This window comes from Phyllopteryx taeniolatus, unplaced genomic scaffold (assembly GCF_024500385.1).
Source record: "Phyllopteryx taeniolatus isolate TA_2022b unplaced genomic scaffold, UOR_Ptae_1.2 contig_80, whole genome shotgun sequence".
Taxonomy (NCBI): domain Eukaryota; kingdom Metazoa; phylum Chordata; class Actinopteri; order Syngnathiformes; family Syngnathidae; genus Phyllopteryx; species Phyllopteryx taeniolatus.
This window is the reverse complement of record NW_026903778.1, coordinates 3,256-75,344: the sequence shown is the minus strand read 5'-3', so window position 1 is coordinate 75,344 and position 72,089 is coordinate 3,256. Positions and strand designations below refer to the sequence as shown.

Sequence of the window (72,089 nt, the reverse complement as noted above, 5' to 3'; positions counted from 1 at the left end):
GGGGACGACCCAGGACACTACGCCTTTCGGCTGGCCTGGGAACACCTCGGAATCCCCCCAGAAGAGCTCGATGAAGTGGCTGGGGAGAGGCGTACAACATTCCTTGTCACTTTTCTCCTATGCTCCATGTCCAAACTTAATATGCCTCTGTACAATACTGAAAGTGAGAATAACAGACAAACCCCAGAGTTGAGAGTCACTTGTTTACCTTCTGTTCAGTGCATTAAATATAGATCGAGTCATTGGATTGATGGCTCAATTGATATTTATTTAGACCTAGTTGTGGGGGTGCACCATTCCCGGAGGTACTGCAATACCAGAGCAATGTGTGGAGTGGACGGAGCAAGCTCCTATTCCATCTCCTAGCTTCAAAAATCAATTTAATATACGACCCGGATAGGGGACATATCAGATATTAAACTGATAAGACCAGATAGTCAACTTGATCTTGGCCAAAACGCACAGAAGCGATGCAGACATAATGCCAGAAAAGACGACCTCATTCTCCAGCCTACAAGCCAAAGTTATGGTGGCACATATGGACACACCAAACAACAATTTTGAAACGAATGTCAACTGCGTTGTTTTTCAACGTTTATATTGAAATAATGTTGTCAGATACTCGTGTTCCTTGGTCACGTGGCCCACATCAATCCAATAGAATCCGCAGATTAACGCATATCCTTTAGCCGCATATTAAGTTTGAAATAACCAAAGAAATAATGAGTTATTTGGAATAAAAATCGGTTGCTGGTATAATGATGTGGCCACAAGCTGAATAGCTGTTTGCTCAACATTTTGACGAAAAAACATCAATGACTCTGCCTCGCTCAACTACTTCCTGTTTCTTTCTTTGCTAACTGACAGTAGGACTCTAGCGCCATCGTCGCAGAGGAGGCGAATTACACCCCGTCCACTAATTTGGTTACACAACGTTCAAATTTGTCATGTGATAAGTGTTAATAATCGATTAAAGACATGCCAGAAACGTCAAAAGACATGAATATTTGCCATTAAACATTTCAACTTATATCCAAAAACAGTAAGCAGGCTCTGCCTAAGAATTAATGCAAAAAACGACAGAGTGAAAGCAAAACCAACCACTCGTTAAATATTTAACTATTTTCAACCATTATTACTGAAAACATACAAAAAAAGGAAAACATACATATTTGTAAACAAATGTAGTTTGGTTATAACACTTAAGTACAATAATCTTAAGGAAATGTATGGTCACGAGTCGGCCCCGTGTTTCACAATTAGCTTTACCTGTTGATGTGAAGTGACATCATATCCAATTTAGCGTCCTTAAAATCTTCTGACTACGTGCACATAATGTCAAAGAGAGAGCACTGAAAACATTCAGAAAAATAGTTACAAATAGTGAGAAAATTAAGCAAAGAAGAAGAAGAATCACCTTTATTGTCATGAACATGCACAAAATTTGTTCTCTGCATTTTACCCATCACAGTGAACACACAAACTTGTTAGTGGAACACACTGGAGCAGGGGGCAGCTGAAACGCCCGGGGTGCAGTTTGGGGTATCACTGTCTTGCTCAAGGACACCACAGCCGTGAGTCCGGGGGATGTTGGCGGATGGTCCGGTCGGGATCTTGAACCTACATCGCCTACAATAGCAGGCAATGATCTTAACCATTGGGGCACGGTGCAGCATACAAAAGGTAACTCAATGTGTTTCCCAACCTTTGCACCGCGGACCTTTTAGGAGTCGGCATTTTACTCACGGACCGGCTGTGGTGGCGTGCAAATACATATATTTCTCGGGGCACTCCGGGTTCCTCCCACATCCCAAAAACATGCAGGGTAGGTTAATTGAAGAATAAATTGCCCTTAGGTGTGAATGTGAGTGCGAATGGTTGTTTGTTTATATGTGCCCTGCGATTGGCTGGCAACCAGTTCAGGGTGTACCCCGCCTCTCGCCAGAAGATAGCTGGGATTGGCTCCAGCACGCCCGCGACCCGAGTGAGGATAAGCGGAACGGAAGATGAATGAATGAATGAATACACACAGACACACACACACGTACGCACACACCTACACACACACACACACACACATTAATTTCGTTCTTTGAGCTCTCCCACCGTTAGCCAGCCCACTCTGACCGGAAACAGAAGCGTTCGAGTCTCAACGTGTCAAATGAGACGTGCAGGTGGTTCGGGTTGAGAAGAGCCGGCCAATTTTCAAAATAAAACACATAGACACGTGACTTGCAATACAACAGAAATTATAAAAATTGGTAATTTTTTTTCTCTGCGGCCCGGTAACAAATGCCTCAAGGTCCGGTACCGGTCCGCGGACCAGTGGTTGAGGACGACTGCTTTACATGATTAAAAGAATTTAAAAACAGATAAAAAAAACTTATAAACATTAAAAACATGCATCCATCCATTTTCTTCACCGCTTATCCTCATTAGGGTCGCGGGCTGCTGGAGCCTATCCCAGCTATCTTTGGGCGAGAGGCGGGGTACACCCTGAACCGGTCACCAGCCAATCGCAGGGCACATAGAAACAAACAACCATTCTCACTCACATTAACACCTATGGGCAATTTAGCGTCTCCAATCAACCTAGCACGCATGTTTTTGGGATGTGGGAGGAAACCGGAGTGCCCGGAAAAAAAAACACCCAGGCACGGGGAGAACATGCAATCTCCTCACTAAGAGCAATCCTCTTTTCTTTATTACCAAAAACAATTATCTCAATTTTGTTGTGGTTTAATTGAAGAAAATTTTGGCTCATCCAGTTATTTATCTGTTTTCGACAGTGACACAACACCTCAATTGAACTGTAGTCATCTGGAGAGACTGCTAGATATAACTGTGTGTCATCTGCATAGCTATGATAGTCAAGATTAAAGTTAAAGGGTAGCATATACAGGCTGAACAGAAGGGGGCCAAGAACTGACCCATGAGGGACCCCATAGGTCATTGCCATTCGATGAGATTGAACACTTCCAATGGTTACAAAATAACTCATTCTCTTTTTCTCCACTTATGTTCTGCTTTCCTACATTTTGATTTCGAGGTCTTTACCATCATTGTGCTCCTCCACGGTGTTCTAGGTCACCTCAAGATTGTCTCTTAATAGGAGCGACAGCATTCATGACATTTGAGATTTTGCAGGTGAAATTATCCAAAGTTCATCAATTGGCTCAGCATTCACAGTTTGTGGCACAGCAATGGTCTCCATAAACTTAGTGGCGGTACTCTCATTTATGTACCTTTTCTTAATAGACATAGAGGTTGTCTGAACTGAAGAAGAAGAATCTGTAATTCAAAGAATACACAAAAATGATCACTAATAGCCATATCCTTAATGTCAAATGATAGAATTTGAGATGACCAGGTCTAAGATGTGACCTTGAGTGTGGGTTGGACTCTTGATATGTTGAGAGAGGTCAAATCTGTCTAGTATAGCAGAGAGTTCTTGAGATTTTTTTTCCCACGTTATTGTCAACATGAATGTTAAAGTCTCCCGTTATGACAAAATTGTTGTAGTCAGTACAAATAACTGACAGCAGTTCTGAAAAATCCTCCATAAATTTTCCATTGAATCTTGGAGACCTATAAATTATTAAAACAATCACCTTTGGGACACCTTTAAAAAACAGAGATATTCAAAAGAGCTAAAATCACCCAGTATAATTTCTTTACACTGAAGTAATGACTTAAAAATAACAGCAATACCACCGCCTTTTTTCCCTCTTCGACACTTGTTCATAAAATTTAAATTTGCTGGTGTTGCCTCATTTAAAATGGTATTACAGCTACTTTCTGTTAACTGGCTTATCTTATATGTCATTCGCCCCTCTGATTGTTTGGATGACGCTGATGAATACGTCTGCGCCTCGTGTCGCCTTAGCTCTTGTTCGTCTGATTGTTTGGGAACAACTGTATCTTTTTGTCCTTCAGCCGTGTCAACACGGCTGGTGTTTTCTTTTCAGGCCGCTGAATGATTTACAAAGTAAAAAATGTTGGCAGCCAATAACTTAACCCCTTGTTGATTTAGACCGCAACCGTCTGGCTTGTAAAGATGTCTGCGTGCCCAAAAAACGCATAAATTGTCAATGAAACTCACAGATAGTGCAGTACAAACTTATTTGAGCCACTTATTTCATTGATTGAGACCCGAGATACATGCATCCATCCATTTTCTGAGTCACTTCTCCTCACTAGGGACGCAGGGCGTGCTGGAGCCTATCCCAGCTATCATCAGGCAGGAGGCGGGGTACACCCTGAACTGGTTGCCAGCCAATCGCAGGGCACATACAAACAACCAACCATTTGCACTCACATTCACACCTACAGGCAATTTAGAGTTGTCAATTAACCTACCACACATGTTTTTGGGATGTGGGAGAAAATCCACGCAGGCACGGGGAGAACATGCAAACTCCACACAGGCGGGGCCGGGGATTGAACCCCGATCCTCAGAACTGTGAGGCAGACGCTCTAAACAGTCGACCACCGTGCCGTCCCTAGCGATACATTCATTTCAAAATCGTACAAGTGGGAGCGGTACACTTGAAAACCTCAGCATCCAAACATTGCACTTTTGTTAGGAGATTGTAGCGGACATGCTCCCCGCAACCTGAGGCGTCACAGTGACTCCCCCACACCTTGATAAACTGCATTCTTCCAAGCGGCCCTGCTGTGAGACTACCCCAAGAAGACGCCTACTGGACCCTAAAGTAATTAGCAGGTCCCCTCGAAATCTTTGTTTACAGTCATCAAAGAGTCCTTTTCTTCATTTGAACTGGCAGCAGCCAAAAGGTGGCTCCTCTCTCCGGGAAACCAAACATGCACACAAGGCGCCACCCACTGGCGTTCGAGAGTACTGCAACCTGTAAACCCCCATTCTGTTGTTTGTTAACCAAGGATAAATGTCTGTTTTGATATTTCACGAACTCTGCAGAAATATTCCAAATGTATGCCTTGATGTCTGTGTCAGTGTGTCACCTTTACAAGCACAGCTGCGTAATTTTGAGAACTTTTTGTCTTGATTTGACTCCAAGCAGCATAAAATGTGATTTTAACCATAAGCAGTTGATTTTCCAAGACTAAAGTTTAAACAGTCACTCTATATGCTTGACCTGTGAGTAAAGAGGACAAAGTTCGGGGTATTTTATATTAATATAGGTTTTTAATCACATTCTATGGGTCAAAATTGTAGACTACATTCAAACTGATGGGTGTGGTCTTTTCTGGTCCTCAGTCCTATCCGACAGCCCCCTGGATATTTACCCGCTGACTCCCGCTCTCTTGGTCTCTTCCATCTTGGTTGTTCGCTCTTCTATTGCTATCAGCTCCCCGGCTACGGGATGGCCTCTGGCCACCCCTCCCCCCTTCCCTTTTTTTGTTCGGGCACACGGCTCGGTCAGCCTTGGGGATGGAAGCGCCTAGCCTCTGTGGATCGCTGCTGCTAAGCCTCCCGAACCGTTGCTGCTGAGCTACCAAATAAGCTCCCAGAAAACTTCAGCTCTCTGAACTTGCTAGCGGATCCTGGACCCAAGGCAGGAGGAGAGATGGTCATATTCTCCCAAGGAGGCATGATGAACAACTATTTTTCGCCTTCCGTCGCTTTTGTTTTATTTTTCTACATCTTTCTTCTTCTTCAACCAAACCTGTCTCTGTGCTTCCCGAGACAACTGAGACAGGCCACCCCACTTACCAGCTGAAGGGAATATAGAATACTTTATATTCTAATATGTAATTCTATATGTAATAGAATATAATATAGAGTTTCAGGGTCTAACTAGCTTGGAAGAGGATGTGTATTACAGTATAATCAGATAAGGGGGTAGGGGTTTTATTGCAGGAAAACCCCCCCATCAGGTGGTATTTGGAGACACATCTCAAGGAAGAAAGGAACTGCGGGGAGCCACTATAAACATTGAATGCAGGAATGCAGGCGACACCTGGAGCAGAAGTCTGGAGCCAGATCAAATGGTCATCATTCTGCAGGACAACGATGACGTCAGATTACGGATCAATCAGACGACAGCGATTACATACTGGCCTGTTTGAAACATTGTATAAGTCTGGGGTAGAATCAGATAGTTTCAGTTCGACTACTTTATCTGCTAAGGATAAGATGGGGTAGTTACGAACCCAGAGCTCTGCAAATGTATAGACTCCTCTGTCAGGAATAAATTGGTTGGTTTTGATACATTGTTGTGAACGAAGTTCTTTCACGAAAACGAACACGCTTGGAACCACGGGAGTTAGGAGATTTTAAAACACAGGTTCCTTTAAATGGTGAGCCCGACGTGATCCTGAAAGGACATTAGTTAAAGAGACAGAGGAGCGGCAGGAATTCAGTTGGACTGCAAATCTCCCCGGTGCACCGAAATAAAAAAGGTGAGCGGAAGCCTGTTTGATTATATCACGAATTCTGCACATTGGAAATGGCGAAATTTGGGAGACTTGTGGTACAGTTGTTTTGTTGTCAATAGTTAATAAGACGTGTTGTTAAAATTGCATAATTAAAAGTCAGGGTAACGGAGGACCTGACGTCAGGGTAACAAGGTACCTGACAGACCAGGATCAGAGAAAATCCTGGAAGTAGGGTAACAAGGTACCTACTTGTCCCGTCGTAGACTGACTTGAAATCGGACGCGGTTTCAAATTGTAACGTTTCGGTAGACGGGGATTTTGGGACCCCCAAAAACCGATTTAGAACAAGATGAGTGTGCCACCAAAACTCGGGGTTGTGAATTGGACAGTCGAGTGTCGAGGTAATGAATGTGATAAGTGTCGGATTTGTGGATTGAAAGAGAAAGGCAGAAAAAGAAACAAACAGGATTAAGAAGTGTGTGGGCAAAGTGGAAAAAAAAAGGAATGTAAGTTGTTTCACATAACAGAGAGGTTATTCTGAAAGGGAAACAAAGAGGAAGGAAAAGTTGGATGCTGCAGGGTGGAGAGAGAAAAGAGACTTGAATAAGAAAATAGAAGACAATGAAAAATTGAGTAGAAAAATGTATGAGATTTGTCTGGTGTGCCCTGCCATGGCAGCTGTTCAGCGAAGAAAAAATAAGAGCGACAAATTCCCCCGCTAAATACAATTTACGGACCTTTCCGAAAACGGCCCCAGTGACGTCACTATAACCGGCATTGCCGGTCAAGGGGCGGCTCAAATGGCAGACCATTTGTAGAGGGGAAATAAAACTCCTATCAATTCCGCACGAGCCCGCATTCAAAAAGGTGGGTAAATGTACAAAAATTGTCTTTAAAAATTTTTGAGTTTTTACAGAAACGGCTGCCCGGACTGGCTGCTGTTGGTGTAATTTGGATCCAGGGGCTGAAAAAGTTGACGGACAACATGAGCCTGGCGTGTGGTGACATAGTGAGATTGATACGCGCCTGTTGCATTTCGGTTCACCAATCGGATGATATTTTGACACGGTCGGGTCTGAATAATGTCGAACCTGAAATTTTATTTGCCCCTTTTGCTCCTATAGTATTTGCTGTGTGACATGTTCCCGTCCTCTTCCCCAACGGTGCCGAAGCTTCCGGACTTCAAACCTCTCATGGATCCCAGTTCTCACTTCGAACATTGCATAAGTATTTGGACAGATAAGACAGGATCACATCCCTCCCGTTTAAGAGAGGCAAATGTTATTTATAGAATAGCTTTACTTGAGACCTTGCCGGTTGAAGTTAGGACTGAACTTATTAAAGACCCTGACCTCATGAAAGGGGGAGATAGGTTTTTTAATTGTCATGTGTCACACCATTTGAAACTTTTTGTCGACAGAAAACACAAATCATCAGATGAGGTAAAGGACATGCAGGAACAACTTTTGAAGCTACAATTGGCCCAGGCCCGTAAAGTGGCCATTAAAAATAAATAAATAAATAAATAAATAAATAAAAATGGAAGCAGAAAAACAGATGTGGATGGCGCAGGGGTCAACGAGGAGACGAGGCGGGAGTCGTGACAGAGGACACCAACGGAGGCAGGGGAAGCCCTTGCCGACCTCCAACGGACCAAGCGTGCTTCAATTGTGGTCAGTATGGACACTGGGATTGCCAATGTACTGTTTACCCAATGATTCAACAATGACCTCCAGTGGAACCCGGAGAGGCCACACCTCAAAGAGGAGGCTACAAAGCTTCACGAGGGAGAGGTAGGCGCGTCCCGGCAACAGCATCCGCAGCAGGCTCCACAGCAACAAGAGCCATCTCGCCAGTACTACTGCAATGAGGCCTGGTCTGAATGCCCAATGAGCCCGGAGCCAGGGGACGGAGGAAAGACAGAGCCTCTGAACCCCGCTAAGGGAAGACAACCACCTGAATGAGCTGTGCAGGGGTGCCCATGAGTCTGCCGATTACGACACCATTAAAGACTGAAATTGCTGGACAGACACATGAACATCAGTTTGTCTTCATGAAAAGAGGGGCTCCAGTGAACCTGATGGGCAGAGATCTGCTTATCAAGACCAAGGCTACCATCCTTTGTAGCCCAGATGGACTGACGATACGGGTCCCCGATGGGACCATGATGAACTGTGGAAGAAGTTATCCTCCAGATGGAACATGATACAACATGAACTTCCGGAAGCAACTGCTGACATATATTGGGCCCGACTAAAACCTGAAACAAAGGAGGGAGGCGGCGTTTACTCGGCCTTCCTGCGGTGGAAGGCCTGGATCGACTCTCTTGCCCCCTATCGTCCTTCAATTGATCCTCTCCATCTCACACTGTTTTATGATAAAAATGACGATTTGGTTTACAGAGAAGCTTTTGAGCCAATACAGGGGGAAAATGGGATGCTCAATAAGTAAAAGTATTTACATAGGGAAGCAAGGTGTGGCAGCAGCCTCCACCTTGACGCCAGAGCAGAGTGAGTGGTTTATGATGAGTTTGACATCTTTTCCACACTTTTTCACTTGCACTAGGTCATAAAGCTTGAGAACTGGGACCCATGGTGAGAAAATGCCAATTGGCAAATGATTGGCAACAAGATCAAATACCCAATGTGTTGTACTCTTCCAGTACTGAATGTTTTTGTATTCAAGGTACCATGGTGGACGGAGGGGTGTTGGAGCATGTGACTTTAGCGCGATTCCATGGCAGAGAACTCTCGGACCATGAGGACGCCGCACAGCTGTTGAGCTCGCTGCCGGACTCATTGTGGTCCGAGGGTCCTGCAGACGGGGGTCTATGTACATCCGTGACTCCGGTAACATTCGAGGTAAACCCGACTGCTTTTGTTAACGTGCCGTAGTATACTTGTAAACAAGAGGCCATAGAAGATATCGCGGAAACCCAAATTCTGAAATCCCAATGCTTTGGTCCATAAATGATGTTATGAAACCCTCCGCTCAAGCTGCAGAACTGCTGGCCAGGTGCGGGGCACTAGAGTTATCTGAAGGTCAGAGTGTTACTATTTATTAATGGTGCTGAAAAAAGTAGCAGGCTAATAAATGGATGCTGAAGGAAAATATGTTGTTAAACGAGATCAGTTAATTGTCTTTCTCCCTGCAGTAACAGTTGATGTGGTGCGCGACCTCCAGGAGGCGGCGCCGAAGGAAGACAAGTGTAAGTGGCAAGAGACAGGTGCTGAGTATGATGACAAGGAGAACCTAGGAGACTGATGTTACCTACAGGAAAGTTATGTGTCAATGCTGAAGAAGCTGCGCTTTTGGTGGCACCCTTATCTTCTGCGTAAGGTAAAAGATTTTTGTGTTTTTTGTGATATATGTCAAGATATCAGTGTCTGCCCTACAACGAAGAGGGAATTGCAACACACTGAGATGGGCCGAGGCCTGAATTTATGTGGTGGTAATGGACTGAACCGGCAATGGTAGTCCCAGTCCAAAGCGTAAGGTACTTATTAATAATTGTCGGCACTTTTTCTGGATGGCCCAAAGGCTATCCTTGTGCAAAAGAAAACGTGCCGTCTGTCGACAAAGCGCTGGTTAACCATTATATTCCGACGTATGAGCTTCCACGAGTAATCAGATCGGACAAGTGATTCTACTTGTCCCAAACATGTCCTGCGCAGGCCTCTATTGTGAAAAAAACGTGGACTAAGTGTGAATGATATAAATATTCGGTGCGATACGTTTTATAAATTGTGTACACAATATAAAGCAAACCTTAGAACTTTGATGAATAAAATTATATGACTATATATCTAAAAAGGTATAAAGCGCTTCAAAGGGTACCCATTATATTTATTAACTAAATAAATAAGGCATACATATTGTATGTATAAATAGGTATGCATATGATATTCTGGAAGATAAATTAAATAATAGATAAATTAAGACGTGTGCCGGACGGATGTGATCAAGCAAGAGTGGTATCGTGACTTTCTATTTCCGGGTCAGCAGAGCGGACCAGAGCGGCTCTGCGTGCCTGGGATAAAAGCCTGACAACAGTACGGGAGGTTTGTGGTCTAAGAAAACGCTTCGGAGTTTGAATAAATGACGTGCAAGTTGCTATCTGAGCTGGTGAATGGGATTTGATATATATTGCTTAGAGAGGGGGTGGCACGGTGACCAACTGGTTAGAGCGTCAGCCTCACAGTTCTGAGGAGCGGGGTTCAATCCCCGGCCCCGCCTGTGTGGAGTTTGCATGTTCTCCCCGTGCCTGCGTGGGTTTTCTCCGGGCACTCCGGTTTCCTCCCACATCCCAAAAACATGCATGAATTGGAGACTCTAAATTGCCCGTAGGCATGACTGTGAGTGCGAATGGTTGTTTGTTCCTATGTGCCCTGCGATTGGCTGGCAACCAGTTCAGGGTGTACCCCGCCTCCTGCCCGATGACAGCTGGGATAGGCTCCAGCACGCCCGCGACCCTAGTGAGGAGAAGCGGCTCAGAAAATGGATGAGTGCTTAAAAGAGCACTTGAAGTGAAGGTGCACCAAATGGTTTATGAAAGGACACAGGGGTCCTCAGCTGGGGGGGGGGCAGCTTTACGACGGGCGTGTGTGAGTTTTCCGAGTTTATGGTATTGCAAGGGCCAGGGAGATTTACAATAGGATCGTTTAATTAATGCAATGTATAGAAGCCTGGTCTGTAGTGGTTTAGGTGTTATGGTTCAACCAATAAGTGTGCTGTGTTCAGTTTTGTCTGTGTGGTGTATGTGAGAGGACATTCACTCCTGGGTCCAGGTTAATGTTATTGTCTGTGAAGTCTCGATTGTCATGTCATGTTAATTGTTTATGTTTTGTGTTTAATGTTTGTGTCGTCTTAATTAAAAGCAGAAATGGAGCACTACTGAGCTGGCTGACAGGAGTAGTGAACGATGTGATCACGTGAAAGAGACTATAGACCTTTAGTTACCAATGAATAACGGTCTATAGACTGTTGAAAGACTGATTTGTTGAAATAACATTATTTTACAGGACGCCCAGGAGGATGGAGCTTGATAGTGTATTGCATGATGTTGGTGTGCTGACTTAACGCTGATTTTATGTGATTCTTGGTTTATTGACATTAACACTTTTGTGAGACAAATTAACAATTGGTTGGGGAATAATATCAATGTTGGGTGACAATTGCCAACTTGTCCCTTCTCTGGAGTATGTATACAGGAATTATGTAGTCCATCGCTTTGGCACGGGTATCTTTTGCAGAGTTGTGATTAATTTATATAAGGGTTTGTTTGCAGGTCTGGTCAGGGGCCTCTCCGACGAAGGAGACGACCTGCTTGTTTGTGTATGGTGTTGTGTGTGGGTACTGTGTTTTGGTGTTAAATTAGTCATTTAACAAAGGGGGAAATATGTACATCCTGTATGTCTGGTCAAAGAAGGTTATAATCATGACTCTGGTGATCTCCCTGATTACAGTTACAGGAATCTATTTTGGAATGCCTTCAATACAAGGAGAAAGAGTAACAAAGAGGGCCGTGAAGCCAGAAGGGGCCCTAGAATTGAACTACACATTGGGGGAAAAGACGTTGGAGGCAAGTGATTATCCACTCGAAACCGGGATACTGGGAGCCGACGAAGATTAGGAATTGGCGGTGGAAGGACAAGATCAAATTGGAAAGAGTTAGTATGCACTCAGTAACCCCGAGGGACCGACATCCCGTATTATTGACCTTGTATGATATAACTAGCACCCCGTGGAGAGAGTGGGGCAAACCAGTAGCGACCTTTACAGTCTTGACCTTGGGTATAGATGTCTCAGGGACTGATCCACTAGGACAGATTATTATTAATTGGATACGACCGACAAAAAGTTCATCTAGTCCGATAATGAGAACATTTGCTAAGTTACCAGCTTCAAAAAATGAGGATCCAGTGGTTTTTCAAACCTCTAAAGTGACGGGATATGACCTGAATAATGACTCGGTCAAAGGATCGGTAAATAGTCATTTAGTACAAAAGGCAAAGGGACGAGTGGCAGGAATTAATCTAGGTAATTATTGTCTTAAAGAGATTACTACGGAAGGTAGGGACGCAGGCAAAATCTATCAAAAACACTGTCTTGTTTGTGCTACGATGAATAACCTCAATTGGATTGTAAACCCTGTGGTCCAGGAAAATTATACTCCTGCTACTAAGTTCAAATTGACCTGTGCCTACCAGCTGATGACTAATGACAACCTGGAGGGTGAGTGCCAGCACTGGGATCAGGTTTATCCTCTGACTAAGGTGAAAGGTGCACCCCTCTATAATGTCAATACGGTCCCTTCCCTACCCTGCATCACACAAAATAAGAGTAAGGTAACTTTGGGCCCAAATAAAAACTTTCCTGATCAATTGGCCACCTGGATCCACAGTTTTGTAAATTCACACTTTTTATTGATTGTTAGGATGCGGCCTGATTAAGTAAGATGAGGTCTGATTTGTGGTGGATGTGTGGTGTTGTTCTGTTGTGGGACTTACTGCCTGGGGAATGGACAGGCACTTGTGCATTGGTTTCTATGATAACCCCCACTGTGATCAAGCCTCTCTCTCAGCAGGAGATCAACCATATGGCGGATTTCACCTGGGAGAGTGACTGGTGTGGGGGGTGTTAATTCATTTTCTCAGGAGACTTGTTCTCAGGTTTGCTCTCAAGGCCTTTGAAGAGAAGAACCCCCACTGCCAAGATCTGCAGCTGCCGTTGAAAGAGGACGGGGAGACGATGAGCGCGCTCGCTGCCTTGATCGACGCCTTTGTATTCACAAATTTTTTCAATTTGCTGTGTTTACATTAGGTTTTGTTGAGTTTTGTCGTGAAATAGGCTGCAGGTATAGGGGTTGTTGATCTTCTGATTATCAGAAGATCAACTTGGGGGATTGAAGGGAATATAGAATACTTTATATTCTAATATGTAATTCTATATGTAATAGAATATAATATAGAGTTTCAGGGTCTAACTAGCTTGGAAGAGGATGTGTATTACAGTATAATCAGATAAGGGGGTAGGGGTTTTATTGCAGGAAAACCCCCCCATCAGGTGGTATTTGGAGACACATCTCAAGGAAGAAAGGAACTGCGGGGAGCCACTATAAACATTGAATGCAGGAATGCAGGCGACACCTGGAGCAGAAGTCTGGAGCCAGATCAAATGGTCATCATTCTGCAGGACAACGATGACGTCAGATTACGGACCAATCAGACGACAGCGATTACATACTGGCCTGTTTGAAACATTGTATAAGTCTGGGGTAGAATCAGATAGTTTCAGTTCGACTACTTTATCTGCTAAGGATAAGATGGGGTAGTTACGAACCCAGAGCTCTGCAAATGTATAGACTCCTCTGTCAGGAATAAATTGGTTGGTTTTGATACATTGTTGTGAACGAAGTTCTTTCACGAAAACGAACACGCTTGGAACCACGGGAGTTAGGAGATTTTAAAACACAGGTTCCTTTACCAGCCAATCTACGTTCGTGAGTAACACACCAGTGTTTGCCAGACTGTGTAATATTAGTTCCTAATAATTTTGGGGAAATTACTAGCTTCACACAAAATCCCAATTTTGCTCTCTCTCGCTTTGACTCAACGCATTAAACATCACATTCACATTTTTACCATTATTCGGGTTATTTTATTTCTTTCGTTCGACCCCTTTGTGTGTTTCACTCTCGATCCCTTGTAATGTAATTAAATATTCTATAAAATTCCACTCTTGGTTGTGTTTTGTGTGGGTTGAGTTTAACAATGAACCTCTGTTGTGTAGGACTCCAAATTTCAGAAAATGTAGCAACCTTCAGATTATGAAACTGATAAAAAGGTTTCTCGTCACTTTCCCTAAATGTTATACATACAGGAAGTCCTCGATTTACGAACGAGTTCCGTTCCTACGCTGGCAACGTAACCCGAATTTCCGCGTAAGTTGGTTTTCACCGTTAAAGTCAAAATTTACGTCGAAATACTTCTGGTATTCAACGTGTATTTTCCCACGTGATTGTGACAGCAAGCTCAGTGTGTGTGGGCGTGTGCGTCGATGTGTGAGTGAGACGGGACTGCGCAGGCATCGTCCAGTGGGACTGTGAAGGAGGAAAGAGTGCGCGCCGGTGCAAGTGTGTACAGTGGCAAGTGTAGTGATTGTAGTTGGGTGCTGATTATCAATCTCCAGGATATTTTTAGAGATATCAGACACCATGTCATTGGTAAAACACCGTACTTTGGTCTTCTTCTCACAACAAAAACGTTTCCCATCCTTGACAGCTCCATCACCAACTATTAACCTTTGGAGTGCCATTTCTTTCTTGTAGGATTTAGTTTCATACCGTTCAGTGGTGGTGGGGGGTGAGCATTCTTGGCCAGAGTCTTGTAAAAGTGGCTCAAATCTATTGGTCAGTCTGATGTCAATGTTTTGCATTGACTTGCGTCCTTTTTTCTTGCCCTTCACTGTCACGACCATCCACGGCCGCTCACTCGGGGTTGAAGCAGCTCGCAATGCAGGCCAGCCGGATTCCTCAGTCATCTGCCGGTGTTGTATCCCCGCTTTTAGATGTCCCATATGTTTGGGCTTTGCTCCCAGTAAATTCCAGGGAGAACTGCTGGAATGGCCATTACCATATCCACAGTCCACATCCGTCCTCTTTGTTGAGCTAAGTGGCTATCTGTTATCACAATTCTGCTCACGATTTTGAGACATCGGTACAGTGGTTTCATTCTCCGACTGTCCATTTACATCCACATACACTCCAAGACGGTGGATTTTTGTTTCCAGAATTGACATCCTCTCCAGCGGTCCGTGATAGTCCTCAGTGGAAAAGGGAGGCATCTTGATTGCTGGTCTTTTTGCTAATAGCAGGCTTGTACCTAATTAGCAGGCCACGCTCACGTAATGGTGAGAGGGTATCAGAAAATATTGGAATATGGCAATAACTGACTATCTACAAAAAAAGTACAGTCCCACAGGTTTAAAAATATCCAGGAATCACTGCTTCTAATTTTTTTTTTAGAAGAAAAACAAGCTTATCAGTAAGAAAAACTGTAAACAGAAGCGAAGCAAGCAGAGCGAGCAAAAAAAGATGTGTGCACTGTACGAGAGAGAGAATTAGAACGTATCACAACCACTTACGAAAACAAGAAACTGTATTTGGAAGGAGATAGTGGAGAAGTCTATCTATGGCGAGCAGATATGACATTTAAAAGCTAAATTTAACTAATATGGAATCAACATTATAAATATCAACAACGTCTGTGTTATTAGTTGTAATTACATTTTTAGGATATCGTGAGGATAAGTGGTACAGAAAATGGATGGATGAATGAAAGAATATCTGTAACGTGATCGTGGCTCGAGTTGATAGGACAGATAGAGATAAGTGCAATTCAGTTTAGGTATCCGCAGAATCATTTTGTCTTTTTTGCCATTCATGTGTCTCGGGTTTCTCATGAAATACAATTCAGTTGCAGATCTCACCAGTTGAATTCCGGATATCTGCAACTGAATTATAGCTGTCTGTGATTCCTGTTTGAAATATCTACAAGCCAAGTTCATTTTGACTGGTCATAGTTCAAGTTATAGTTATCTACAATGTAATTTTGCCCGGTTAAAACTTGATTTGAGATATATGAAAATGGACAAGTCGATAGATTCTCTTGAATTGAAGTAAATTAAGGATATATGTAACGGTCCACTGGAATTATGACTAGTACGAATAAAATTGGAGACATCTCAAACTGGATTTACAGATATCTACAATGTTGTTGCAGTTAACCACAATTCACATTGCGGATATCTGCGACTGCATTTTAGATATATGTAATGGCGAACATTCACAAATGGCAAACAGATGCAACATTTAAAAGGGAGAGTAAGTTTGACTATTCGGAACAAACAAACATACATACATACATACATACACTCTAAAAATGATTGGGTCAAAAACAACCCAAAAGGGGTTATTTGGGTAACCTCATGCGTTCCTGAAGTTGGACCCACCCAACGAGTGGTTATTTTAGACCAGCAGGTCTGGGTTAGGGGGTTAGATCCTGCAATTTGGGTTGGGGTTGTCGACCCCAAAATGGGTTGAACACGACCCCGCTGTTGGGTCGAACGCAACCTTGCCGTTGGGTTGAACACAACCCTGCAGTTGGGTCGAATGTGACCCTACTGTTGGGTCGAATGTGCTCTTGCCGTGGGATTGGTCAAAAGTGGAAAAAAAAAGTGGCCTAAAAGAACCATCCATCCATTTTTTTGTACCGCATTTCCTCACTTGGGTCGTGGCTGTACTTAAGCCTTTGGGACGCTGTACCCGATGGCGCCGTCATGCTTCCCGGCTTCCACATTCATCGAGCGGACCGCGACATGGAATCATCGGGGGAAAAAAAAGGCGGCGGGATATGCCTCTATATCAACGAAAAATGGTGTACGGACGTCACGGTGCTCAGCACACACTGCAGCCCGCATTTGGAGTCGCTATTTTTAAACTGTAAACCATTCTACTCACCACGTGAGTTCGCATCATTCATACTGGCTGGCGCGTACATACCGCCTCAAGCTAACACGAACGCCGCACTGCTAACGCTCGCCGAACAAGTCAACGAAATTGAAAAAAAACACCCGGACTCACCCCTCATTATTCTCGGGGACTTTAACAAAGCTAAACTCAACCACGAACTCCCTAAATACAAGCAGCACATCAACTGTCTTACCAGGCAAAATAATACTTTAGACCACTGCTACACTAAAAAAACGCATACCGTGCTATACCTCGTGCAGCCCTGGGCTCATCTGATCACTGCTTAATACACTTAATACCGACGTACAGGCAAGAACTTAAATGCGCGAAGCCTTCAGTGAAAACAGTGAAAAAGTGGACCAATGAAGCCAAGATGGAACTTCAAAGCTGTTTAGACTGCACAGACTGGAGTGTCTTTGAAAATTCAGCTGGCAGCCTGGATGAATATACGAACACTGTCACATCCTATATCAGTTTCTGTGAAGAGGTTTGTGTACCAACAAAATCATTTCGCACATTCAACAACAACAAGCCGTGGTTCATTGCTAAACTTAAGCAGCTTCGCCAAGCTAAGGAGGACGCATATCAGAGCGGGGACAGGGCCCTGTATAATCGAGCTAGAAACCAGCTGACTTAAGAAATTAACATTGCAAAGAGGATCTATGCAGCAAAGTTGGAAAATCAGTTTAGCGCAAACGACTCAATCAGTCTGGCATGCATTCCAATCGCTGACTAATTACAAGCGACGATCCCCCCAAGCTGAGAACAATAGCACACTAGCCAACGACTTGAATACCTGTGATTTGAAAAGGACACTTTCACACCACACACCCACCCGGCCGCAACCGCGACCACAATCACACCTCTGACTTCTGCGTTAACCATCCATGAACATGAGACGCATCTTCAAACAACAAAAGATTAACAAAGCGGCAGGCCCAGACCATGTCTCCCCATCCTGCCTCAAAGTCTGCGTGGACCAGCTCGCTCCAGTCTTCACTCAGATCTTCAATAGATCTCTGGAAATGTGCGAAGTTCCATCCTGTTTCAAACGCTCCACCATTCCAGTCACCAAGAAATCTGCAATCTCGGGTCTGAATGACTACAGGCCTGTCGCTTTGACATCTGTGGTCATGAAGTCCTTTGAACGTCTCGTGCTGGACCACCTCAAGAGTGTCACAGGTCCCCTGCTGGACCCCCTGCAGTTTGCCTACCAAGCGAACAGGTCTGCGGATGATGCAGTCAACATGGGACTGCACTTCATCCTAGAACACCTCGACAGTGCAGGGACCTACGCGAGGATCCTGTTCGTGGACTTCAGCTCAGCATTCAACACTATCATCCCTGAACTCCTTTCATCCAAGCTTCTCCAGCTCAGCGTCTCACCTGCCATCTGACAGTGGATTTACAGCTTTCTGACGGGCAGGACACAGCAGGTCAGGCTGGGGGAGGCCACCTCATCCACACGCAGCATCAGCTCTGGGGCGCCCCAAGGTTGTGTCCTCTCTCCGCTGCTCTTCTCTCTCTTCACGAACGACTGCACCTCAGCGAACCCGACTGTCAAACTCCTGAAGTTTGCAGATGACACCACTGTCATCGGCCTCATCAAGGGTCTGCATATCGACAGGAAGCGGAGCGGCTGGAGCTGTGGTGCGGCCGACACAACCTGGAGCTGAACACGCTCAAGACTGTAGAGATGATCATGGACTTCAGGAGGCATCCTTCGCCATAGCTGCCCCTCACGTTGTCCAGCTGCCTTGTGTCAACCGTCGAGACCTTCAAGTTCCTGGGAATTACAATCTCTCAGGACCTGAAGTGGGCGACCAACTTCAACTCCGTCCTCAAAAAGGCCCAGCAGAGGATGTACTTCCTGCGGCTTCTGAGAAAGCACGGCCTGCCACCAGAGCTGCTGAGACAGTTCTTCACAGCGGTCGTCGAATCAGTCCTGTGTTCTTCCATCACAGTCTGGTTTGGTGCTGCTACAAAAAAGGACAAACTCCGACTGCAACGGACAATCAAAACTGCTGAAAGGATTGTCGGTACCCCCCTACACACCCTTGAGGACTTGCACGCTGCCAGAACTAAAACAAGGGCATGCAAAATCCTCTCGGACCCTCCGCACCCCGGTCACCAGCTCTTCCAGCTCCTTCCCTCAGGTAGGCGCTACCGATCAATGCACACTAGAACTAGTAGACATTCCAACAGCTTCTTCCCTCTTGCGATCAACTTCTTAAACACCGAACCTATAATTCCATTAACACAAGCTGGCAATTTTTTGACTTGAGTTTGTTGTCACATTTCTGTGGGGCCAATTATGTATTACTCGTGCACTCACTGTAGTTGTCTCGCCATGCTGCACTATTTGCATTTTCTGGCCACTCATGCCAGAGTAGCATCTCCTCCATTTGCACACTGATTGAGGAGTATCTGTAACATTTGCACAACCAACATTGTCCCAGATTATTGCACTACTCGTCACTTTAAACCGCATACACTCCTTGAAGTCTCAGCGCCCTTTGCACAATGGTCATTGCACCGGACTATTGCAATATTAGTCATTCGAACTGCTCTAAGTGCTAGAGGACTCTGCATCTTTTGCACAATTGTTTTTTGTCAATGTCTTTATGTCTCCAAAGTGTTCTGTAATTGACTGTCTGTTGTACTAGAGCGGCTCCAACTACCGGAGACAAATTCCTTGTGTGTTTTGGACATACTTGGCAAATAAAGACGATTCTGATTCTGATACAACAGATGGATTAATAATGTTCTCTTGTTTTTTTAAATCCAATGTTGGTTCAAATTGACCAAACCTCTGACCCAACAACACCAAATCAACAGTTGAGTTACAAGTTTGACCCAGCTTTTTTTTAGTGTGGACATACATACATACATACATACATACATACATACATACATACATACATAAATACATACATACATACATACATACATAAAGTAGAACACAGATATCTGCAATATCATTTTGCCAAGGACAAATTATATCACTTTTGCAATTGATGTGTATGGGGTTTGTTATTACATTTATCTACTATTAAGACGTCAATATCTACTGGTGAATTGTGGATATCTGCAATGGAATAGTGGAAAATCTAATACTCCAGTTAGCGATATCTACAGTAATTGTAGATATCTGACAAATCTTACGCCCGAATGGTAAAAGTGACATCTTTTTTCCTTAAGGCGACATTACATTGAAGAAATTTGAAATGACAATTGTGGATAAGAAGAATGTGGTTGCGCATCTCTCAAATGTTCGTTTTGAGTTGGTAAAACTGAATTACAGATAGCTGTAATACGTAATGTGTCATGTTAAAAGGACTTGCCATACAGGAGTCGAACATATCAGACCCCCAACGGAAATAATTTCATTGAAGGACTTTGTTCAATGAGAAATAAGAATGCAATTGCATTTGTAATCTCATTATTGTTTCATATGGATCACATCAACAGTACTCTCCTTCAAACTGTTTGAATCAGAACGATTAACCAATAGCATCACAATGTGGCAAATTAGCTACAATAAATTAGAGATACATCATCCATCCATTCATTTCCCATACAGTTTTTTCCTCATTGATTTTGTTTTAATGTGAAATAAGGAAAAGTCAATAGGGCGCTACTGACACCTAGTGGGATGTAGGACGAAAGACATCGTTGTAGAGTGGTCGTTCGAGTTTAAATTAATGATATTGTCCCAACATTATATTCAAAACTTTGTTTAATAATACGAGTAAAACTCAAGGATGGTTCTGATTTTTGACACCCGCATACAAATTGGGATTTCAAAATGTAATTACAGCTCATCACACAGACGTTATTGATATCTATCATCTTGATTCCGTATGAGTAAAAATTAGCTTTTAAATGTTGAAACCGCTTGCCAGAGTTAGACTCCACTATCTCCTAGCAAATACAGTTTCTCCTTTTCGTAAGGGAATGTGAGACGTTCTAATTTCCTCACAATTTGTAACTTCTCTTTCTGAATGATTGATAAAGTCTTCAGTGCTCTCTCACATTATGTGCACTTGCACATTTTAATATGAATTAATCAACAATTAGTAATCACCAAAAGTCTATATTTTTTAGCGTTTTATGATGAAGTCATTTTCCAACAGCAACGCTTATTTAGCCTTTAGGTAAGAACACTGAGATGTCCCAGGTGACCTGAACATCACTTAGGAAAACGAGTGGTCAAGTGAGGTTATCTTCACAAATTAGATGATAAAATTGCATTTTCGCCATCAACGACTGAAACAAAATGTTAATACAGAAGACAGACTCCTGTAAGTTGTCAACCTCCTTCGAGTGACCAGTCAGAAGATTTTAAGGAATTTAAATTGGATATAATATCACTTCACATCAACAGGTAAAGATAATTGCAAAACACGGGGCCTACTCATGACTATACATTTCCTTAAGACTATTATACTGAAGTATTATAACCAAACTACATTTCTTTAAAAATATGGAACTTTTTTTTCTATTGTTGTGTGTTTTCAGTCATAATGGCTGACAATTAAGTATTTTCACGAGTGGTTGGCATTTTTTGCATTAATTCTTGGGCAGGGCATGCAAACTTTTTTGGGATATACGTTGAAACGTTTAATTGACAGTATTCATTCATTATTAACGCTTACCACATGACGAACCGCAACGTTGTGTCACCAAATTAGTGGAAGGGGTGTAATTCGCCTCCTCTACGACGATGGCGCTAGAGTCCTACTGTCAGTTGCCAAAGCAGGAAACAGGAAGTTGTTGAACGAGGCAAGGGAGCAAACAGCTATTCTCCTTGTGGCCACAAAATGTTACCAACAACCGATTGTTATTACAAATAACTCATCATTCATCGGATGTTCAGCTAAAAAAATATACGTTTATTTCCGCATTCTATTGGATCAATGTGGATTACGTGACCAAAAACACGAGCATCTGACACCATTCTTTCCATATAAATGTTGAAAAACAACACAGCCTCCATGTTCCCATTTCGAGTATGGTAGAAGAGTGACAAGAAATGTTACTTCCTTGTTCTCGAGCCGCTAGTTTACTCTGTAAACAAATACAGTGCACCCCAGCCTGGCGGTACAGCAAACTCATTTGAAACGGCATTTAAAAAAGGTAATATACTGTGCATGTTTTCAGAGGCTGTTTTTAAACAAAATAATTTGTTTTCAACTTTGATGAAAGTGGGTTGTGACTTTGCAACATCAGCAACATGCGGGTGACAACAGTTGAGAATCACTAATAATGCTTCTCGAACCTGCATCCAAAAGATCGGCAAGGTTGTCATGCGCAACAGGCCTCAGTAGGCCTCATCCAACTGTTGTAACCGGAAGTCTTATCAATATGTTACATTCGACGAGATGTTTGTTGACATTGGATTTTTTAAAATGTATTGAAAAAAAAAAATTTGTCATTTGTCTCTATTAAACCCGAATTCTTCTTTTCTCCTTCTTTTCCTTTGGGCTTGTCCCTTGAGGGGTAGCCACAGCGCGTCATCCTTTTCCATGTAAGCCTATCTCCTGCATCCTCCTCTCGAACACCAACTGCCCTCATGTCTTCCCTCACGACATCCATCATCCTTCTCTTTGGTCTTCCTCTTGCTCTCTTGCCTGGCAGCTCCATCCTCATGCAGAATTTCTGGTAGTGGGGGACTGCATTCGCGCTCTCTCCTGGTCATTGGTTGAAAATAATGAGGATGTTGCTCATTGTTAAAACTGGAGTGTGCATCATATGACGCTATGGTACTGCAGTATGATGTAATTTCTAGCATACATGGGTTTGCTCTGAGAAGTAGAACCAGTTAGTAATGACAAGATGAAGCTTCATAACATCGTAACGCTTCGGTCATTGGTTCGAGTCATGGTCCATTTCTTGATGCTTCATGTGCACACGAAACCACCTGCTGGCCATGTGTATAATCACAGGCAACTGTATCTTCGGCCACGTATTGTGTGATGCATGGGAATATGGCGTTTGTTGTGGCTCTTGGAAATGACTTATGAATGACATAAAAAATGTTTGATCAAATATTGTGTCGACATGAAAAAATAAAATATTGTTTCAACGTACTCTGTCTGTGTAATTGGTAATGGTAGTAATCATATACAGGTAAATCTAAAAAAAAAAAAATAGAAAACTAAATTTATTTCAGTACTCATACATAGAGATTCTTTAAACACTTGGGAAAATACTTTTCAGAGGGCAAATTCCTGCCTAAATTCTACATTAAAATTTGTTCCATTATATTCTAGATTCGAGAGGTGGTGAATTTGGAGCTTTAATTAGCTTTAAGCTACAATCCTCAAATTATTCATGTATTAAAAAATGAAATATTTCAGTGTGTGTGGTTCAAGTATCTTGGGGTCTCGTTCATGAGTGAGGGAAGAACGGAACGGGAGATAGACAGCCGGATCGGTGCAGCGTCTCCAGTGATGCGGACTTTGTATCAATTCGTTGTGGTAAAGAAGGAGCTAAGCTGAAAGGCGAAGCTCTCAATTTACCGGTCGATCTACGTTCCTACCCTCACCTATGAACAAGATCCCGGATAGAAGCGGCCGAAATGAGTTTCCGCCGCAGGGTGTCCGGGCTCTCCCTTAGAGATAGGGTGAGAAGCTCGGGCATCCGGGAGGATCTCAGAGTAGAGTCGGTGCTCCTCCACATCGAGAGGAGCCAGATGAGGTGGCTGGGGCATCTGATTCGATTGCCTCCCGGATTGTTCCGGGCACGTCTCACCAGGAGGAGACCATGGGGACGACCCAGGACACGTTGGAGAGACTACATCCTTCGGCGTGCCTGGGAACGCCTCGGGATCCCCCCTGAAGAGATGGATGAAGTGGCTGGGGAGAGGGAAGTCTGGGCGTCCCTGCTAAAGCTACTGCCCCAGCGACCCGACCTCGAATAAGTGATGGAAAATGGATGGATGGTGTTAGCTACTAACGGTTACGGGAGTCCTTGTGTGTGTACTAATAACCACAATAATCAGAAAATCGTAATAAGAGTTCGTTCACAGAATTATGGAGTTCTTTTTCAAGGAATCATTCACGTTCACCGACGGACTACGCGTTGTTGTTGTCACGTATTGTAAACCAGGAAAGGTGCAGAGTTAAAAACAAACAAAAAAACACTTTAGGTAAGTTATCACCTACCTGGTGTGCGACACTGCATATTTTGGTATTAATCCGATTCCAATTAAATACAGAGCCAGTATCGCCAATATCGATATCGATACCTTTCAAAAATTAAAATAGATGCATCATCAAATTGCTAATGTCAATTAATGTTCATGACCTTTAAGTATTTTGGTGGTTTTTCATTTTTTTATTATTTCATGTTTAAAACCCAGAAAGAATTAGAAATAGAACATACTTATTATCATAACTTTTTTCCAGAAGCAATAGAACAGTAATAAACCATCTTAAATAAACAAAGTGATCACTGAAAATACTGTTCAAATACGCTTTTATTTAATTTTTGTATAGGAGTATCCCTTCTGTGCACTACTTTTGTTTTTGAAAAAGAAAAGAAAACAACTGGTGGCCTTTTGTAGAAAAATAAGCCACCCAGTATCCGATAGGTCCCCAATCCGGGGACCAAATATTAAATTGATTTTTGGAACTGGGAGATTGAATAGGCGCTTGCTCCGTCCACTCCACGCATCGACCTGGTATTGCAGTACCTCCAGGAACGATGCACCCCCATAACTTGGTCAAAATAAATATCAATTGAGCCATCAGTCCAATGACTTGAACTATATTTAATGCAGTGAACAGAAGGTAAACAATTGACTCTCAACTCGGGGGTCTGTCGGTTATTCTGACCTTCAGTATTGTACGGAGACGTATTAAGTTTGGACATGGAGCATAGGAGAAAAGTGACATGGAATGTTAATTCCTTGTTCTCTGTAAACAAATACACAGAGCAGCCCAGTCTGGCTGGTGGACGTCAAGGCAGGCAATATGACTAGCGGTACAGCAAACCCATTCGAAACTGCATTTAAAAATATAATATACTGTACATGTTTTCAGAGGCTATTTTTAAACGCAAATAATGTATTATTCTCAACTTAATGCAGCCCTATGGGGAGCACAAGCCAGTGCAAACTGTAGGCCGGTCACAAGCCCGGATAAATGCAGAGGGTTGCGTCAGGAAGGGCATCTGGCTTAAAACTTTGCCAAAAAAATATGAGCGTTCATCCAAAGAATTCCATACCGGATCGGTCGTGGCCCGGTTTAAAAACGTCCGCCACCGGTGCCGTCAACCTGCAGGGCGCCGTTGGAAATTCAGCTACTGTGGGTCAAAGTCGAAGAAGAAGAAGAGGTGGAAAGCGGGTTCTTTGGCAGAAAGAGAAGAGGAAAGCACAGAGCCTAGAACTGAATGTGGGGACTTTGAATGTTGGGACTATGACAGGAAAATCTCGGGAGCTGTTGACATGATGATTAGGAGAAAGGTTGATATATTGTGTGTGCAGGAGACCAGGTGGAAAGGCAGTAAGGCTAGAAGTTTAGGGGCAGGGTTTAAATTATTTTACCATGGTGTACATGGGAAGAGAAATGGAGTCGGGGTGGTTTTAAAAGAAGAGTTGGCTCAGAATGTCTTGGAGGTGAAAGAGTATCAGATCGAGTGATGAGGCTGAAACTTGAAATTGAGGGTGTTATGTATAATGTGATTAGTGGCTATGCCCCACAGGTAGGATGTGACCGAGAGGTGAAGGAGAAATTCTGGAAGGAGCTAGACGAAGTAGTTCTGAGCATCCCAGACAGAGAGAGAGTCGTGATTGGTGCAGATTGCAATGGACATGTTGGTGAAGGAAATAGGGGTGATGAAGAAGTGATGGGTAAGTACGGCATCCAGGAAAGGAACTTGGAGGGACAGATGGTGGTAGACTTTGCCAAAAAGGATGCAAATGGCTGTAGTGAACACTTTTTTCCAGAAGAGGCACGAACATAGGGCGACCTACAAGAGCGGAGGAAGAAGCACGCAGGTGCATTACATCTTGTGCAGACGATGTAATCTGAAGGAGGTTACCGACTGTAAGGTTGTGGTAGGGGAGAGTGTGGCTAGACAGCATAGGATGGTGGTGTGTAAGATGACTCTGGTGGTGGGGAGGAAGATTAGGAAGACAAAGGCAGAGCAGAGAACCATGTGGTGGAAGCTGAGACAGGATGAGTGTTGTGCAGCTTTTCGGGAAGAGGTGAGACAGGCTATCGGTGGACTGGAGGAGCTTCCAGAAGACTGGACCACTGCAGCCATGGTGATCAGAGAGGAAGGCAGGAGAGTACTTGGTGTATCTTCTGGCAGGAAAGGAGAGAAGGAGACTTGGTGGTGGAACCTCACACTACAGGAAATCATACAAGGAAAAAGGTTAGCTAAGAAAAAGTGGGACACTGAGAGGACCGAGGAGAGGCGAAAGGAATACATTGAGATGCGACACAGGGCAAAGGTAGAGGTGGCAAAGGCCAAACAAGAGGCATATGATGACATGTATGGCAGGTTGGACACTAAAGAAGGAGAAAAGGATCTATACAGGCTGGCCAGACGGAGGGATAGAGATGGGAAGGATGTGCAGCAGGTTAGGGTGATTAAGGATAGAGATGGAAATATGTTGACTGGTGCCAGCAGTGTGCTAGCTAGATGGAAATAATACTTTGAGGAGTTGATGAATGAGGAAAATGAGAGAGAAGGGAGAGTAGAAGAGGCAAGTGTGGTAGACTAGGAAGTGGCAATGATTAGTAAGCGGGAAGTTCGAAAGGCAGTTGGTCCTGATGACATTCCTGTGGAGATATGGAAGCATCTAGGAGAGGTGGCTGTGGAGTTTTTGACCAGCTTGTTCAATAGAATTCTAGCACGTGAGAAGATGCCTGAGGAATGGAGGAAAAGTGTGCCCATTTTTAAGAACAAGGGTGATGTGCAGAGCTGTGGGAACTATAGAGGAATAAAGTTGATGAGCCACACCATGAAGTTATGGGAAAGAGTAGTGGAGGCTAGACTCAGGACAGAAGTGAGTATTTGTGAGCAACAGTATGGTTTCATGCCGAGAAAGAGTACCACAGATGTATTATTTGCCTTGAGGATGTTGATGGAAAAGTACAGAGAAGGTCAGAAGGAGCTACGTTGTGCCTTTGTAGATCTCGAGAAAGCCTATGACAGAGTACCCAGAGAGGAACTGTGGTACTGCATGCGGAAGTCTGGAGTGGCAGAGAAGTATGTTAGAATAATACAGGACATGTACGAGGGCAGCAGAACAGCGGTGAGGTGTGCTGTAGGTGTGACGGACGAATTTAAGGTGGGACTGCATGAGGGATCAGCCCTGAGCCCCTTCCTGTTTGCAGTGGTGATGGATAGGCTGACAGATGAGGTTAGACTGGAATGCCCGTGGACCGTGATGTTTGCAGATGACATTGTGATCTGCAGTGAAAGCAGGGAGCAGGTGAAGGAACAGTTAGAAAGATGGAGGCATGCACTGGAAAGCAGAGGAATGAAGATTAGCCGAAGTAAGACAGAATATATGTGCATGAATGAGAGGGGTGGAGGGGGAAGAGTGAGGCTACAGGGAGAAGAGATAGCAAGGGTGGAGGACTTGAAATACTTGGGGTCAACCAGATTAGAGACAGTGGCACTGAAGAGACAACAGGAAGTCGAGCTGGAGGTGGCAGAAATGAAGATGTTGAGGTTCGCTCTTGGAGTGACCAGGTTGGATAAAATTAGAAATGAGCTCATCAGAGGGACAGCCGAGCTTCGATGTTTCGGAGACAGTTAGAGAGAGCAGACTTGGATGGTTTGGACACGACCAAAAGAGAAATAGTGAGTATATTTGTAGAAAGAGGATGAGGATGGAGCTGCCAGGCAAGAGAGCTAGAGGAAGACCAAAGAGAAGGTTGATGGATGTCATGAGGGAAGACATGATGGCAGTTGGTGTTCGAGAGGAGGATGCAGGAGATAGGCTTACATGGAAAAGAATGACGCGCTGTGGCGACCCCAAACGGGACAAGCCCAAAGGAAAAGAAGAAGAAGAAGAATTTATTATTCTCAATTTATATGAAAGTGGGTCGCGACTTTACAACATGAGGAACATGCGGGTGACAGTTGACAACCACTGTTAAGACCACGCTCGCCTGCTTGAGTATTCTCCAAGGTTGTCATGTGCAATAGGTCACAGTAGGTGGCAGTAGCGTTTTGAGACGCACATCAAACTGTTGTACCCGAAAATGTTCTCAGTGTGTGACATTCGACTAGACGAATGCATTATTTTCATCAAGTCGTCTAATTATGTTTACATTTTTTAGATTTTCTTTAATTAGATAAATCATGGCAGCACGGTGGTGCGAATGTGAGTGTGAATGGTTGTTTGTTTGTATGTGCCCTGCGATTGGCTGGCAACCAGTTCAGGGTGTACCCCGAATGGGTGGTTTATATGTTTCTGGGTGTGAATGACCCCACTTACAAGTTATGTTATCGTGTCTCGATGCCGCTGTGCATTATGGGTATCTATTTACTGTCTTCAATTTAACTGTCTTTCCTGATTGCACAATGTCAGACTACAGCCATCAAATCTTGCCGTATCTCGGGCAGACAGTGGCAACACTACACGACATCTATTCCGATACCACCGCATCCCGTCTTTTATGATGACTTTATCTTGTCACATCAAACACCATCGGAGAGGTGGAAACAGAGAACGTGTCTCACCGGTCAACGCGACCGCATCAACCTGGTAACCCAAGTATTGTGTTGGTTGTTTTTCATCACATGTAACACTTGAATCAACCAGGCACTCATGATTCAATGGATCACTGACACCTATCAAAACAATTGACATGTTTTCTTAGTCTGATTTTGGGCACAGTACGGAGGCATATTGAGTTCCCACATGGAGCACAGTAGAAAGTGACACAAAATGTCGCTTCATTGTTCTCTAGCCGCTAGTTTACGCTGTAAACAAATACAGTGCAGCCCCGCCTGCCTGGTGGACGTCATGGCAAGCAGTATGACTTTGGCGGTACAGCAAACTCATTTGAAACAGCATTTAAAAATATAATAGACTGTTCATGTTTTCAGAGGCTGCTTTTAAATAGGCTTTACATGATCAGGATTTCTGGGACCAATCACCAATCAGCAAGTTTAAAAAAAAAACGATAACCGATCACCGATCCGATTACAAGATGGAGCAATGTTTCTATTTACACGACTTGTTCATTTATTGTATATACTTGTGTACTATATATTGTATTCATCCATCCATCCATTTTCAGTACAGCTTATCCTCACAAGAATCATCCCACCTCAAATGATTCTGTCGCATTTTAGACAAAAGTTAAAACACCAATGACCTCTAGGGGGCATTCAAGGATTGGCCACTAAGCATAAGTTTAGGTCAAATCAACATTACACACCGACGACGTGTTTTTTTACCGACAAGATTGAAAAACTTGATTGGCCGTCAGATAGTTACAGTACTGCGCAACAAGACACGTGACAAGGCTAAAAATAAACTAGCTTTTGGATTCATACGCGACGAAGACGCAGAGTTAAATGTCTTGTGCGGAGCCGATCGATGACGTCATTGATCGGATCGGCGACTTATGACATGAAAGCCGGTCAGCATAAAATGCTAATTATCGGCCGATAACGATAACACCGATCAGATCGGCGTAAAATCTACTTTTAAACAAAATAATTGATTCTTTTCAATTTATATGAAAGTGGGTCGTGACTTTGCAACATTAGCCACGTGCAAGCTGAATGTACTACTGAACTGAATGTACTGTTAGCCACGAGTGATTTGTTCGTTGAACTTGTCCTGTGCTGCCACGATTGACTCAGGTGGAATTTCACTGCGAACTAGTACGATGAGTGATTTGTTGGCGCAAGGAACGACATATTATGCAGTGAACGTACATCCATCCATCCATTTTCTGAGCTGCTTCTCCTCACTCGGGTCGCGGGCGTGCTGGAGCCAATCCCAGTTATCATCGGGCAGGAGGCGGGGTACACCCTGAACTGGTTGCCAGCCAATCGCAGGGCTCATACAAACAAACAACCATTCGCACTCACATTCACACCTACGGGCAATTTAGAGTCTCCAATTAATGCATGTTTTTTGGATGTGGGAGGAAACCGGAGTGCCACGCAGGCACGGGGAGAACATGCAAACTGTACACAGGCGGGGCCGGGGAACTGATTGAACTCAGAACTGTGTGGCTGACGCTCTAACCAGTCGGCCATCGTGCCGCTGAACGTACTCGTGAGTGATTGTAATCGTTCTTCCTTACGGGACAGCTTTCACGACCATCCGTTTCTCCAAGCTAACGGCTAATGTTGGGTCAGTCAAGCACATGAAAACAAGCACACATATTTAAAATAAATGTACATTCATAATAAATGTACACATGCATACAGACATATTCCCCAGTGTCTCTAATGCAATTATTAAAGCCTTTTAATTAATAATAACACAACTGCAATTAAGCTTACACAGCGCTTCTCAAACCACTCAGACACTTTACAGTAATCAGATGAATGTATTATTATACAGGTTGATGTATCCAGACATTAAATTTGACTTTTCACAACAAGAGAAAGCTCCACTTTCACAGAACATCAAAAAATTGAGATAGACTCTTGTTGTTCCTCTCCACAGAAATCTTTAGTAAAAGATTTATTCGATTTAAAAAGAAACAAGAGTGAACTGCTTTGGTCTCAGCGAAGCGGACGATGTCATTGTCCGCCATGCCATTTTAACAGACAGTCTTATATTCAAACAATTGGACTTTTTTTTTTTTTTTTAACACAAATGAAAAAATCCACCGACATTTGACATACTCCAATATTCTCATCCTGTCACGCAAAAAGACAATGTAAACGTGTATATGCATGAGGATGGAGCTGCCAGGCAAGAGAGCAAGAGGAAGACCAAACAGAAGGATGATGGATGTCGTGAGGGAAGACATGAGGGCAGTTGGTGTTCGAGAGGAGGATGCAGAAGATAGGTTTACATGGAAAAGGATGACGCACTGTGGCGACCCCGAAAGGGACAAGCCCAAAGGAAAAGAATAAGAAAAGAAGAATTCGGGTTTAAAAGAGACAAATGAGTGGCCTAAATTTAAAAAAATCTAATGGAAACAAACATCTAGTCGAATGTAACATATTGATAAGACTTCTGGTTACAACAGTTGGAGGAGGCCTACTGAGGCCTGTTGTGCATGACAACCTTGCCGATTTTTTCATCTCCATGTTTTGGATGCAGGTTCAAGAAGCATTATTAGTGATTCTCAACTGTTGTCACCCGCATGTTGCTGATGTTGCGAAGTCACAACCCACTTTCGTCTAAGTTGAAAACAAATTATTTTGTTTAAAACCAGCCTCTGAAAACATGCACAGTATATTACCTTTTTTTAATGCCGTTTCAAATGTGTTTGCTGTACCGCCAAAGTCACTTTGCTTGCCATGACGTCCACCAGCCAGGCTGGGGTGCACTGTATAGTGGAGTCTAACTCTGGCAAGCGGATTCAACATTTAAAAGCTAAATTTTATTCATACGGAATCAAGATGATAGATATCAATAACGTCTGTGTGATTAGCTGTAATTACATTTTGAAATCCCAATTTCTATGCAGGTATCAAAAATCAGAACCATCCTTCAGTTTTACTCGTATTATTAAACAAAGTTTTGAATATAATGTTGGGACAATATCATTAATTTAAACTCGAACGACCACTCTACAACGATGTCTTTCGTACTACATCCCACTAGATGTCAGTAGCGCCCTATTGACTTTTCCTTATTTCACATGAAAACTAAATCCATGAGAAAAAAACTGTATGGGAAATGAATGGATGGATGATGTATCTCTAATTTAATGTAGCTAATTTGCAACATTGGGGTGCTATTGGTTAATCAGAATCTCAGAATCAGAATCATCTTTATTTGCCAAGTATGTCCAAAACACACAAGGAATTTGTCTCCGGTCGTTGGAGCCGCTCTAGTACAACAGACAGTCAATTTACAGAACACTTTGGAGACAAAGACATTGACAAAAACCAATTGTGCAAAAAGATGCAGAGTCCTCTCGCACTTAGAGCAGTTCGAATGACTAATATTGCAATAGTCCGGTGCAATGACCATTGTGCAAGGGGCGCTGAGACTTCAAGGAGTGTATGCGGTTTAAAGTGACGAGTCGTGCGATAATCTGGGACAATGTTGGTTGTGAAAATGTTACAGATACTCCTCAATCAGTGTGCAAATGGAGCAGATGCTACTCTGGCATGAGTGGCCAGTATATGCAAATAGTGCAGCATGGTGAGACAACTACAGTGAGTGCACGAGTAATACATAATTGGCCCCACAGAAATGTGACAACGAACTCAAGTCAAAAAATTGCCAGCTTGTTGTAATGGAATTATAGGTTAGGTGTTTAAGAAGTTGATCGCAAGAGGGAAGAAGCTGTTGGAATGTCTACTAGTTCTAGTTTGCATTGATCGGTAGCGCCTACCTGAGGGAAGGAGCTGGAAGAGCTGGTGACCGGGGTGCGGAGGGTCCGAGAGGATTTTGCACGCCCTTGTCTTAGTTCTGGCAGCGTGCAAGTCCTCAAGGGTGGGTAAGGGGGTGCCGACAATCCTTTTAGCAGTTTTGATTGTCCGTTGCAGTCGGAGTTTGTCCTCTTTTGTAGCAGCACCAAACCAGACTGTGATGGAAGAACACAGGACTGATTCCATGACCGCTGTGTAGAACTGTCTCAGCAGCTCCGGTGGCAGGCCGTGCTTTCTCAGAAGCCGCAGGAAGTACATCCTCTGCTGGGCCTTTTTGAGGACAGAGTTGATGTTGGTCGCCCACTTCAGGTCCTGAGAGATTGTAATTCCCAGGAACTTGAAGGTCTCGATGGTTGACACAAGGCAGCTGGACAACGTGAGGGGCAGCTGTGGCGAAGGATGCCTCCTGAAGTCCACGATCATCTCTACAGTCTTGAGCGTGTTCAGCTCCAGGTTGTGTCGGCCGCACCACAGCTCCAGCCGCTCCACTTCCTTTCGAAATGCTGACTCGTCACCGTCCTTGATGAGGCCGATGACAGTGGTGTCATCTGCAAACTTCAGGAGTTTGACAGTCGGGTTCGCTGAGGTGCAGTCGTTCGTGGAGAGAGAGAAGAGCAGCGGAGAGAGGACACAACCTTGGGGCGCCCCAGTGCTGATGCTGTGTGTGGATGAGGTGGCCTCCCCCAGCCTGACCTGCTGTGTCCTGCCCGTCAGAAAGCTGTAAATCCACTGTCAGATGGCAGGTGAGACGCTGAGCTGGAGAAGCTTGGATGAAAGGAGTTCAGGGATGATAGTGTTGAACGCTGAGCTGAAGTCCACGAACAGGATCCTCGCGTAGGTCCCTGCACTGTCGAGGTGTTCTAGGATGAAGTGCAGTCCCATGTTGACTGCATCATCCGCAGACCTGTTTGCTTGGTAGGCAAACTGCAGGGGGTCCAGCAGGGGACCTGTGACACTCTTGAGGTGGTCCAGCACGAGACGTTCAAAGGACTTCATGACCACAGATGTCAAAGCGACAGGCCTGTAGTCATTCAGACCCGAGATTGCAGGTTTCTTGGGGACTGGAATGATGGTGGAGCGTTCTGATTCAAACAGTTTGATTCAAACAGTACTGTTGATGTGATCCATATGAAACAATAATGAGATTACAAATGCAATTGCCTTCTTATTTCTCATTGAACAAAGTTTTATCAAAATCCCTGAATAATGTCCTTCATTGAAATTATTTCCGTTGGGTGTCTGATATGTTCGACTCCTATATGGCAAGTCCTTTTAACATGTCACATTACGTATTACAGCTATCTGTAATTCAGTTTTACCTACTCAAAACGAACATTTGAGATATCCGCAACCACATTCTTCCTATCCACAATTGTCATTTCAAATTTCTTCAATGTAATGTCACCTTAAGGAAAAAAGATGTAACTTTTACCATTCGTGCGTATAAGGTTTGTCAGATATCTACAATTACTGTAGATATCGCTAACTGGATTATTAGATTTTCCACTATTCCATTGCAGATATCCACAATTCACCAGTAGATATTGACGGCTTAATAGTAGATAAATGTAATAACAAACTCCATACACATCAATTGCAAAAGTGATATCATTTGTCCTTGGCAAAATGATATTGCAGATATCTGTGTTCTACTTTATGGATGTATGTATGTATGTATGTCCACACTAAAAAAAGCTGGGTCAAACTTGTAACTCAACTGTTGATTTGGTGTAGTTGGGTCAGAGGTTTGGTCAATTTGAACCAACATTGGATTAAAAAAAAAACTCGAGCACATTATTAATCCATCTGTTGTATAAGAGATTCCCTGCCCACAACACAAAAAAATGCATCGATTTCACAACCCAGCCATTGGTATTAGCTGATGGTTCTGAGATTGGTCAACTACATTGGGTTGCAGGTACACCACCATTGATTTGAGAAACCCGCCTTCTTCAAGTCGCCATTTTTGTTTGATTGCACTTATTTCATTCAGTTGCGACTTGGAGCCACCTGCTGACTGCTTCCTATATGGTGAAGTGGAACAGTAAGTACAAGAGTCTAGTTACTCATGCCTCCATTAATATAAGACATTTATTATTTGAAGAAAAGTTCAATGTGAATGGGTGGCAACCAATTCGGGGTGTACCCCACCTCTTGCCCAAAGTCATCTGGGGTGGGCTTAAGTACACCCGCGACCCTAGTGAGGAAATGCGGTACAAAAAATGGATGGATGGTTGTTTTAGGCCACTTTTTGTTTCATATTTGACCAATCCCAACTCCCGGACTTTTTTTGGGCATACTTGAAAAATAAAGATGGTTCTGATTCTGATTCTGATTCTGAAAAGAAAGGCCTCATAGCTCAGTGGCTAGAGCACTGGTTTAGTAAACCAGGGGTCGTGAGTTCAATTCTCACTGTGGCCTGAAGTCTAGTTTAGTAGGTGTTATACATGATGCAAGCCAAGGTAGGAAACCAATTTCCTGAGTAGTCATTTTGAGCGTGTCAAAAGCCATGACGTACTCTGTCATCCCTTGCAAACCTACCATGAGCACTATGGTTAACAAGCTGATCACAGACATTTCCAAGCTTTGCTCTTCATTTTGTAAAATTAGGTGATAGCTCATGAGCTAAAATGCTAACAGAAGGTATCATATCTCATCTGTCTTCATTAGTGCTGTGTTGGCTTGTTCACCGAAAGGATTACGAAAGACCAAAGAATGAGGCCTCATGCCTCAGTGGTACGAGCCATGGTCTACAAAGCCAGTGGTTGGGTTAACCAAGAAAATATCCTGGAAAAAGTGATGGGAGTTGTCCTTAGAATACCTCAAAAACCTGCAGGTCAATGTTTTGTCTCATCCATTCAAAGCAATGTTCTTGGATTTTCAGGATTGTTGTCCTTGGATTACCAACATCACACTCCATTGCTCTTATCCTGCCATTTACTAAGACAAAACTCAAGGCCTCATAGCTCAGCCGTTAGAGCACTGGTCTTGTAAACCAGGGGTTGTGAGTTCAATTCTCACTGGGGCCTGTTGGCAATCTAAGCATCTGCTATCGTTTATGTGAAACAGGATAACTCCACCCAACTGCTACACTCTGCAGTTGTCATTGGAAAAGCAACCTTCTCCTCAGTCAATGCTTGCAATCTGTGTACCATAAATTTCCATTTTGGTCCTACTGAAGGTAAACAATGCATGAACAAGAGTAACTGTGTTCCCCATCCATCCATCCATTTTCTGAGCCGCTTCTCCTCACTAGGGTCGTGGGCGTGCTGCAGCCTATCCCAGCTGTCATCGGGCAGGAGGCGGGGTACACCCTAAACTGGTTGCCAGCCAATCGCAGGGCACATACAAACAAACAACCATTCGCACTCACAGTCATGCCTACGGGCAATTTAGAGTCTCCTATTCATGTATGTTTTTGGGATGTGGGAGGAAACCGGAGTGCCCGGAGAAAACCCACGCAGGCACGGGTAGAACATGCAAACTCCACACAAGCGGGGCCGGGGATTGAACCCGGGTCCTCAGAACTGTGAGGCTGACGCTCTAACCAGTCGGCCAGCGTGCCGCCACTGTGTTCCCCCAAACTGACAAATATAAAGTGCTTTTTAAACACACACCTTCACCAAGTACTCCGGTTTCCTCCCACATCTCAAAAACATGCAGGGTAGGTTAATTGAAGATTCCAAATTGCCCGTAGCAGGTTTAAATGTGTGTTGGTATGACAATTCAATTCCTTTTTCTAAACAAGCCGACAATGCAAATGCCCTGTGGTTGTTAGTTCGTTAACCAAAATGGTAACTCTAACATGAAAAGAAAGACCTCATCGCTCAGTGGCTAGAGCACTGGTCTACTAAACCAGGGGTCGTGAGTTCAATTCTCACTGAGGCCTGAAGTCTAATTTCGTAGTTGTTATACATGACGCGAGCCAATGTAGGAAACCAGCTTCCTGAATTGTCATTTTGAGCGTATCAAAAGCCATGATGTACTCTGTCATCCCTTGCTAACCTACCGTTAGCACTATGGTTAACAAGCTGATCACAGACATTTCAAAGCTTTGCTCTTCATTTTGTAAAATTAGGTGATAGCTCATGAGCTAAAATGCTAACAGAAGGTCTCTTATCTCAGGGGCGAGAGCACTGGTTTTGTAAACCAGAGGTCGTGATTTCAATTCTCACTCTGGCCTACCACCCAAATACAGATTCAATGTTTATGCTAACCATTCTTGAGTTGTGGTTTCTTTGTATTCTAATGGATATTTATTGAGAATTACAATCGTTCAGTCGAATAGAGCAAAGTTTTTAAAGGGCAATTTCAGAAACAAAAAAAGGAGACCGTGAAAAGGTAGCAAAAGAATATAGGAAAAGAAGACAACAAAAGATGAAACTCTAGTTGTTAACAAGATGAGGAAAGTAATCGAGTACAATTACGCAGAATCGAGTGTTGTATGGGTCAGTTGTGCTACATCCTGTGAGGGAAGGATACAAAGAGATAGCACAGGACTGGACAGGACAGGGACAGGAGTGGAAGCCGGCAGGACAGGGGGTTGTGGACCCGGCTGTACAACTGAAGTGTGGTGGGAGTGGCTTTGTAAATTATAAACATCTACAGGACCAGAGTGTAATGAGGGGCTACCCAAGAAATTCACAGATTCTATGCTTATGCTAACCGTTCTTGAGTTGGTAGTATACGTTCTGTGGACATTGTTGCTGAACATACTAAGGTATCATTTTGTAGCCCTTATATCAGTCCCCCTATGCTCAGTCAACCCTGCATTAGGAAGTTTTCTCAAGAACAAATAACCATATACTGCAACTATCATGCACTATTTGCAAGCACTCCAACCCATATCCTCAGCCCTGGTCTTGTAAACCAGGGGTCATGATTTCAACTCTCACTGGGGCCAGATGACAAGTTATATGGTTTATGGGCTGTGATGCGGATGTTGCTATTGGTACTTCAATGTATCAGTAATCTTCTGTCTTCGTTAGTGCTGTGTTGGCAATCCTGTGGATTGTCGTCAACCTTCAGATCCCAGTTGAGGAGAACGAAGACCAGTCCCGTAAAGGGTCTTACTTGCCATGGCCACGGTCTCTTAACTGGAAGTCGGCTCCACAACTGGAATCCTCGGGTGTGTTGACATCCGGCTCGAAGGACCAATTTAATGTTGGATCTATCTCACCCAACACCTATAAAAATAGACACAAAAGGAATGAAGACGCTGGTTTCTTTTGCTCATGAGGAGGGCGTATGGGAGATTGTTCAGATTACAGCCTCTCATCAGGCTCTCAACAATCTCTCCCGGCGCTCCTGTATTTATTTGAAATAGGGAGGTTTCTGAGTTACAAGACATAACATACTAAGCTTACAAGACACAACACACTAAGGGGAGGGTTTCAAGGTGAAGACATGAGACCAACACCAGCCACGTCCCCGGCCACGTCCTTGGTCAAGGCGCCCTTCTATCGGATGATTCCTGCTGAGTCATCTTCTTGAAGGCGAGACATCTTCCTTTCTCAAAATCTTCCATCATACTAATGCAAGCTAAGCAAATAAATGATAACTTCTACAATATAGTTAACATTTCCCTCCTGTTTATCATGTATTTGCACAAATTCTAATATCATTTTACAGTCACTTCATTTCGATTTTTAACTGTAGAATAATTTTTCATGAAACAAATACATTTACACTCAGAGTAAACTTGTCATACATGAATGTTGTAGTTTAAACATCGTAATCACCTGGATCAGGAAACAAATCAGGTAAAACAACATCATCTTCATCATCATCATCATCGTCATCATTATCAACATCCAGTAAAGGATACATCTGCTCCATACGGTTCCTCCATGGGGGTAATTGCTGTGGTAATTAATCTACTGATTAAAGCCCGAATGCATGGGATACAAAAACATCCACACAATGTCAGAATGGCTGCAAAAACAGCAATTGATATCAATATTGGTGAAATTAGGGTTTTGTATTTCCCAAAAACGTCCATCCAGCTGTCCCACAAGGAGGTGTCCACACCAGAGTGTTGATTGAGGGTCCGTAGACCATCGATGGCTCTGGTGAAGCTGCCATCTGAAGCAGTAGTTTGGAATGTATGTCCAACCTTCTTCTCCAAACATACCGCAAACACCTCCCTCTCTTGCGAGGAGCAAGTCGACAGCGGTGCGGTTTTGGAACGTCATTAAAGAGGTAGCCTTGAGCTGCTCATGCACAGCTTCCAACCCACTCTGAGTCAAATTTCCTAATCTCTGTACATTGAAGTGGATATAGTTTATCCCATCAACATTTTTATTAATCATACACCACCAGCATATGAGGTACTCAAATCCTCCTGCAACTTGGTCAGCTAATTTGTATTGATTAGGAACCCCACGAGGAACACCTATGGCGTCGATGTATGTTTTATGTTGGATAATTTTGCCCCTGCCAGGACAAATCTCTTTTTTGTCTATGTTCTAGATTTGACAACAACATTGGTGCTTTTTCCATTAAATCTTGAACAGGCATAGGGTATACAGTGGTCCTAATTTCTTGCCTTTACTCATCATGTTTATACAAGTAAAATTACTCGGTGCTACTAAAGTAGAAAACATTGGTTTGTGTTTGTCTGCTTTTGTTACGGGATATATAGGATCCCATGATTTACACCTCTCAGTTGGTATCATTCAGGGTGGGAAGTCCCATATACCACATAAACAAAACCAACACCATCGTAGCCAAAGTTGCTACGTAACAACCTATCGAATCTCATAACCAACACGGGTGTGCCTTTCTGCTGAGTTCTCACTAAAAGGGTTGGTGTCTTTTTTCTTCACTGACCAGCAAGTGTTTTCAGAATCTACACATCTGCTCCCGCTCCGTTATCAGACTTTTGCTCACCTTCCCTGTTTGAGTACTCAGCTGAAATGACTCTTTTACAGTGTGTTAAATGAACCCACGTGTTTCTGCTATTTTTTAGGGCTGTAAAGTGTCGATGTATCTGTGCCACCATCCCTCCGGTTGAGACATGTGACACACCATAGCTCAATGTAGCAGCCCATTTGAATAGGGCTGCTACATTTGGACATACATCTGCAACATTTGTCAAATGTTGCAGATGCTCCTCAATCAGTGTGCAAATGGAATAATACAGTCTTGTGATAATTATGCCGGAACTATGCGCAACAAAGGCCTGGGACCCATGCAAACAACACAATCTTTTCTCGCTACATTTGCTGCTTGTTCCATCAATAGTAACCAATTGTTATTTTGTCCTGAAACTCCTGTGACAACAAGGAACCAATCATCAGTAGTTATGTTGTTAACCATTAAAATTTGTCTACCTTTCTTTGAAGTTTTCAATGGCATTTTTGGTTTAACACGGTTCCTATAACACAATACTACTTGGAAGTGGGGATCTTTCCCACCAGAATAGGCCCACAAGCTCACTATCAAACACATTGGGTGACTTGTATTTCAATATTAAACTATGGGCCGTTTTGCTTATGTTAAACTTCTTTCTTTGTTCTTTTGCTGTTCTTTTTGACCAACTGGACCAATCATAACCTGTTTCACCAATAAGGTGTTTCCATTCAAAACCTATAGTTGCATACCAGTCATATCTAAATCCCCAATTCTGCCCATTCTCTTGAGCATCATTGGTGAGAGCCGCATATGGAATTATGATTAAAGCAGCTTGATTTTGGGGGGGCACAAAATATTAAACCTTTTTGCCGCATTTGGAGGCCATGCCCACAATTTTGATCATCAGCTGTACTCCTTTTGATACGAGTTAATGATTCAAAAATTTTTTATTATTGGGTTCGTCATATTGGTCCAGTTGGTAGGTGATTTTCTATCTAAAAAATTGGTTGTATCATTGAGGGTGGGACGTCCCATGTACCACAAAAACAAAACCAACATCATAGTAGCCAAAGTTGCTATGTAACAACTTATCGAATCTCCTAATCAACGTGGGTGTGCCTTTCTGCTGAGTTCTCACTAAAAGGGTTGGTGTCTTTTTTCTTCACTGACCAGCAAGCGTTTTCAGAATCTACACATCTGCTCCCGCTCCGTTATCAGACTTTTGCTCACCTTCCCTGTTTGAGTACTCAGCTGAAATGACTCTTTTACAGTGTGTTAAATGAACCCACGTGTTTCTTTCTGCTATTTTTAGGGCTGTAAAGTGTCAATCTATCTGTGCCACCATCCCTTTTTTTTTTTTTTTTTTTTTTCCTGTGCTAATGTAAATTTCATTTTGTAGTTTTGCACTTTGTTTTTCACAATAATTACGGTCTTGTTGTGGAATACTCATATTGGCTATCAGTATAGATTGTACCATCTTTATTTTTCATTAGTTTGCATGCCTCGGTTAATGCTACTAATTCAGCAGCTTGTTCAGCCAATTCCTGTCAATCATGCTGCGTGCCTTCATCAAGTAAGGGTATTAGTGTGGCTGGATTTAAGGTTGTGAGAGCAGACACTGTATTTGGGACCTTAAGGGTGAACTGCTCTCTAGTTGGAAAATAAGCTATTGGTTTTAGCTTATCACCGTATTGTTGTGTAAGTATGGAGGTCATGCAATAGCTTTTACAATCTACCATTTGAATGAATGTTTTATCATTAAATTTGGAAGGCCTAGCGCAGCACTGGACACCAAATGTTGTTTAATGTCACAGAAGGCCTTTTCTGCCTCTGTACTCCATTAAACAGGTGATGTCATTTTAAGATTGTTTTTATACATTAATTTTGACAATGGGTCAACAATTTCTGCATAGTTTGGAATCCATGCTCTACAATAATTTGTCAGACCTAAAAATGATTATTATGTTTCTTCGTCTGTGGTTTAGGATTTTTTAAGACTTATAGCTCTCCTGTCTTCTAATATAGTCTTTCCTCCTATACTTAAATTATGGCCTAGATATTTAACTTGTCTTTTACATCATTGCAATTTATTTTTTTGTTAACTTTATGTCCCTCTTCTGTTAGATGATGCAGTAAAGTCAATGAATCCTTGCATGTCTCTCCATCTGTAGATGCCAGAAGACATGTGTGTTGTCATAACTTGTGAATAATTAGTTAGACTTTCACAGTAACCTTGCGGTAATCTAGTAAATGTATATATATATTTTTTTTTTTTCTCAAATGTGAATGCAAACCAAAATTGACTGTTATTTTCTATTGGTACTGAAAAGAATGCATTACTGCATTAATGCATTAATGTCCACTACTGTAAACACAGTAGCGTCTGGTCTTAATGAATTTAACAATGTGCGTGGGTTTGGTACGCATGCTCTGTATTACTGCAGCTCATCACATTCTTTTTTATCTTCTATTTTTGTGATAAGCTCCAAGGCTGCAGACAACAGGGCCTTTCCCACGTTTAACGGTGGCTTGTCTTTTATTTTTTATATAATTTGATTCCTGCAACGCGGCTATTTTTTGTGTATTTAACCAACCATTAAAGCCGTGTTCGGTTATCCCTGTCTCTAAATATAAAATTTTATCAGGATCCTGTTTCTTTTTTTCTTTTAAATTTAATTTAATGAACCTCCAACCTTTACACTGCAGTGTATTCCTGTTTTTTATTTTACTACTTCCTTTCCCCATTTGAAAGAATTTGGTTCAGTGTAATACTACCTAGGGTAGTCTAGAACACTGTTTTTTTTTTTTTTTTCAGTAGGACGGTGATTCAAATTTACTTTCTGTGGTAATTCTCACTTCAACTCTTTCGAGTGGAGAATTCTTGCCTTTGCATCCACAAAAGTCCACCGTTTACTTTCCCACTGTTTTGGTATGGAATGAAAAACCTAGTGGTTTCCCATTTCCCATTTACACTCTCATTCAAACAGTTTTCATTCACACTGGCTCGTCAGAGGACTCCGCCGTCCCATACGGAATTTAACTACGTCTGTCAACAGCTCATTAGAGGACTCCGCCATCCTATACGGAATTTAACTACGACGCCACGAAACTTTCCTAGTTTCTTTATTCATTAAACACGGAATTTAAGTACGTACAGGACTCCGGCATCCTCACGGAATATGTCGGACTCCGCCGTCCATTACTTGCCAGTGACTCGTATTACACAAGGTTTATTAAACACGGAATTTAAGTACGTACAGGACTCCGGCATCCTTTTTCCTAAAATTTTTTTTTAAATTTAACTCACCAGTCGTCTTCAATCCTGTGGATTGTCGTCAACCTTCAGATCCCAGTTGAGGAGAACGAAGACCAGTCCCGTAAAGGGTCTTACTTGCCGTGGCCACGGTCTCTTAACTGGAAGTCGGCTCCACAACTGGAATCCTCGGGTGTGTTGACATCCGGCTCGAAGGACCAATTTAATGTTGGATTTATCTTACCCAACATTATAAAAAATAGACACAAAAGGAATGAAGACGCTGGTTTCTTTTTCTCATGAGGAGGGCGTATGGGAGATTGTTCAGATCACAGCCTCTCAACACGCTCGAACCAATCTCTCCCGTCGCTCCTGCATTTATTTGAAAATAGGAGGGTTTTTCCCAGACATAATGTTCTAAACAATAAGACACAACACAAAACATTGGACCAACACCTGTCACGTCCCCGACCACATCCGATCACGTCCTTGGTCCAGGCGCACTTCCATCGGATGATGCTGAGTCATCGTTTTGAAGGCGAAACATCTAAAGTCGTCCATAATACTAATGCAAGCTAAGCAAATCAATGATAACTTCTAAAATATATTTAACAACAAACAATTTCAATGTCTTGCTGAGTGACCTGGTCTCATGTCGATCTCTCATTTATAGGTTTGTTGCAGTGTGTGGCGATGGAGAGTACATCATCTGTACTGCCATATCTCTGAGAATCAAGATCTTTGGCTCAGCACAGGAGTTTGCTTGGGCACATGACTCATCTGAGTCAGTGTTCACTTTTAAGTCTGTCTGGGTTGCTTTACTGCTCAATTGTTACAGTATGAGCAAATGTTCTATTCAGGCACCGACCAACTTACAGCCACAGCTCCCGTCGACCGCCTCAGCAATGGAGGCGCGGAACATGGTCCGCTCGTACTCGATGTCCCCCGCCTAGCCCGGAACATGAGCAAAGTTCTGTCGGAGGTGAGAATTGTAACTCCTTCTGACAGAGGATTCTGCCAGACGTACCCAGCAGACTATCACAATACGTTTGGGCCTGCAACGTCGGACCGACATTCCACGTACCCTAGAGCCAGCTACTGTAGCCGGGGGTCGGATCGCCAAGGTCCCTGCCTTCGGCCGCGAGCTGGGCGGTGGCCGACAAAAAATGTGATTAGGACATCGCTACAAATAATTTATCTGGAGTTTACTTCTGTTCGAGAACAAGACCTGTGTTCAGACACTGGAGGGCCATGCTCAGAATCACCGGGTCAGGGGATGGTGAGCTGCAATATCTCTTGTTCCATTCTCTTCCAACGGCTATATTAATCTTTGCTTCACACAACATCATCTCTCACTGAAGGTACGGTACGTATTTGGCACTCTAGCACATACCGCCTGGAGAGGACCCTCAACTACGGTATGGAGCGAGTGTGGTGTGCGTGCGTCCTCGGGGGCTCCAACAATGTAGCGCTGGGCTATGATGAAGGCAGCATCGTCAAAGTAAGTACAAGAACAGTGTATTTAATCATTGAAGTCACACAGCTCCTGCAAGGAAAATTTTCTTAATGTGAGTTACAGTCATACCTTGGCGTACAAGGTTCATTTGTTCCGTGACCAAGCTTATAACTAAATTTTTCACAAATTAAATTAATTGAACTGCCATTGAATCCGTTCCAGGCCCCCCCCCAAAAAAACATAATATATAAAAACATAATGAAACAATAAAAAGAGTGTGTGAAGAAATAAACTGGTTTTATAAAGTGTATTACTGTACGCACTGTAGCATTCATGTGTTGGAAGTGTGCCTTTAAGGAGCATGGCCTCGTGACTGGTGTCAGGATGGTGAATGTGGGTGGACTTAGTAGTTAGGTGACTCTGCGTGTGATCCTCTAGGTGTGAGTTGGGGCCTACAGCAGCTCCTTTTGGGTGCTCTCATTTTGTGTTTGTGTTTGGCTGTTTTTCATATTAAATGAACAGCCGAAAGTGTATCATCAATTGTGGCTCTTCTTGCCCACTTGCAAGGGCATTACTGTACCTTAAAAGCAAAAAGTTGATCAAGCATGACTTTGTAACTCAAAAAACTTTTGGGGCACTCATCAAGATAGCACTGTACCTTGTTACTATAGTGTAAGTACTCTTCAATATCGTGCAGGGGATATAAAAGCAGTCTTCACATTGCTTTCATGCATACAAAAAAACTATTGTCAATCTCAACTGTTGTTTGTTTTCTCTTCAGGTGGGCCGCGAGGAGCCGGCCATGTCAATGGACACCAGCGGGAAGATTATTTGGGCCCAGCACCGTCAAATACAGCAGGCCAACTTGATGCAAATGGGTGATGCTGAGATTAAGGATGGAGAGAGGCTCCCACTGGCGGTGAAAGACTTGGAAATGTTTTAGATACACCCTCAAACTATCCAGCATAACCCCAACGGGAGGTACGCTGAATGTGCACAAACAATTTCAATGTCTTGCTGAGTGACCTGGTCTCATGTCGATCTCTCATTTATAGGTTTGTTGCAGTGTGTGGCGATGGAGAGTACATCATCTGTACTGCCATATCTCTGAGAATCAAGATCTTTGGCTCAGCACAGGAGTTTGCTTGGGCACATGACTCATCTGAGTAAGTGTTCACTTTTAAGTCTGTCTGGGTTGCTTTACTGCTCAATTGCTACAGTATGAGCAAATGTTCTATTCAGTGCTTATGTATTTGTGTAAAATGACAGCAGCAGACAATCCCTACTGTCATATAATTGTCTTTCTTATTTACAGTATGTTTAAGCGCATATGTAATAGTTAATGCCTCTTCTTTTTTTAACAGATATGCGATTAGAGAAAGCAGAAGCGTTGTGAAAATAATGCAGAATTTCAAAGTAAAGAAATCATTCACGCCTGACTTTGGAGCAGAGGGTAATGGCAATGCTGTCGTAAAGCAAACTTGTGGTTCAACAGGTTATTGGTGGTAAAAACAACAAGCAATATGTTCTTTTTTTTGGACCCTGCAGGCATCTATGGAGGTTTCTTGCTTGGGGTGAGGTCAGTGAATGGTCTGGGATTTTATGATTGGGAGAACACCGAACTGATCCGCCGCATTGAGATCCAACCTAAACACGTAAGACTTGTCCGTTTCTCTTTCAATAGGAAACTTGACAAGGTTTTCCAAAAATGACAGTCTTAAATGCCAAGTTTGGTTGGAATGGCCACTTCAACCTAAGTACAGTAAATCAAGAATTTTGAAAGTGGGATGATGGGTTCCGGAAAAATGTAGTTTGTGTCGCAAAAAATGGACTCTTTGGGGAGTGTTTTTGTGTGATATGGCCAATAGAAAAGCTGGCCAAAAACACCTTCAAATTAGAGTGAAACAGTATGACTTTATTATTTCTCAACATATGACCTGGACCCTTTCGTTTCGTCAGCTACTTTGGGAACCCCTTCTCCGGTTGGCCAACAAGTTTTTGTTGAAAATAAGCTTGTACAGGCTGCAATTACGTCGGCAAGTCAAAGTGACTGTGACATTTCCAACGGTGTCACTTGCCCTAAAAACTGCACTTAAATAACACAAATGGATCATTATTGGTGAGAAGAACAGCGTGGGCATTAGAATAACGAATGTAATCATGTAATGTACGTGTTTTTTCATCAATGTACTTGTTATGGAGGGTTTTAGAGGTGTTTGAAGTGCTCATTCCATGTATTTTAGAAAATTCCACAAAGATGCCAACCAGTTATCACATGGCTACTTTCAGGTCTATATGTTTTTTTTATGAATGTTTAGTTAGGTGGTTTACTAGCAACACAAGCAGTCTCATTCTTACCTTTGTATACCTCCATTTTATTTTTTTTTGTCCTGTGTGCAGATCTTCTGGTCAGACTCTGACGAGTTGGTCTGCATCGCGACTGAAGAGTCTTTCTTCATCCTTCGATAAAATGGCTGATAAAGTAGTTGCCTCACAAGAGAACAACGAAGTCGTGACGGAGGACGGCATTGAGGATGCTTTTGAGGTTTGTGTGTATTTCCATTGTTACGAGCCCTTTTATTATGGTACCTCATCCTCATCGCCCTTCTACCAATATACCCACTAGCTCTCCTCTGGATGTGTTCAAACCATCGAAGTCTGCTCTCTCCAACTTTGTCTCCAAAACATCTAACCTTGGTTGTCCCACAATTTAGCGACTTCTGACCTTCTCTGTACTTTTCCATCAACATCCTCAAGGCAAATAATGCATCAGGACCAACTGCCTTTCCATTTTTCATCCCCTTGAATGCCTTTCTAACTTCCCCCTTACTAGTCATTGCCACTTCTTCATCCACCACCCTCTTCTATTCTTCCTTCTCGCTCATTTTCCTCATTCATCAACTCTTCAAAGTATTCGTTCCATCTGTCCAGCACACTACTGGCACCGGTCAACCCATTTCCATCTCTATCCTTAATCACCCTAACCTGCTACACATCCTTCCATCAAATCCCTCTGTATGGCCAACCTGTAGAAATCCTTTTCTCCTTCTTTAGTGTCCAACCTGGCATACATGTCCTCATATGCCTCTTGTTTGGCCTTTGCCACCTCTACCTTTGCCCTATGTCGCATCTCAACGTATTCGTTGCTCCTCTCCTCTGTCCTCTCAAGTGTCTCACTTCTTCTTAGCTGACCTCTTTCCTTGTACTTGATTTCCTGTACTTTGAGGTTCCACCACCAAGTTTCCTTCTCTCCTTTCCTGCCAGAACATGCACCAAGTACTCTCCTGCCTGTCTCTCTGATCACCTTGGCTGTCGTGGTCCAGTCTTCTGGAGCTCCTCCTGTCCACCGAGATCCTGTCTCAGCTCTTCCCGAAAAGCCGCGCAACATTCTTCCTTTCTCAGCTTCCACCACATGGTTCTCTACTCTGCCTTTGTCTTCTGAGTCTTCCTCCCTACCACCAGAATCATCTGGGACATTACATAATACATAACACCCTCAATTTCAAGTATCAGCCTCATCACTCGATCTGATACTCTTTTCACCTCCAAGACATTCTTAGTTAACTCTTCTTTTAAAATAATCCCTACTCCATTTCTCTTCCCGTCTACACCATGGGAAAATAACTTAAACCCTGCCCCCTAAACTTCTAGCCTTACTGCCTTACTACCTGCTCTCCTGGACACACAATAGATCAACCTTTCTCATCATGTCAACCAACTCGCAAACTTTTCCTGTCATAGTCCCAACATTCTAAGTCCCCACATTCAATTCTAGGCTCTGTGCTTTCCTCTTTTCTTTCTGCCCAAGAACTCGCTTTCCACCTCTCCTTCGTCTTCGACAGACAGTAGCTGAATTTCCACCGTCGCCCTGCAGGTTAACTGTGCTGGGGGCGGACATTGTGAACCCGGCCATGACCGAGCCGGTATGGAATTCTTTAGATGAACGCTCATATTTGTTTGGCAACTTTTTAAGCCGGATGCCCTTCCTGACGCTTGGGACCGGCCTACAGTTTGCACTGGCTTGTGTCCCCCATAGGGCTGCATTAAAAGACACCTAGTTTAATGCTAACATATCCTGTGAAACACCATAGGCTGTCATACGGAAATTTGCATTGATGTAACGTAACTATAAATCTTAAAAAAAATAAATAAAAAAAAACTCACCGGTACTACTTGAACACATGTAGCAGCAACTGAAGGAACCTGAATTTTATAATCACCTATTACTCTCGAAGTTCCATGCGTGTTCGTTTTCATGAAAGAACTACAATTATAACGATGTGTTAAAAGTCAACCAATTTATTCCTGACAGAGGAGTCTGTACATTTTACAGAGCTCTGGGTCAGCAGCTACGCTTATCCTAGCCTCAGCAGAGACAGCACAGACTGAACAAAGCTATCTGTGCGTGCCCCCGACTTATACAATGTTTCAAAAAGGAAGTATGGAATTGCTGTCATCTGATTGGTCCAACGCCCACTGACGTCCTCATTGCTCTACAGAATGATGACCATTTGCTGCTGGCTCCAGGCGCGGTCTCCACAGTCTTGCATCTCATGTCCACAGTGGCTCCCTGCAGCCATTGTCTTCTCCGACATCTCTTCTTTGTGGCCTCCACATGCACCCTGGTGGGAGCTTTCCTGCAATAAAATCCCACACCCTTATCTGATTTCCATGTTATGCTTGTCACACCCTGCAACTCTATATCACCTTCACAACACATAGATAGAGCATGCAACAATACAACAATGCTCGTAGCCATATATTCTCTCTGCTCAGTAGGAACAACTATCACTAGAGCTTAGTTGGGGACGTTCTCAGCCTCTTATGCTTGCTCTTAATTACGCTCCATCCCTTCAGTAGACCTCAGTGCTGCCTGGCACGTTGGTGCACCAGAAAACAATTATACGATGGAGTGGTGCCACCAACAGTGACCTATGACATGGGGGGGGGGGGGGGGGGGGGGGGTGTAAACTCTCACACAATGATCCCACATTACATTTGTAAGTTCATGAATTTTCTCCTGGTTCAGGTCCAGGGAGAGGTCCGGGAGATCGTGAAGACTGGACTCTGGGTTGGCGACTGCTTCATTTACACCAGCTCTCTGAACAGACTCAGCTACTTTGTAGGGGGAGAGATTGTCACTCTTGCTCACTTGGACAGGTCAGATATTTATGATTGCATTCAAATCACCTTAAACTTCTTTTCAAGTCAGTTCCGGTTGTATGTATAGTAATAGCAGAACACAGAAATGCGCCATCATTTAAGATGTTCCCTCTCTGTCCAGAACCTTGTATTTACTGGGCTACATAGCCAAACATGACCATCTCTACCTGGGAAACAGGGACCTCAACATCGTCAGCTACTCCCAGCTGGTCTCAGTCCTCAAGTACCAGACTGCTGTCATGAGGAGGGACTTTGGTGTGGCCGACAAGGAGCTTCCCACAATTGCAAAAGCGCAACGGACAAGAGTGGCCCACTTCCTGGAAAAACAGGTCAGTGCATTATTAGCCTGTCATTACATTTCATTTCATTGATTCCTAGTTGTTTGACCGATTGATGGCTTCCTCTGTGCTTATATTTATTTTTGTCTTCCGGCTCTCCAGGGTTTCAAGCAGCAGGCATTCGCGCTGTCGACAGACCCTGAGCATAGGTTTGAGCTGGCCTTGCAGCTGGGAGACTTGAAAATTGCCTACCAGCTGGCTGTAGAAGCAGATGTAACTTGAGTCCTTTTTTAAGAAGACAGTGGTGCCTTGAGTTCAATTAGTTTAGTGACCATGCTCGTAACTTCACATAATATTTCATCTCTTCAGTCATCTTTCCACAAATTCATGAAAATCCCATTAATCCATCCCAATCTCTCTCTCTCAAAAAAAAATTGTCATTAAAATCATTTTTGACAGTTTTTGCTTCAATTTAATGGACATTCTGCCGCTTCTGGTGTTTGCACCACGGCCACCTGGGAGCAGTATAATTCAGACATATGGATATACTGTACATGGAGACACTCAAAACCGCAGTAATATGAGTCATGCTTTGCAGAGGATGAAGAATATATGCCTGTGAGTATTCTTATATTATCCGTCTATATCTATTGCTCCACCATATTGTTTCCAAATATTGTACATTGTTTGCATTAAGCTAAAGTGACTTATCTGAAGCCAAGCTGTGGTTATTTTAAATATACAACCCCAATTCCAATGAAGTTGGGACGTTGTTTTAAACATAAATAAAAACAGAATACAATGATTTGAAAATCATGTTCAACCTATATTTAATTGAATACACTACAAAGATATTTAATGTTCAAACTGATAAACTTTATTTTTTTTTAGCAAATAATCATAATTATGGCTGCAACACGTTCCAAAAAAGCTGGGACAGGGTCATGTTTACCACTGTGTTACATCACCTTTTCTTTTAACAACATTAAATAAACATTTGGGAACTGAGGACAGTTTGTTGAAGCTTTGTAGGTGGAATTCTTTCCCATTCTTGCTTGATGTACAGCTTCAGCTGTTCAACAGTCTGGTCTCTGTTGTCGTATTTTACGCTTCATAATGCGCCACACATTTTCAATGGGAGACAGGTCTGGACTGCAGGCAGGCCAGTCTAGTACCTGCACTCTTTTACTACGAAGCCACGCTGTTGTAACACGTGCAGAATGTGGTTTGGCATTGCCTTGCTGAAATAAGCAGGGGCGTCCATCAAAAAGACGTTGCTTGGATGGCAGCATATGTTTCTCCAAAACCTGTATGTACCTTTCAGCATTAATGGTGCCTTCACAGATGTGTAAGTTACCCATGCCATTGGCACTACCACAGCCCCATACCATCACAGATGCTGGATTTTGAACTTTGCGTCCATACCAGTCCGGATGGTTCCTTTCCTCTTTGGCCCAGAGGACACGACGTCCATAATTTCCAAAAACAATTTGAAATGTGGACTCGTCGGACCACTGAACACTTTCCACTTTGCATGAGTCCATCTTAGATGAACTCGGGCCCAGAGAAGCTGGCGGCATTTCTGGGTGTTGTTGATAAATGGCTTTAATTTGAATAGTAGAGTTGCAAGTTGCACTTACGGATGTAGTGCCGAACTGTATTTACTGACATTGGTTTTCTGAAGTGTTCCTGAGCCCATGTGGTGATATCCTTTACACATTGATGTCAGTTCTTGATGCAGTGCCGCCTGAGGGACATCGACGGTCACGGGCATTCATTGTTGGTTTTACATGCAGTGATTTCTCCAGATTCTCTGAACCTTTTGATGATGTAATAGACCGTAGAAGATGAAATCCCTGAATTCCGTGCAATTGTATGTTGAATGAACATTGTCCTTAAATTGTTCGACTATTTTCTCACGCACTTGTTCACAAAGAGGTGAACCTCGCCCCAGCTTTGCTTGTGAATAACTGAGCAATTCAGGGAAGCTCCTTTTATACCCAATCATGGCACCCACCTGTTCCCAATTCGCCGATTCACCTGTGGGATTTTCCAAACAGGGTTTGATGAGCATTCCTCAAAATTCTCAGTCTTTTTTGCCACTTGTCCCAGCTTTTTTGGAACGTGTTGCCACCATCAAATTCTAAGTTAATGATTATTTGGTAAAAGCAATCACGTTTATCAGTTTGAACATTAAATCTTGTCTTTGTAGTGTATTCAATTAAATATAGGTTGAACATGATTTCCAAATGGCGGCACGGTGGATGACTGGTTAGAGCGTCACAGTTCTGAGGACCCGGTTTCAATCCCCGGCCCCGCCTGTGTGGAGTTTGCATGTTCTCCCTGTGCCTGTGTGGGTTTTCTCCGGGCACTCCGGTTTCCTCCCACATCCCAAATACATGCATTAATTGGAGACTCTAAATTGTCCGTAGGTGTGAATGTGAGTGCAAATGGTTGTTTGTTTGTGCCCTGTGATTGGCTGGCAACCAGTTCAGGGTGTACCCGCCTCCTGCCCGATGATAGCTGGGATAGGCTCCAGCACGCCCACGACCCTTGTGAGGAGAAGCGGCTCAGAAAATGGATGGATGATTTGCAAATACATGTATTCTGTTTTTATTTATGTTTAACACAAAGTCCCAACTTCATTGGAATTGGGGTTGTACAATGTGTAACTTTTGTTGTTTAGGTTGACAGTAAACTTAAACTCGAAGAGGCGCTAAACAGCTTGAAGCTCTTTTTTTTTTTAATGAATTGTTCACTCTCTGCTGAACTTCTGCTTGTTGTGAAGTGAGTTGAGTTCACTGGCACCACACAGCGCTCGTATCAAATTTTTGCTCGCAAGTCAAAGTATAAAAAGAGCCCGACGACAGCTCGTATCTTTCGTAAATTTCGTAAGTCATGTCACTCGTAGGTAACAGCACTGCAGCGAGGAACAATTTTTTTTTTTCCCAATGGCACCACTTGTCAGCAAACCCTTCCATGCCATTTGACCCAGGCAGAGCGATTGAGAACACACACAGGGTGACACGTTTGAATGAATGAGTTTCTTCTTGCGAGGTGTCTCTGATTGGCAAGTCTTCTCCTTTACCGCTGTAGTTTGAATTTGTGGTATTTATTTTTTGTGGTATCCTGTGCATTTATTCTTGAAAAACTTAAGTCGTTTCAAGTTGAAAAGATTGTCATGTATGGGAAGGCCCTCCCTCTATCCACCAGATGGCTGTGTTCCTGTATCTCTGTGTGTGTGTGTGTGTGTGTGTTCGTGTAGGTGTGTGCGTGTGTATAGTAGATGTTTGAGAGCTAGCAAATGTTCTTATTTAAACACTGCAGTAATAATAAGATGACTTGTATCTTCCTGCCAGGTGAAGAAGGCGATTGCTTTCTATTTGACTAATGATAGGGCTACTTGTTGTCCACCTTGTTCAGCCATTGTCTGTTTACTGGGGATTTCAACAGAGTCGGACCATAGACTGTCTGCAGCCTGAGGCCTTCTCCTTTTGGTTACGTCTCTTCTCTTGGGTACGCCCCCGTGTGCCTATGTGGCGCCCATGTTGGGGAGGTCGTCGTTCCCATAAAAGGCAATAAATGAGAAAGTGACTCACGAGGCTTACCCTTTTGTCAGCAGCAAAGTGTATGCTATCAATACACAACATTAAAACATTGATCAGTTTGGAATGACAGACGTATGTCAGTGGCTGAATAATTGCTTCAGTAACCTTTTTAATTGGTGCCATTTCTATGTCATCACAGTCAGTTGACATCTTGTAGTCAAGTCATCAATGGAGACAGCAACACTGTCGTCGAGCAGAAGGAGGGAGGGCCTTCCCACACGTGTGAATCTTCTCAAGTTGAAACCTGCGTTACGTCCATCCATCCATTTTCTGAGCCGCTTCTCCTCACTAAGGTCGCGGCATGCTGGAGCCTATCCCAGCTATCATCGGGCAGGAGGCGGGGTACACCCTGAACTGGTTGCCAGCCAATCGCAGGGCACATATAAACAAACAACCATTCACACTCACAGTAACACCTACGGGCAATTTAGAGTCTCCAATTCGGGCATGTTTTTGGGATGTGGGAGGAAACCGGAGTGCCCGGATAAAACCCACGCAGGCACGGGGAGAACACGCAAACTCCACACAGGCGGGGCCGGGGATTGAACCCCGATCCTCAGAACTGTGAGGCAGACGCTCTAACCAGTCGTCCACCGTGCCGCCACAAATGATAAATGCACATTAAAAATCGAGGGTTATCGAGGATATATTTGTGGATCTGAAAAACACGTGCAAATAATTTTGAGCCATATCTCGCCCCATAAGAAAGAAAAGATGCCTCTATATTGAAATGTCCATCCATTTTCGATAGCACTTACTCATGAGGGTTCACCGGTGAGCTGGAGATGATCCCAGCTGACATCAGGCAAGAGGCAGGGTACACACTGGACTGGTTGCCAGTCGATGGCAGGACAACTGAGCAGACAAGTCCTCCACAATGTGGTTGTAATTAAGACAATAATGCAATGATGATCATTTCGACTGGTGAACTGGGAAGTGGACAGACAAGCTTGTTTGCATCTGGAAAGGGGAGAAAGCCAATCGTGGATGGAAGCACTTGATTGAAGGGCACAAAATGGACCTGGTGGCTTTCTAATTGCGGGTCATCAGGATTTGTTAGCTGATCAGGATGTATTTTTACACACATTGATATCATCATTCTTCTTAAAAAAAAACTCTCTCTTCATAGGAGTTGACGCGTCAAGATGCCGTTTGTCTGCAGGTGTTCAAGAAGGAAGAATAAAAGAAGAATTGTTTATTATATTGAGTTACTGTATATGTTTGTGTTTGGCATTAAATGAACTTGATATCCAGCTCTTAAATTTGCATTTCCAGTGTAATTAGTGGACTCCCCTTGCCAACTACTAGAGCAAACAGAATTAAAGAAGAAAAAAAACCTTAGAACACCTTTAAAACTATACAAACTCATTTAAACACACAATATATTGCAAGAGAGTAAGAGTAATAGATACAAATATTATCCAAACAGTAAAAAAATTAGAGCAACAACTGCAATAACACTTACAAAAAAAGTCTGCAAGACAGCGGGACCGCAATAAGTGAACCGCGATATAACGGGGGCTTACTGTACTTGGTTACTTCCACCATTGCAATCACATTTTCGGACTGAAGACTGATTTCACTTGGCATGAACAAATGTTTACTCAACCAGCCTACAAGACACAAAAATTCTCCTTCTCCTCTTTTGCTTCACAAAGTTCCTCCTTGTACGATAACAACATATTATGATGTGTTATGTATTATTATATGTTAATTATAACACAATAAATAATATGATATTGAACTTTTATCATTAGTTATTAACTTTAGGGGTTTCCATTATGTTAGATGCTGTCATGGAAAGACCTGACCGTGTAGACTATGTTGCGTGAGTTAGCGTAACGCAGATGTTTAAGGTGAACGAAACAAATACTGTTCTGAATTGGGTTTAAGAGCACATGCAAAACTGTGAACAAGCTAGCCAGGAGTTGAACCTAGAATCTTCTGAGCCGTAGTCAGACGCTTTATCCATTGCATCACTTGCGCACAATGGTATTGGGCCATCTGAAAGCCCCTGTGGATGACTTTCACTGTCCCACGCAAACTATTCAAACAGCAGCACTAAAGAAAGTTATTGTACATTGTTTGCATTAAGCGTGACCCGGATTTGAACCGGGGTTGCTGCGGCCACAACGCAGAGTACTAACCTCTATACTATCACGGCTTGAAAGTTGTCTAAAACTGTTGGCTGCAGCAAGGCTGTGGAAAACCTGCAGGACGCTGAGCCAGGACGACAGTGAATTAATGTGAAGGGCATGATAGGCCTTAAACTGTCGATCAAGCGAATCATCTCAACATTTTACTGTATTGATAAGAATATCAATCAACATTTAATACAGATTACCATTTCAACCGCTTTTATGCTCACATTGTGTCTGGTGATGAAATGCGACACGCATGTCACGCTCCCCTTGATCATATTATTTTATTCCATAAAATAAACATTGAAGCCATAATTTTTTAACAATTAGACAGAATCATAATTATGTTTGCAATTTAACATTAAGCAGAATCATTTTCATCCTATTACATAATAGACTGAAATAACTTTCCCGCGTAATGTTATTGACAAAATAAAAAAAAATATAGCAATTCAGACAAATTTGGACAAACTGTTCTGCAAGTGCACGGTGGACGACTGGTTAGCACATCTGCCTCACAGTTCTGGGGACCGGGGTTTAAATCCCGGCCCCGCCTGTGTGGAGTTTGCATGTTCTGCCTGTGCCTGGGTGGGTTTTCTCCGGGCACTCTGGTTTCCTCTCACATCCCCAAAACATGCGTGGTCGGTTGATTGAAGACTCTAAATTGCCCATTGGTGTTAATGTGAGTGCGAATGGTTGTTTGTTTCTATCTGCCCTGCGATTGGCTGGCGACCGGTTCGGGGTGTACCCCGCCTCCCGCCCGAAGATAGCTGAGATAGGCTCCTGCAGCCCGTGAGCCTAGTGAGGATAAGCGGTGAAGAAAATGGATGGATGTTCTGGAAGTGATTGTTTTATAAGCTGGCACTTTCCGACACCCGATTGGCTTGTATGCGATCCACCTAAGGACTACAAATTTAGATGGAGAGGCCCCCGGTGAACACAACCAAAGAGCAAAGTTTTTTTGTCCCTCCTGCCTTGCAACGAAGTCCCGAATACTAACCAATGAGCGGTGACCGTGATTTCATCATTTTTGCTGTATACACTGCGTAATACAATTGCCTATCCAGTACGGCAGCCTGACACACGGCATCTCTTCCGGTCGGGTTATTGCTGCTTCCTGTTCCATTCTCTTCCTAATCCCCCAATAAGACCACCGCATCTTCCTCCTCCTTCTTGTTCTCCAAGACCAGCGCCACCATGGGGTCACCCAGTCCCTCAATAACCCCTCTGCAAGTGACCTCAACCCCTGATGCTGCTGCTAGTCATAACAAAACAATAATAATCATAGCAAGAGTTTTGTTATTAATACATAAAGGCAATCCGTGTAAGAAAATGCCATAAATTAAACACACACCCACTTGGAGGGTTTACGCTTTATTTTATCAAAGTAAACCTGCTCATTTGTTCACATATCAAATAATATGTAAGTATCCCTTAATTGCTTATAGTGTAAATCACAGAGTCAGGTCACAGACAACAAGAGTCAAAGATGCTTGCAATACATAAGGACGAAAGTATTTCACAATTTTGTATAGCAAATTATTTGGCTAACAAATGCGAGGTGCAATAGATAGAAAGACTTCTTTTTAGTACAGTGGACAGTATATAAGCCTGTCACGCGGAAGACTGGGGTTCGATTCACTGACGGGTAGTTGAGTTCATGTGCTCTTTAGCTTTTGGTGGGCAGTGTTGCTGTCTACATTGAGAGTGGAGACTATGAAATAGATGACTGAGAGCTAGCGACTGTTATTATTTTAATACTGTAATAATAATCTGTTTTCTGTATCTTACTGACAGATGAGGAAGGCTATTTCTTTTAATTTTGCTTACTAATGTTGGGGCTGCCGGTTGTCCACATTGTTCAGCCACGGTCGGCTTACCGACATCACACATCATTTGACATATGCACCTTAACAAAACCTTTCCTGTTATATTACACCTTATTGTTGACTTAAGGAGTGAGACAAAAGGTTTTAAGTTCAATCACTTTTTCCTATTTTATTTCTGTTTTATTTTATTGACCGGTCATTTAGTCTAATTTTGGATAATAAACCTATTGTTTGCTTAATTTTCTGGTTCAAGCGCAATTGTAGGTTTATGAAATTAACCAAAATCACATTGCGAAATCTGTAGTGACACTTCAAATCGACCATACAAATGTCCCTTTAAAGTTCACAACAATATCAAAATTCAATTCAAAGACAATCGGAATTACAAAGCAATCAAAGAACAATGCTTTCAAATGTCCTTTTTTGACCAAAAAAATCCCAAGAGTCCACAAGCAAGCAAGTCCATTTCTTGCTTTAAGTTAGAGCATTTTGTTTTTGGAGGGTTTCCAATGGATTCAAGACATTTCCAATCTTTTTAATGGGGGAAATGGATTTGATATACAGGCAAATTCAGTCACCGTCACTGTTTAAATGAGTGTATTTTAAGAAGGATTACAAATACACTTTATAGTACACCACCAAAAGTCAAAGTTTCTTTCCAGTCTTATTTCAATCAATCACTTATTTGATATTGACATCACTAAAACATTGGACAAAATGTATGCATTGCTTTGACGAAGTATGGGTCCTCATGGTCCATATTTCACAAACAAGTTCATTTTAGCGGCACGGTGGAGACTGGTTAGTGCATCTGCTTCACAGTTCTGAGGTCCCGCGTTCAATCCCCGGCCCCGCCTGTGTGGAGTTTGCATGTTCTCCCCGTGCCTGTGTGGGTTTTCTCCGGGCACTCAAGTGTCCTCCCACATCCCAAAAACATGCATTAATTGAAGACTCTAAATTGCCCGTAGATGTGACTGTTCAGTTCAGGGTGTACCCCGCCTCCTGCCCGAAGATAGCTGGGATAGCCTCCAGCATGCCCGCGACGCAAGTGAGGAGAAGCGGCTCGGAAAATGGATGGATGGATTTCTGTACATTTGCATTCAAATTGTCAAAATGAAAGCATTTAAAATCATGTCAGGAGTGGGATTTGAACCCACACCTCTATTCGGAGACGAGAAATCCCATTTAGATAGTGCTGAACATTGAGGTTGGCACCTTAGACCGCTCAGCCATCATGACATGCTGAAAACCAGCATGTTTTGCAACATAATTATGAATATATGCCAGCTTTTGAAATTTCGTGTATGAAAGTTTCAAATCTTTCTTGTCTAACTGTCTCATTGTCAATGAAACTAGTGACAAAAAAAATTGCGACACCAGCCATTTTGTGTCGAAAGAATACAGTACTGTAAAGTATTTAAAAAAAAAAAAAGGTCATTTCTGTAAATTTGCATTCAAATTGTCAAAATGAAAGCATTTAAAATGATGTCAGAAGTGGGATTTGAACCCACGCCTCCATTCGGAGACCAGAAATCCCATTTAGAAGGTGCTGATCCTTGAGTCTGGCGCCTTAGACCGCTCGGCCATCCTGACACACTGATCGTGTGGGTTTTCTCCGGGCACTCCGGTTTCCTCCCACATCCCAAAACCGCATTCGAGACTAAATTGCCCGTAGGTGTGAATGTGAGTGCGAATGGTTGTTTGTTTGTATGTGCCCTGTGATTGGCTGGGAACCAGTTCAGGGTGTACCCCGCCTCCTGCCCGATGTTAGCTGGGATAGGCTCCAGCACGCCCACGACCCGAGTGAGGAGAAGCGGCTCAGAAAATGGATGGATGGATATATCTTATATTGCTGTCATATACTGTATCATTGCATCACTTGAAGAACAGTTAGTACTCCAAAATTCTTCCATCACTAATTTAATGTGCTGAAAAATTGCTGATTTATTAAGATGTCATCATTAAAGTGATACAAACAGAGCGGGAGAGTGCCGCATCCTTGCAAGCTACATGCATGAACCCAATAAAAGCGGCTTAATATCCAAAAACTGCATGCGGACATCTTTACTCTGAAAATATGACAACAATCAGTCCATTTTTTTAAATTTTATGGATGAGATTGAGGTGGGTTTTTTCGCCTGTGGGTCCGAGTCGGAGGTCACCTGCGGCTTTCCGTTGGGCATGGGATGAATGAAGACACTTGGCGTTTGGGCTAATTCGATTTATTGAACAAGCCTTAGTGTCATAACAGCTGCTTACATTGACAGAACAACGAAAAAGCCCCCGAAAACCCCTGAATCTCAGTTTATCAAGGTTTAATTCTCTGGGCATGGAATTAGCTCCTCCCTGGGTGCACCCGGCAAATGGCCGTTCCTCATGACCATATTTGGAATCACAACCGCCTGCTGGCGCCTCACCATCTCGCTACGCTCACACCCGGTTCCCTTATCTAATAAGATGCAAAACAATCCTCTTTGCAGACTGGGACGCCTGTTGTGAACCCAAGACATGTTACTGTCTGGGCGGAGAATGAAAACCCTAATAAACGTACAAATGGTTGAAGGCGGTCCTTTGATGTAGAACTTCAAAGAAAAGATGGTTGGCTTGAATACAGATCTCCAAACATTTGGCCCTTGCAAAGGAACTCTGATTGTAGTACTATTGAAATATTCTACAAGATCAAATCAGATCAGCTGCAGTTTTGGGATATTAACCGATGTAACGCGTTCGGCCGGGAGACCCTCATCATGCGTCAGCCGACGTTATGACAAACTCCACGTCTGTCACAAAATGCCACCTACAGAAACGCCTTTGTGATCTATATGTACATATATACACACACATATACTATACATCTGTACACATGCTGGAACAAGGCGACACCCGCTGGCGTCGAAAGGAACTGCAACCCGTGAACTCTCATTTGATGTTTAAACAAGGATAAATGTCTGTTTTGATATTTGACGAACTCTGCAGAATTATTCCAAATGTAGGCCTTGATGTCTGTGTCGATGTGTCAACTTTACCAGCGCAATTACAATTCCATTTTCATTAAAAGCATCTTGATCACTTCTATTCTCACCAGCAGACTTGTGTGTCTTAGCCTGATACTTATAAGAGAATCTTTGTCCACACACTGAGCAGGAAAAAGGTTTCTCACCAGTGTGTGTTCTTGTGTGTATTTTTAATTGTCCCATCACAGAGAATATTTTACCACAAACTGTGCAGGAAAAAGGTTTATCACTCGTTTGGGTTCTTGTGTGTCTTTTTCAGCTTTCCTTCCTAGAAAATCTTAGACCACAAACTGAACAGGCAAAAGGTTTTTCTCCAGTGTGTGTACTCATGTGTTGTTTCAAAATGCTCTTATAAGCAAATGTTTTCCCACAATGAGAACATTTCCATTGTTTGTTGTCAGTGTGAAATGTCATATAACCTTCTGACTGTTCATCATCATCACTTTCATCAGTGTGGGGAGAGTGCGACATCATGTAGTCACTATCTGATTGTGGAGCAAAGAGTCCGTCTGCTTGTTATCCTCCACAGGTTTCTCCATCACCTTCTGTTGTCATGTGTTGACTTTAGCTGCTGCTTGGAGGCTCCGCCCCTCTGCTCTCCTCACTTTGGCCTTCATCTTTAGTCTTCAAAGGGACACCAGTCGATAGAAACTTGGTGATGACCTCCTCTACTTCATGTTTGCTATGGAGGTGCTCTTCCGCATCCTCTTTTTTAATGGGAGTGGGCTCCAATTTCTCTTCCTCTTTGATGTGGTGGACCACTTAGTCCTCCAATTCCTTTAATGTGAGGGGGACTCCGGCTCCTGTCACTCAGTACTGTTAAGGACGTAATATAATGTCAATATTCAATAGATCATGGAACCTTCAATCGTCCTTGCATGTTCGTTTTCTTTGTCCAAAGAGAGAGGAAAAAACAAGACACCAACGTGCTGAGTCTCAGGGTGCATTCAATCAATTGCCCACCAGAGTGCAGGTTCAGTGAATGACACACCTCGTTTATTTGCGCTAACTCCTCTTATACACATCAGAAGGTTTCGTTATGACTGTTCAGCAGAAGGTTTTGATATATGTTTAGCAGAAGGTACCTCTGGCCTTGGGTGTTATCAGAAAAGGGGAGTCACCCTAAAACCATCATTCTTCAGTAATCTACCTTGGGTGCTATAAAGAAAAAAAAGGGAGTCATCCTAAGATGTGGGCACCCCTCTCTCTGGCCTTGGATGTTTTGGAAATGGAACACATTTTTACAATGTGGAGGGTCAGGGGGTGGCAGGAATGGTCCCAAGGACACAACCCACGGCTTCCACTCCGCAAATGCCTGCAGCACGCTGTTATTTATTTGACACGTGTCGAGCAGTCCCCAATAGATGTCAACAACAGGAGTCACAGTTTTTTGTCGGACACATGCCAGCACATGTGTACGCAGGTCTCCTTTGACCGGCAGCATGGTTCCATCTGGAAACACAATGACAAGTTTGTGTACTGGACAGACAATGGCAGCATTACATTTCTGTAAAATGTCTCTTTGGCACATTTCCCCTGCCTCGTCCTGTTGTTTCACCACATCCTCTGGGCAGCAGGTTGGGACAACAGTTGGCAGTGTGTCCCTCTTGTCCATAGGCGTAACAACTGTAGTTACTCTGTGCTTCAGCAGGGCCTCGACAGACATGTGCAACATGTCCAGTTTTTCCACATGTGAAGCATCTTATGGAGTTTGCGCCGCGGGAGTGACCCCTGAAACCACCTCCGACCCCCCTCTAGTCTGCTGCTGTAGTAGCAAAGTGGCCCACGTCAGGTCCAGCGAAAGTAGCTGAGGTGCCATGACAGATAGTGCCTGGTTTTTATTTATTTATTATTTTTTTTATTTTTTCAATTTCATCCTCCTTTCTTTCTCTTTTTTCCTTTTGTCATTCCATAATCATGGCATCATCTTTTGGTTCAATCATCCCCACCAATGCAAGTACATTCATCACTGTACACAGAGCTTGTTCTTTTTCAGCGATTTTAGAGTTCACTGCGGATTTCTTAAAGACGGACGTTTTTTTTTTTCTGTCTTTCAGACGGTGTAACTCAGGAAGCAAAGGCTCAGTCTTTCTGATTTGTCCTTCTTCCTCTTTTTTTTTTATCTAATCACTAACTTGTTTTCTCTCTTGCCTTTTTCTGTTTCTCCTCCCCTACATACCTTAGTCCCGTATAGTTTAACAGTAACTTTGTGAATTACCTGAATCTCCCAATACCAATTCGGGTTTTTCTACCAATTGACAATGTTTGTCTAAATGTCCTTGCATCCATCATCCATTTTCTGAGCCGCTTCTCCACACTAGGGTTGCGGGCGCTCTGGAGCCTATCCCAGCTATCATCGGGCAGGAGGCGGGGTACACCCTCAACAGGGCACGTACAAACAAACACCCATTCGCACTCACATTCACAACTAGGGGCAATTTAGAGTAGTCAATTAACCTACCAAGCATATTTTTGGGATGTGGGAGGAAACCGGAGTGCCCGGAGAAAACCCACGCAGGCACGGGGAGAACATGCAAACTCCACACAGGCGGGGCCAGGGATTGAACCCTGGTCCTCAGAACTGTGAGGCAGACGCTCTAACCAGTCGTCCACCGTGCCGCAAAATTTCCTTCCATCATATAAATATGGGGAGAATTCGTAGAAAAGTGAATGTCTCAGTGACAGATATTTCAAGTGTGAGAAAGGAAGCTTCTACCACAAGTGGCGCATTTCTCCTGGGGGTTTCCCAACACTTAATACATCTTTTTAATTCACTTCGGAATTCTCCTAACAGTTCCTTCGGCGTGTACTAAAAATGCCTGAAAGAATTTTCTACACATAAATAACACTGTATTAGTCTTGTCTTGCAAGACCTTCCCTGGTCTCTAACCAGAGGGATCCTTCACTTCTAATATTTACCTTTTAATAGTGGTAAATCTTCCCTGACCGTTGTCAGAGGGTAACCTTCCCCAGTCGTCACTGGAGGATAACGTTCTCCAATCTGTCGTGATTGGAGGCTAACCTTCCACAACCTTTGTTGTAGGATTTCTCTATCTCGCGAGTCACACAAAACTTATGATTTAGAAAAAATTACTTGTCTCGGACTCACAAATAATTTGGTAACTGTCAATGTTCAGAATTTTGTTAAAAAGGTCTCTGCTTACCTTAGTTTGTGAGCGCTCTGTTTGTGAGTCCAGGCCAAGTAGTTGATGACCAAAATTAACCTCTCCTATCGGACAAATCACGACGCAGGGTCACCATCTTTTAAGGACGTAATATAATGTCAATGTTCAATAGATCATGGAACTTTCAATCATCCTTGCGTGTTCGTTTTCTTTGTCCAAAGAGAGAGGAAAAAACAAGACACCGTGCTGAGTCTCAGGGTGCATTCAATCAACTGCCCACCAGAGTGCAGGTTCTGTGAATGACACACCTTGTTTATTTGCGCTAACTCCTTTTATACATGTCAGAAGGTTTCGTTATGACTGTACAGCAGAAGGTTTAGATATATGTTTAGCAGAAGGTACCTCTGGCCTTGGGTGTTATCAGAAAAGGGGAGTCACCCTAAAACCATGATTCTTAAGTAATCTACCTTGGGTGCTATAAAGAAAAAAAAGGGAGTCATCCTAAAATGTGGGCACCCCTCTCTCTGGCCTTGGATGTTTTGGAAATTGAACTTAATTGTTAAAGAAAGGAACATAGCTTCATGAGTACAAATAGAACAATCCAACAGTACGAAGATCTTCAGTGATGTCTGCAAGACACAAAAAGACAAACACACAGTTTGGTAAATCTGTTCTCATGTTGTGTGTTCTAGTTTATATTTATATTTAAGGTTCATATGAAAGACAGATGAGTTTGATATCCATCCATCCATCCTTCCATTTTCTGTACAGCTTATCCTCACAAGGGTTGTGGGCATGCTGAAGCCGTCCCAGCTCAAATTATTCTCTTGTTCTATGATGGCGCCTACCAGTGTGGTCGCCTCGGTAACGCGCTCTCTAGTATTGTCTTTGTTTTTGTGTTTTTTGTGTTTTTCGTCCGTCTTTGGAGACCTTACACGACTCACTTACACATGGGGAGACCTGCTAACCATCAAGGAGTCTACTCCGGACTTTCTGTCACCAACTTTCGAATATCCGCTCAGTTTTTTCCCCGAGTTACTCACCGGAGCGGCGTCCGCGGTTTTCGGCGCATGGAGACGGAAGCGTCGCCACAGAGGGAAGCGAGCAGGCATTCAGGTGAAACTCCGCAAGAGAGGACACAGATTGGCGTTCCCGTCGATCCACCTCGCGAATGTACGCTCCCTACCCAACAAAATGGACGAGCTTCATCTTCTGTTAAAGACCAGTAAAGACTTCGGACGTTCCGCGGCCATGTGCTTCACGGAGACCTGGCTTTGCAACGCTGTACCCGATGGCGCTGTTATGCTTCCCGGTTTCCATGTTCATCGAGCGGACCGCGACATGGAATCATCGGGGAAAACAAAGGGCGGCGGGATATGCCTCTATATCAACAAAAAATGGTGTACGGACGTCACGGTGCTCAGCACACACTGCAGCCCGCATTTGGAGTCGCTATTCGTAAACTGTAAACCATTCTACTCCCCACGTGAGTTCGCATCATTCATTCTCGCTGGCGTCTATATTCCGCCTCAAGCTAACACGAACGCCGCATTGCTAACGCTCGCCGATCAAGTCAACGAAATTGAAAAAAAACACCCCGACTCACCCCTCATTATTCTCGGGGACTTTAACAAAGCTAAACTCAACCACGAACTCCCTAAATACAAGCAGCACATCGACTGTCCTACCAGGGAAAATAATACTTTAGACCACTGCTACACCACGGTAAAAAACGCATACCGTGCTATACCTCGCGCAGCCTTGGGCTCGTCTGATCACTGCTTAATTCACTTAATACCGACGTACAGGCAAGAACTTAAATGTGCGAAGCCTACAGTGAAAACAGTCAAAAAGTGGACAAATGAAGCCAAGATGGAACTTCAAAGCTGCTTAGACTGCACAGACTGGAGTGTCTTTGAAAATTCAGCTGGCAGCCTGGATGAATATACGGACACTGTCACATCCTATATCAGTTTCTGTGAAGAGGTCTGTGTTCCAACAAAATCATTTCGCACATTCAACAACAATAAGCCGTGGTTCACTGCTAAACTTAAGCAGCTTCGCCAAGCTAAGGAGGACGCATATCAGAGCGGGGACAGGGCCCTGTATAATCGAGCTAGAAACCAGCTGACCAAAGAAATTAACATTGCAAAGAGGATCTATACAGCAAAGTTGGAAAAACAGTTTAGCGCAAACGACTCTAAATCAGTCTGGCATGCATTCCAGTCGCTGACTAATTACAAGCGACGATCCCCCCAAGCTGAGAACAATAGCACACTAGCCAACGACTTGAATACCTTCTACTGCAGATTTGAAAAGGACAGTTTCACACCACACACCAACCCGGCCGCACCCGCGACCACAATCACACCTCTGACCTCTGCGTTAACCATCCATGAACAGGATGTGAGACGCATCTTCAAACAACAAAAGATTAACAAAGCGGCAGGCCCGGACCACGTGTCTCCATCCTGCCTCAAAGTCTGCGCGGACCAGCTCGCGCCAGTCTTCACTCAGATCTTCAACAGATCACTGGAAATGTGCGAAGTTCCATCCTGCTTCAAACGCTCCACCATCATCCCAGTCCCCAAGAAACCTGCAATCTCGGGTCTGAATGACTACAGGCCTGTCGCTTTGACATCTGTGGTCATGAAGTCCTTTGAACGTCTTGTGCTGGACCACCTCAAGAGTGTCACAGGTCCCCTGCTGGACCCCCTGCAGTTTGCCTACCAGGCGAACAGATCTGCGGATGATGCAGTCAACATGGGACTGCACTTCATCCTAGAACACCTCGACAGTGCAGGGACCTACGCGAGGATCCTGTTCGTGGACTTCAGCTCAGCGTTCAACACCATCATCCCTGAACTCCTTTCATCCAAGCTTCTCCAGCTCAGCGTCTCACCTGCCATCTGCCAGTGGATTTACAGCTTTCTGACGGGCAGGACACAGCAGGTCAGGCTGGGGGAGGCCACCTCATCCACACGCAGCATCAGCACTGGGGCGCCCCAAGGTTGTGTCCTCTCTCCGCTGCTCTTCTCTCTCTACACGAACGACTGCACCTCAGCGAACCCGACTGTCAAACTCCTGAAGTTTGCAGATGACACCACTGTCATCGGCCTCATCAAGGACGGTGACGAGTCTGCATATCGACAGGAAGCGGAGCGGCTGGAGCTGTGGTGCGGCCGACACAACCTGGAGCTGAACACGCTCAAGACTGTAGAGATGATCGTGGACTTCAGGAGGCATCCTTCGCCACAGCTGCCCCTCACGCTGTCCAGCTGCCTTGTGTCAACCGTCGAGACCTTCAAGTTCCTGGGAATTACAATCTCCCAGGACCTGAAGTGGGCGACCAACATCAACTCCGTCCTCAAAAAGGCCCAGCAGAGGATGTACTTCCTGCGGCTTCTGAGAAAGCATGGCCTGCCACCGGAGCTGCTGAGACAGTTCTACACAGCGGTCATCGAATCAGTCCTGTGTTCTTCCATCACAGTCTGGTTTGGTGCTGCTACAAAAAAGGACAAACTCCGACTGCAACGGACAATCAAAACTGCTGAAAGGATTGTCGGTACCCCCCTACCCACCCTTGAGGACTTGCACGCTGCCAGAACTAAGACAAGGGCGTGCAAAATCCTCTCGGACCCTCCCCACCCTGGTCACCAGTTCTTCCAGCTCCTTCCCTCAGGTAGGCGCTACCGATCAATGCAAACTAGAACTAGTAGACATTCCAACAGCTTCTTCCCTCTTGCAATCAACTTCTTGAACAGCTAACTTACAATTCCATTACAACAAGCTGGCAATTTTTTGACTTGAGTTCGTTGTCACATTTCTGTATTATGTATTACTCGTGCACTCACTGTAGTTGTCTCGCCGTGCTGCACTATTTGCATATAGTGGCCACTCATGCCAGAGTAGCATCTGCTCCATTTGCACACTGATTGAGGAGTATCTGTAACATTTGCACAACCATTGTCCCAGATTATCGCAGTACTCGTCACTTTAAACCGCATACACTCCTTGAAGTCTCAGTGCCCTTTGCACAATGGTCATTGCACCGGACTATTGCGATATTAGCCATTCGAACTGAGGACTCTGCATCTTTTTGCACAATTGTTGTTTGTTGTTGTTTTTTGTCAATGTCTTTATGTCTCCAAAGTGTTCTGTAAATTGACTGTCTGTTGTACTAGAGCGGCTCCAACTACCGGAGACAAATTCCTTGTGTGTTTTGGACATACTTGGCAAATAAAGATGATTCTGATTCTGATTAAAGATTTCTTCTTCGTGTCTATGTCGATCAACCCCAAACCACCCGCTCCATGATCCCCTATCAGCGTAGCATGACTCACCAGACCCTTTTCTCTCTTCCACATGAAACGACTGAAAATTGCCTTTAGCTTACTCAAAATGTCACCAGGCAAATCAGTAACAGTCAGGGCATGTACCAACTTTGAAATACACAAAGCGTTTATTACTAGGACTTTACCTTTCAGGGTTAGATTTCTCAACCTCCATACGTTAAGTTGACTTTCTATTTTATTCAAAATGTTCTCCCATGTTTTCCTATTACATACCTCCGCAAGCTTACCTAACAAGACTCCCAGAACTTTGTAGCTGTTCTCGGCCTCACGAAAACCCCAGGTGCTAGGAGTAGCCTGCAACGCACCAAACACAGCCATAGTCGTCTTATTTGTATTTATCTTTGCGCCAGAGGCCTGGCAGTAAACATTCAGTTCATGGAGAGCCATTTTAAGACTCTCTACATCCCTGACTAACAAATTTGTGTCATCTGCATATTGAATAATTCTAACTTCATTGTTTGCTGGTGTCAGAATACCCCTAATTCCATTATTCTGCTTGAGCAGGGCAGCCAGCGGTTCCGCCACAAGGCTGTAAAGCAGTGAGGACAAAGGGCATCCCTGTCTCACCGACCTCCCCAGCCTCACAGGGCCCGTCAGCAACCCATTAACTTTGATTCTACTCTTCTTCTTTTCCTTTCGGCTTGTCCCGTTAGGGGTCGCCACAGCGCGTCATCCTTTTCCATGAGAGCCTATCTCCTGCATCCTCCTCTCGAACACCAACTGCCATCATGTCTTCCCTCACGACATCCATCAACCTTCTCTTTGGTCTTCCTCTAGCTCTCTTGCCTGGCAGCTCCATCCTCATCATCCTTCTACCAATATACTCACTCTCTCTCCTCTGGACGTGTCCAAACCATTGAAGTCTGCTCTCTCTAACTTTGTCTCCAAAACATCGAACCTTGGCTGTCCCTCTGATGAGCTCATTTCTAATTTTATCCAACCTGGTCACTCCGAGAGCGAACCTCAACATCTTCATTTCCGCCACCTCCAGCTCTGCTTCCTGTTTTCTCTTCAGTGCCACTGTCTCTAATCCATACATCATGGCTGGCCTCACCACTGTTTTATAAACTTTGCCCTTCATCCTAGCAGAGACTCTTCTGTCACATAACACACCTGACACCTTCCTCCACCCGTTCCAACCTGCTTGGACCCGTTTCTTCACTTCCTGACCACACTCACCATTGCTCTGGACGGTTGACCCCAAGTATTTAAAGTCCTCTACCCTTGCCATCTCTTCTCCCTGTAGCCTCATTCTTCCCCCACCACCCCTCTCATTCATGCACATATATTCTGTTTTACTTCGGCTAATCTTCATTCCTCTTCTTTCCAGTGCATGCCGCCATCTTTCTAACTCTTCCTCCAGCTGCTCCCTGCTTTCACTGCAGATCACAATGTCATCTGCAAACATCATGGTCCACGGGGATTCCAGTCTAACCTCATCTGTCAGCCTATCCATCACCACTGCAAAAAGGAAGGGGCTCAGGGCTGATCCCTGATGCAGTCCCACGTCCACCTTAAATTCTTCTGTCACACCGACAGCACACCTCACCGCTGTTCTGCTGCCCTCGTACATGTCCTGTATTATTCTAACATACTTCTCTGCCACTCCAGACTTCCGCATGCAGTACCACAGTTCCTCTCTGGGTACTCTGTCATAGGCTTTCTCTAGATCTACAAAGACACAATGTAGCTCCTTCTGACCTTCTCTGTACTTTTCCATCAACATCCTCAAGGCAAATAATGCATCTGTGGTACTCTTTCTAGGCATGAAACCATACTGTTGCTCGCAAATACTCACTTCTGTCCTGAGTCTAGCCTCCACTACTCTTTCCCATAACTTCATTGTGTGGCTCATCAACTTTATTCCTCTATAGTTGCCACAGCTCTGCACATCACCTTTGTTCTTAAAAATGGGCACCAGTACACTTTTCCTCCATTCCTCAGGCATCTTCTCACGCACTAGAATTCTATTGAACAAGCTGGTCAAAAACTCCACAGCCACCTCTCCTAGATGCTTCCATACCTCCACAGGAATGTCATCAGGACCAACTGCCTTTCCATTTTTCATTCTCTTTAATGCCTTTCTAACTTCCCCCTTACTAATCATTGCCACTTCCTGGTCCACCACACTTGCCTCTTCTACTCTCCCTTCTCTATCATTTTCCTCATTCATCAACTCCTCAAAGTATTCTTTCCATCTACCTAGCACACTGCTGGTACCAGTCAACATATTTCCATCTCTATCCTTAATCACCCTAACCTGCTGCACATCCTTCCCATCTCTATCCCTCTGTCTGGCCAGCCTGTATAGATCCTTTTCTCCTTCTTTAGTGTCCAACCTGCCATACATGTCATCATATGCCTCTTGTTTTGCCTTTGCCACCTCTACCTTTGCCCTGTGTCGCATCTCAATGTATTCCTTTCGCCTCTCCTCGGTCCTCTCAGTGTCCCACTTCTTCTTAGCTAACCGTTTTCCTTGTACGATTTCCTGTACTGTGAGGTTCCACCACCAAGTCTCCTTCTCTCCTTTCCTGCCAGAAGATACACCAAGTACTCTCCTGCCTGCTTCTCTGATCACCTTGGCTGCAGTGGTCCAGTCTTCTGGAAGCTCTTCCTGTCCACCGAGAGCCTGTATCACCTCTTCCCGAAAAGCTGCACAACACTCGTCCTGTCTCAGCTTCCACCACATGGTTCTCTTCTCTGCCTTTGTCTTCCTAATTTTCCTCCCCACCACCAGAGTCATCTTACACACCACCATCCTATGCTGTCTAGCCACACTCTCCCCTACCACTACCTTACAGTTGGTAACCTCCTTCAGATTACATCGTCTGCACAAGATGTAATCCACCTGTGTGCTTCTACCTCCGCTCTTGTAGGTCACCCTATGTTTGTGCCTCTTCTGGAAAAAAGTGTTCACTACAGCCATTTGCATCCTTGTTGCAAAGTCTACCACCATCTGTCCCTCCAAGTTCCTTTCCTGGATGCCGTACTTACCCATCACTTCTTCATCACCCCTATTACCTTCACCAACATGTCCATTACAATCTGCACCAATTACGACTCTCTCTCTGTCTGGGATGCTCAGAACTACATCATCTAGCTCCTTCCAGAATTTCTCTTTCACCTCTAGGTCACATCCTACCTGTGGGGCATAGCCACTAATCACATTACACATAACACCCTCAATTTCAAATTTCAGCCTCATCACTCGATCTGATACTCTTTTCACCTCCAAGACATTCTTAGCCAACTCTTCTTTTAAAATAACCCCGACTCCATTTCTCTTCCCATCTACACCATGGTAAAATGATTTAAACCCTGCCCCTAAACTTCTAGCCTTACTGCCTTTCCACCTGGTCTCCTGGACACACAATATATCAACCTTTCTCCTAATCATCATGTCAACCAACTCCCGAGATTTTCCTGTCATAGTCCCAACATTCAAAGTCCCCACATTCAGTTCTTGGCTCTGTGTTTTCCTCTTCTCTTTCTGCCGAAGAACCCGCTTTCCACCTCTTCTTCTTCTTCTTCTTTGACTTCGACTTCGACCCACAGTAGCTGAATTTCCAACAGCGCCCTGCAGGTTGACGGCGCCGGTGGCGGACGTTGTTAACCCGGGCCACGACCGATCCGGTATGGAATTCTTTGGATGAACGCTCATATTTGTTTGGCAAGGTTTTAAGCCGGATGCCCTTCCTGACGCAACCCTCTGCATTTATCCGGGCTTGGGACCGGCCTACCGTTTGCACTGACTTGTGCCCCCCATAGGGCTGCATTATCCATTCTTTTCTGTACCAGTCGAAAAGAACAGTCAATTTTGGTTTGTATTTACATTTGAGGGCAAAAAAATATACATTTACTAGATTACCACAAGGTTACTGTGAAAATCCAACCATTTATTCACAAGTAATGACAACAAGCATGTCGAAATTCACTCCCCCAGGAGGGAGCCAAATTTTACGATATGTAGATGATGTTCTCCTGGCATCTCCAGATGGAGAGACATGCATCACAGATTCATTAGCCTTGCTGCATCATCTAGCAGAAAAGGGACATAAAGTTAGCAAAAATAAATTACAATTGTGTAAAAGGCAAGTCAAATATCTAGGCCATAATTTAAGTGTAGGAGGAAGGACTATATTAGAAGACAGAAAAGCTATCGTCTTAAAAGCCCCCTAAACCACAGACAAATTATTGTAGAGCATGGATTCCAAACTATGTAGAAATTGTTGCACCATTGTCAAAATGAATGTATGAAGACAACCTTAAAATGACATCACCTGTTCAATGGAATACAGAGGCAGAAAAGGCGGAGCGACGGGAAAGATTGTTTAGAGCGTGATGAGAGGCTGTAATCTGAACAATCTCCCAGATGCCCTCCTCATGAGCAAAAGAAACCAGCGTTTTCATTCCTTTTTGTGTCTATTTTTATATGTGTTGGGCGAGATAGATCCAACAGGTACATAACGTTTTGTTGCCTGTTTGCGAGCTGTAAAGTACGTGAACATACCTCAAGCAATGCTTCAATGAACATTCTCTCCCGTGCACCAGTGACGAACAGGTTTTTCCTCA

The 72,089-nt window shown here is 43.6% G+C and overlaps 5 non-coding genes and 3 pseudogenes across 5 annotated transcripts; 5 read left to right on the top strand and 3 right to left on the bottom strand.

The window, feature by feature from the left end:
- Nucleotides 1–283: 283 nt before the first annotated feature.
- Nucleotides 284–472, bottom strand: LOC133474000 (U2 spliceosomal RNA). Its single transcript, XR_009787317.1, has one exon. It is a non-coding gene; the product is annotated as a U2 spliceosomal RNA (small nuclear RNA).
- Nucleotides 473–24,397: 23,925 nt separating this feature from the next.
- On the top strand, nucleotides 24,398–24,612 carry LOC133474001 (U2 spliceosomal RNA; annotated as a pseudogene).
- A 5,879-nt stretch (nucleotides 24,613–30,491) lies between these two features.
- LOC133474002 (U5 spliceosomal RNA) lies at nucleotides 30,492–30,598 on the bottom strand (annotated as a pseudogene).
- Nucleotides 30,599–34,788: 4,190 nt separating this feature from the next.
- On the top strand, nucleotides 34,789–34,861 carry trnat-agu (transfer RNA threonine (anticodon AGU)). Its single transcript has one exon. It is a non-coding gene; the product is annotated as a tRNA-Thr (tRNA).
- Nucleotides 34,862–35,396: 535 nt separating this feature from the next.
- Nucleotides 35,397–35,469, top strand: trnat-ugu (transfer RNA threonine (anticodon UGU)). The gene has a single exon. It is a non-coding gene; the product is annotated as a tRNA-Thr (tRNA).
- A 787-nt stretch (nucleotides 35,470–36,256) lies between these two features.
- Nucleotides 36,257–36,329, top strand: trnas-acu (transfer RNA serine (anticodon ACU)). Its single transcript has one exon. It is a non-coding gene; the product is annotated as a tRNA-Ser (tRNA).
- Nucleotides 36,330–42,636: 6,307 nt separating this feature from the next.
- On the top strand, nucleotides 42,637–49,739 carry LOC133473999 (coatomer subunit beta'-like; annotated as a pseudogene).
- An 8,770-nt stretch (nucleotides 49,740–58,509) lies between these two features.
- On the bottom strand, nucleotides 58,510–58,616 carry trnal-caa (transfer RNA leucine (anticodon CAA)). Its single transcript has 2 exons — nucleotides 58,579–58,616; nucleotides 58,510–58,555 (listed from the first exon to the last, which is right to left on the bottom strand). It is a non-coding gene; the product is annotated as a tRNA-Leu (tRNA).
- Between the last annotated feature and the right edge of the window lie 13,473 nt (nucleotides 58,617–72,089).